The 72,089-nt window shown below is 38.0% G+C and overlaps 2 protein-coding genes across 7 annotated transcripts; one reads left to right on the top strand and one right to left on the bottom strand.

The window, feature by feature from the left end:
* The first annotated feature begins 30,861 nt into the window (after positions 1 to 30,861).
* Positions 30,862 to 63,278, top strand: MEIOC (meiosis specific with coiled-coil domain). Of its 6 annotated transcripts, none has more exons than XM_058181641.1 (8): positions 30,862 to 31,000; positions 32,257 to 32,385; positions 43,609 to 43,769; positions 45,152 to 45,256; positions 46,233 to 48,075; positions 50,759 to 50,893; positions 52,201 to 52,381; positions 58,581 to 63,278. In XM_058181641.1, exons 2-8 carry the CDS (start codon positions 32,344 to 32,346, stop codon positions 58,808 to 58,810), a joined length of 2,697 nt encoding a protein of 898 aa, XP_058037624.1. In that variant the 5' UTR covers positions 30,862 to 31,000; positions 32,257 to 32,343; the 3' UTR covers positions 58,811 to 63,278. The 6 variants fall into 6 exon arrangements, with proteins under 6 accessions (XP_058037624.1, XP_058037625.1, XP_058037626.1 ...); XM_058181642.1 differs by lacking the exon at positions 30,862 to 31,000 and adding an exon at positions 31,088 to 31,394; XM_058181643.1 differs by lacking the exon at positions 30,862 to 31,000 and adding an exon at positions 31,088 to 31,417.
* Positions 63,279 to 63,409: 131 nt separating this feature from the next.
* On the bottom strand, positions 63,410 to 67,552 carry CCDC43 (coiled-coil domain containing 43). Its single transcript, XM_058181648.1, has 5 exons — positions 67,364 to 67,552; positions 65,871 to 65,958; positions 65,341 to 65,476; positions 64,626 to 64,684; positions 63,410 to 64,161 (listed from the first exon to the last, which is right to left on the bottom strand). The coding sequence occupies exons 1-5, from the start codon at positions 67,526 to 67,528 to the stop codon at positions 63,974 to 63,976; spliced, it is 636 nt and encodes a 211-aa protein (XP_058037631.1). The 5' UTR covers positions 67,529 to 67,552; the 3' UTR covers positions 63,410 to 63,973.
* Between the last annotated feature and the right edge of the window lie 4,537 nt (positions 67,553 to 72,089).

Here is a 72,089-nt window from a genome sequence, read left to right as displayed (position 1 = left end):
GATGACTTGGGACAGGCCCATAAAAGTCATGGTTTCCATGAAATCTCGGGCTACCACCAACCCTGACCCCAGGGATGGCAAGTTGAAATCCCCCAGATCTATAAGCCTGAGGAATTCCAGCCCTGCGGTGAGGTCCAGGAGTCCAGGTAGGGAAGCTGCCACGCAGCACGGAGCAATCCCACCTGATCCCTTGAGCCCAACCTAAGGAAAAGGGTCTCACAGCTGGGCACTTGTGGAGCAGTGTCCCTGGTGGCTACTAGAGATTCTCTGATAACAACAGCCACACCCCCTCCCCGGCCCTTATCATTGGTTTTCTTGTCTTTCGATCCAAATTATCAAGTTCTAGCTGAGTACAATCAATTATTCCCGCTGAGTATCATATTACAGGCACCACCGAGATATTAATTGCCTTTGTGGTATTTCTTCCACTCAGCTTTGATCTCAAGATTTTCTGGACTGGCTTTATGTATTTTGTTACTATTATTATTATTGTTTTTATTTATCCTGCCTTTATTCATTGAGGTAGGGGTAACTCAGGTAGGCAAACATACCTAATAACTAATATCCTAATATCCTAGGACTCCAAGATCCCTCACACAGGTACTACTATTGAGCAAGGTACCACATATACGGTACCTAGGCAAAAAACCCCCAAAATGCACAGGTACCATATATGTGGTACCTTGCTCAATAATAATACCTGTGAGAGGGATCTTGGAGTCCTAGTTGATAACCATTTGGATATGAGCCAGCAGCGTGCAGCAGCTGCTAAAAAAGCCAACACAGTTCTGGGCTGCATAAACAGAGGGATAGAATCAAGATCACGTGAAGTGTTAGTGGCACTTTATAATGCCTTGGTAAGGCCACACTTGGAATATTGCATCCAGTTTTGGTCGCCACGATGTAAAAAAGATGTTGAGACTCTAGAAAGAGTGCAGAGAAGAGCAACAAAGATGATTAGGGGACTGGAGGCTAAAACATATGAAGAACGGTTGCAGGAACTCGGTATGTCTAGTTTAATAAAAAGAAGGACTAGGGGAGACATGATAGCAGTGTTCCAATATCTCAGGGTTGCCACAAAGAAGAGGGAGTCAAATTATTCTTCAAAGCACCTGGGGGTAGAACAAGAAGCAATGGGTGGAAACTGATCAAGGAAAGAAGCAACTTAGAACTAAGGAGAAATTTCCTGACAGTTAGAACAATTAATAAGTGGAATGACTTGCCTGCAGAAGTTGTGAATGCTCCAACACTGGAAATTTTTAAGAAAATGTTGGATAACCATCTGACTGAGATGGTGTAGGGTTTCCTGCCTGGGCAGGGGGTTGGATTAGAAGGCCTCCAAGGTCCCTTCCAACTCTATTGTTATATTATATTATATCCACATACACTATATTCCTTCCTGCTCCCATTTTTCAAGCAACAGCAGCTCAGTGACATGTGTGCTGAGAGTATCTGGCCCAGCCAATCACCCAGCCAACTTTCATGCCTAAGGCAGGATAACAACTCATAGTCTCCTGTTTTCTAGGCCAGTACCATAACTACTACACCAAACTGGCTTTTATATTGCCATGGCCAGAAACATATCAAAATGATTATTGCAGAATGTACATGTCTATAATTATTGTGAGAGGTCTGTTGCAGACCTGCAAGTTAAACTTTTGCAAATAGGAGGGCTTTTTAAAATAGTTTTCATTCTTCAAAAAAAATCTCAAAATAGGTTAATTCACTATGTACATTGCTTACTGAATGGATGGAGATGTGTGTGTGTGGTCATGATTGTGGTCATGATCATGTACGTACATAATGAGAGGAGTGAGGTTAAAGATCAGACTGTAGGTATCCTGAGGTTTAAGAGTTTGCCCAGGTGAAAGATTTTTCAGAAATTTGAAGGTACTGATGGTGATCAGTGTTTTCCAAGTTTAGCAATTTTAAGATGTTTGGATTCTGGGATGTGTGGATTCTGGGAAAATTCCCAGAATTTTCCAGCCAGCCAGTGATAGAGACAATGTTGAACACCTTTCAATTTACCTGAGAATACAACTTTTTTATATAGGTGCCTTTTACTAAAAGGAACAGAGAAACTTTAAAACTTCATAGCAGACCCATTCTTGCAAGAATCCCTGAGTAAAAGTTAGTTATGATAGGTTGTCACCAGTCAGATTAAGTTGGCTGAGAACTTTTTATCTTTTCTACCAACAATTTCTCTATTTACTTTGCTACAGAATAATAGAAAAGAAGGGTCTTTGGTCCAGAAGCTATGCCAGGCTTGAAACACAAGATATAACTATGCATTTTTTGTGTGGAAAAAAAATTAGTGAGTTATAAAGTCCACTTTGTAGATAGGAAACAAAATACCAAATAAATTCAGTACAGTCACCAATAAAATAATTTTTCACTACCTTTTGATTACAAGTCTTGGATTTCAGTACATGATCAGTTCTTTATAAGATAATTATTGTAGAAATATTATCTGGGCCTTCTGCTTGGTCATGGTTAGGAGGCCCTTCTTACTCTTTCAATTTCTTCATAAGCACTATTTAAGTGCCCTTAGCGAGACTGTTACATTCTAAAGCTCCACAATTAATGCAATTAATTTTTAAGTATACAAAAATTATCACTGTTGTTGTTGTTAGTTGCGAAGTTGTGTCCGACCCATCGCAACCCCATGGACAATGTTCCTCCAGGCCTTCCTATCCTCTACCATCCTCTGGAGTCCATTTAAGCTCACGCCTACTGCTTCCATCCAGCCACCTCATTCTCTGTCGTGCCTTTCTTCTTTTGCCCTCAATCTTTCCCAGCATTAGGCTCTTCTCCAGCAAGTCTCTGCTTTTTAGTACGCTGTCTAGATTTGCCATAGCTTTCCTCTCCAGGAGCAAGAGTCTTTTAATTTCTTGGCTGCAGTCCCCATCTGCGGTGATCTTGGAGCCCAGGAAAATAAAATCTGTGACTACCTCCATTTCTTCCCCATCTATCTGCCAGGAATTGAGAGGGCTGGATGCCATGATCTTAGTTTTCTTAATGTTGAGTTTCAAGCCAATTTTTGCACTCTCTTCCTTCACCCGCATCAAGAGGCTTTTTAGTTCCTCTTTGCTTTCTGCCATTAGAGTGGTATCATCTGCATATCTGAGGTTGTTGAAGTTTCTCCAGGCAATCTTAATTCCAACTTTTGATTCATCCAGCCCCGCTTTTCTTATGATGTGTTCTACATATAAGTTAAATATAAGTTAAATAGGCAGGGCGATAGTATACAGCCTTGCCGGACTCCTTTCCCAATTTTGAACCAATCAGTGGTTACTGTTAGCATTATTTAAATAAATATTATTTAAATAATATTTATTTAAATAAATAAATATTATTTAAATAAGTTAAAAATAAATAATTATTTTAATAAGTGATAATTATTATTATCACTGTTAGCATTATTTAAAACAACCAAACAGCAGTACTATGTAAGCTTTAAAAATGATACAGATTTATCCACCCAGTTATATTCAGAATTATAATAACAGAAGGGAAGGGACCTTAGATTCTTCTAGTCCAACCCCCTCCTCAAGCAGGAGACCCTATATACCATTCCATACAAGTAGCTATTCAATATCTTCTTAAAAACATCCAGTGTTGGAGATTCACAATTTCTGAAGGCAAGCGATTCCACTGCTTAATTGTTCTCACTGTTAGGAAATTTCTCCTTAGTTCTAGGTTGCTTTTTTCCTTGATTAGTTTCCATTAATTGTCTTCTGGTGCTTTGGAAAATATTTTGACCCCCTTGTCTTTGTAGGAGCACCTCAAATATTGGAATACTGCTGTCATGTCACCCCTAGTCCTTCTTTAGACTAGACATACCCAGCAACCGTTCTTTATATATTCTAGCCTTCAGCCCTCTAATCATCTTTGTTGCTCTTTTCTGCACTCTTTCCAGAGCCTCAACATCTTTTTATAATATGATGACCAAAACTGGAAGCAGTATTCTAGGTCTTCCTAAAATTAATCACTCCAAATTAAATGAAAATACCTTACAGAGGGAAAGAAAAGAGCTTGAGAAAAAATACAAAGGTGAAAGACTATTTTAAGGAGCTACTTCTGGTCATTTCTATTCTCTACTCTCTCAAAAGTAGATTGAGGATCCATACCCTCTTTACTTTCAATAACTTAAGAAGGCTAATGAGAAGGAAGAATGCGTCATTCAATTGCTGCCCTGTTTTAACTATTGCAGGTCCCAGAGCTACAAAAAAAATTCCCTCCTCCATTCCCTTTACACAAAAGAGTCAATTTCAATTGTTTTGCCTGGGTTACTGAAAGGAAGCCATGAAGCTGGCAAATCAGCATTCTCTTTCAGGGTTTGCAGCAAGTCATGAGCAATGAATTCTAGGAAGGCACAAATCCTCCATGGCCACAAATAGAGAAAGAAATATAAAGGTTAAAAGTAAATTGTCTCAGCTCTCCAACAATCAAATAAAAGAAAAGAAAAGAAAAGAAAAGGACGAAAAAAGTTGTCATAAAAAGACAGAGTAGGAATACAAATTAAAATAAGCAAGAAAATGGTAAGAGAATTGACAAGCAGCCAATTCAAGCAGTCAGATGAATGGAGCAATAGGGTTTTGTTTTGTTTTTAAATGGCAATGTAGAAATTGTTTGCTACTACCTTCCTCTAGATTTTTTCCTCTTTTTAAATTTCCTACCTTAACCAATAATCTTAGTGTTCTTTAGATGAATCCCAATCCGGTTTAGTTTTGGGGCACAAAGCTGGCTAAATGCTGCCACCTGCTGAGTCCCTAGTTTTTGGCACAATTTAACAATCCTTTCCCATTTGTAACACACCATGCTGCCCCCAGAAAACCTGTTTCTGATTTTCGTTTTCATTTCAATTTCTGGCTCTCCCCATTCCACCACATTTGAGCTGTGTACTTCTCAATTGCAGTCATCTCTTGACTGAACCATTGCAGCTAGCAGTTGATTATGCCACTTCTATGCATAAATACCAGAAGTGGGAGGGATTGGGTAGTTCACTGAAACTCCAGGAACAATTTTGATGAAGGATCATAATGATTTTCTGAGAGGGGTTATATGCCCATGCATCCCAAAAGTCAATAACAAATATTTCATAAATATAAGTGTCTGAGACTGTCTCTGTGTCATGCCTAATGATGTTCAAATTAACCAAGCCTTAAATACAAATATTTGGTGCTATCAGTAATAACATTTTTTCCCCTCTTTTTCTTCTCTCCATCCCCATTTTCCCTTGCAATAATTTTGAACAATTCTCTAGTACTATCTGTCATTCCACAGTCAGTCACACTACAAGATGACAGAATAAATTGGAAAGAAAACACATATGTCCATAGTGATATATGCAGACCTGCACAATTACTCAATCCTAAAGTAGGTCATGAATATACAGTGTTCAGGTTTACAATCAGGACAAATGTATAGGGCAATTAAAACTATAGTGCTGAAAAGGGCTCTCTGGAAGAACTAAAGGTGCAAAATGCTTCAGTGGAGGAATTCAGAAGGCAATCCTATTATTCTTATTTCAATGCTTTTTAGGAAGAGTAACTCTATTTGAATTAAGAAATTAACAGTGGATAAATCAACTTTCTTGGAGGTTTCAAGCAACTTTTGAGCAGGAGGATCTCAACTTTTTTTTTAAAAAAATATAAACTGAAATACTAACTGAAAGATATAGAAAGATAACTGAAAGATATAGAAAGATAAAGAAAAATACAACAGATTTAAACTTAATGTTAACCGCTTTAATCTAGATTGCAGAAAATATGACTTCTGTAACAGAATCATCAGTGCTTGGAATACTTTACCTGACTCTGTGGTCTCTTCCATAATCCTAAAAGCTTTAACCAAAAACTTTCTACTATTGACCTCACCCCATTCCTAAGAGGAGCATAAGGGGCGTACATAAGCGCACAAACGTGCCTACCGTTCCTGTCCTATTGTTTTTCTTTTCTTCTTCTATAGTATATGTTTATATACTATATAATCTTTTTATATGATGTTGTGACAAAATAAATAAATAAATAAAAAGAAATAAAAGAAATGTATAAGTGTTTCTACATTTCTAAAATATATAGCATCAAGCTCACAAATTGTATTATATTATATAGAATTTTTCACTATTGTGCATTCAGGATTAAGCCTTGGCCGAAATAGAATTCAATAGTTTGGTGTACACATTGTGCTAAACTGAAACCAAGCAAATTATGTTATGGTTTTTGTTTTGTTTTTTTAAACAAGTTTTATTGATTTTTTCTTTCACATACTTATTTTAAGAACAGAGTATTGACCGGGTCAAATCTTATACAACTTATAACATAGTTATATATTAATTTTTGTAATCTTTTCCAATCTTCTTTTTTTATTTTTTCCAAATACAATTTATATATTTCAATTTCTGCCAAAATATTCTTTTCCCCCTTTTTAATCTTACTTTTTTTTTTTAATTTACATTTATATCCCGCCCTTCTCCGAAGACTCAGGGCGGCTTACAGTGTGTAAGGCAATAGTTTCATTCTATTTGTATATTTACAAAGTCAATTTATTGCCCCCCCAACAATCTGGGTCCTCATTTTACCTACCTTATAAAGGATGGAAGGCTGAGTCAACCTTGGACCTGGTGGGACTAGAACCTGCAGTAATTGCAGGCAGCTGTGTTTTAATAACAGGCTTCTTACAGCCTGAGCCACACCGCGGCCCTTAATATCTTCTGTACTTAATATATAAACAATATCACCATCCACCCTTCAAATCCTAGTTTCTTAGCATTATTTCAATTAATTGTCTTGTTTCTCCATTTATTAAGTATGTTTCTCAAAATCCCCATCACATTTTTTGGCTATAAACAATGTACTTCATCTTATTCCATTCTTATATTGAAAATCTTTAACTTTATTAACTTTTCATATCTCTTAATGTGAATCTCTTCTTAATCTCTTATTAATACATTACAAGCAATATCACTATCTAACCTTAATTCCTGATTTCTTATTCTAACATCAGTTAATTATTTTATTTCATCATTTACAACATATTTTTTCAAAAACCCATCACACTTTTTAACATTTCAATTTTATCTCTTAATTTTAGTTATTTTCATAATTAAACCAAATTACCACTTCATGTTTCATCTGCTAGTCCATTTTACATTAAACGATATGTATCATGTTTACTTCTTACATAAAATTACTAATATTAACCTTTTCTCTTGGTCGCTCGAAAATTCCAGTTCTTAATGTTTTTCTCTTCTTGGTACTTGATAAGCAGTCACTATCCACCCTTAATTCCTAATTTCTTATTCAAGCATCAATTAGTTATTTTATTTCATCATTTACGACATATTTTTTCAAAATCCCCAGCACAGTTTTTAACATTTCAATTTTATCTCTTAATTTCAGTTATTTTCATAATTAAACCCAATTACCACTTCATATGTCATCTACTGGTCCATTTTACAATAAACAATATACATCATCATGTTTTCTTCCTACATGCAATTACTACTATTAACACAGTTCCCTTAGATCAACTAATATATACCTTATTTTCTTTCCTCCTCTCCACTATCCTTCCCCTTTTAACCATTTTCTCTTGGTCTCTCCAAAATCCCACTTCTTAATATTTTTCTCCTTTTGTCCCATTCTCTTATTGTCTTCTTTTCTTTTTCTTTTTATATTTATTGTATCTTTCTCCTGAATCTTTTCTCTAATTTTTGAATTTGTTACTCACATAATTCTCCTCCAGTTTTTATCCAATCTTTTTCCATTACCTTCTTTTTCCAGCAGTTTTAAAAAAAACAAATACTCCTTAAAGTTTCTCACAGTAGCTAAGGTCACTGCAGTTCCTTCAATTTTCAAAGCGGTTATTGTAGTGCTTTCTTTCCACCAGCAGATGTCTCTCTCAATTCCACATTTCCCAAAACAACAAATTATCACACTTACAAAACTATTTTAAATCCACATAGAAAATACTTTCAGACTTTGATGCAGATTTGCTTAGAGTTAACACTTCTGTTGAACTTTGTCATTCCTTTAGGTTGCATTATTTGTAGGATTGTCTATCAGTGTCATTCTGGTGAAAATAAGACCATAACATAGTACATACTGGCCACTGGAAATGCCTGGGTTTGCAAATAGTTTATTTTATTATTTATTTATTTTATTAAATTTATTGGTCACCCATCTTAAAACAAGGTAAATCTGGGGCTAAGCAGCACTATATCTTAATCGTGGTTGTTGAATAAATGATAATAGATTGGTTATGTTTTGCAGTATAATAAGATAAACATACATACTACATATATATAAAGAGTCCAGCCACTGCCCTTCCCAATGTTTTCTGACTTTTCCAAAGATTTTATAAACAAACTATTATTATGATAACTGGAGACACTTTGTATATGCTCACTCATACTCATTAATGGAAATCTACGTGGTTTAAAAATAAGTTGTGCAATGACTTATTTACATTATTACATAATCTGGAGTTAAGTACTGATTGGAGTACAGGTTGAAGGGAGTTGACCATGTTCTGCTAGATGAGACCAAAGGTTTTGTCATGTCTTGTATTTGATCTCTAACAGATGATAGCATTCACAGCACTGCATCATAATTCAATTAAATAGTTATATATTAGCCACAAATGATTAGTATCATAGATCAAATTAAACAGTAACCATTGTTTATAAAGCGTTATAGCAAAGCTCATGCACCCTATTAAGTGAACTACATTACACATGTCTGTGCTGTCCATCTATCGGCATAACTTGAATGCCTCTGAAAATCTCAAAAGGATAACAAGAATGCATCAGCCTTCACTTGTTTTTTATTCTCTGTATCTGCTCCTCAAAATCATTTTGCCCCTTAACATGAAGACTCCATTAAGGAAGAGATAGACTCCAATTCTCAAAAAAACAGTGCTAATATTGTCATTGGTTAGGGCTAAAAAATATTTGTGGCTTGTTTGCAAGATTAATAAAATTAAGTTAGATTTGAAGGGCTAGACTGATATTTATAATATCCTTCATTAGCTTATTATGTCCTATTAAAAAAATCAAAATAATTTATATTTGCTTCATTTTTCTCACATATTTGTGAGGTCTAGCAGCAATTAAGCAAGAGATTTTTAAGGAAAATATTTATCAATGCAAACCTTTCCAGCTTGAAAGCAGGGTGCACACGTTTTAGAACAAACAAATAAAGCAAGCCAGTAATTTTGGCAGAAAGTTTTTAAGAGAGAGAGAGAGAAAAAAGAAAACAGACATCATAACCTAGCAGTGCTTGCTAAACATTAATCAAGCAAGTTCTGTTTACTTTTTTGATAAGAAGGGCATCCCCTTTCCCCTTTGCCTTCCTGACTTAAGAATTTCTCAGAAACTGAGATGTCAAGAGAAGCCTTTTAAAGGCGCACAAGAAGGATTTTCTTTCATCTGCTTGTCTCAAGGGCCCTGCCCTTACTTCCCAGTCCACAGCATGAAGTGAGAGTCTTTCTTTGTTCTACCAATAGCGGTTCATAATTTCTTCTTTCTTAGTTCCTCCTTTTTCCTTTCTTGGGGATTGGAGGTGGGGGCATTATTCTAAATTTTCTCCATGCTCACACTTTGGGAATATCAAACTCACAGTGTAAGTTCACAACTGATGTAAATGATCACTTTGCAAATGCAAAGGTCAACAGCGATGGACAAAAGGCAGAGGTACAGATAAACCGGCAGCCTGAACTTAGCTGCAAGAAAGTACACATAATACAGTTTGCTGGCCCATTGCTTCCACATATAATTTCTGTCCTAAAAGACCTTTTGCTGGATACTCCTATTTTGTAATTGTGAATACTGTTGAGAATTAAAGAGGTTTTTGATGCCATCAATCATGCTATCTTTCAATCCCTGCATATAAGGATTAATCGTAGTTGGTACTATATTGTGATGGTTCTCCCTTTTCAGTGGTCAGATGGAGTTGCTGTTGGCAGAGAGATAGAGATCAAGCCAGAGACTCTTGGCATGGGGAGTGCGTCAGGGCTTGACCCACTCACCTTTCCTATTTAATAATTTAATAATTTATATAATAATTTAATAATTTAATAATTAAAAATAATAATAGAACTGCAGAAAAAATAATTGCTACCAACCTGCCTTCCATTGAGGACCTGTATACTGCACGAATCAAGAAGAGGGCCGTGAAAATATTTACACATCCCTCACATCCAGGACATAAACTGTTTCAACTCCTACCCTCAAAACGACGCTATAGAGCACTGCACAACAGAACAGTTAGACACAAGAACAGTTTTTTCCCGAAGGCCATCACTCTGCTAAACAAATAATTCCCACAACACTGTCAAACTATTTACTAAATCTGCACTACTATTAATCTTCTCATCGTTCCCATCACCAATCTCTTTCCACTTATGACTGTATGACTGTAACTTTGTTGCTGGCAATCCTTATGATTTATATTGATATATTGACCATCATTTGTGTTGTAAATGTTGTACCTTGATGAACGTATCTTTTCTTTTATGTACACTGAGAGCATATGCACCAAGACAAATTCTTTGTGTGTCCAAACACACTTGGCCAATAAAAATTCTATTCTATTCTATTCTATTTGAGGTCAGATACCTGCATTATGCTGATTATCTCCTGTGGTACATCTCAAACCTGAGTGACTAGAAGGTGTTGTCTTGGTATCTGAAAACTGTGCAAAGAGGTGGGGGGAGGAACAGGCTCAAACTCAACCTTGACAAGATAAAGTGGTTATAAGTATTTGAACCACCTGGATTTGAATATATTCCATCTTTAGACCTAAATGACTTTGCATTTCTCTCTCTGAGACTATTCTGCAATTTGCAGGATCTTCCTGCACTTAACAGTTCCTGCAGTTGTGGGTAGCAGTTGTGACCAGGAATGCCTTTGCCCAAATTCATATAGTATGCTTATACCTGAACCATATGATAATTAGTCATTCTATTTTATCCTCATATATGGACTATTATAATATACTTTTTATGTGTTTATCCTTGAAATCCACTTGGAGCCTGTATTTGGTCCAGCATCCAGAAACATGGGTAGTGAAGGTCATACCATAATATGCTCTTATAATGCTATTGCTTCATGAGCTACAATGGTTACCAATCACCTTCTGGGTGCAATCATATATGAAGCCCTTCATAACATATGGCTGGGTTACTTGGGAGACAATCTCTCCTTCATAATTTCTGCCTGTCCTATACAATCAGGAAGTATCAACATTCTGGGTCACCTAATGGACCCAGAAGCAAGACTTTTCTGCTACAACACCTGGACATGCTGCAGTGATGTCTTCCCAAAGATTCCTATAGTGTCCATCCTGATGCTGTTTAAATGTGTCCTTAAAACCTGACTTTTACTCCAGACCTTGGGTTAGAGTAGTTGGCATGCTTCTTCTAAGATGTTTACTTTGGTGGTTTGGGTGGGTTTTTTAAAAAAATATTTGTTTTGTATGATCACTGTAATATCCAATCTGGGTCTCTTTAATATTCTGTTTAATTTATTTCATGATGTACACTGCCCAGAGTTGAAAAACAGATAAAAACAGATAAACCCCTCTCCCCATCCTGTGGTCTTGAATACATATACTACCCAGACCAGCCTAAGACATTTAAATGTTTGTGGCAGAAGTAGCTTTATTCTGCCTTGTGGGAAGACTGTACTTGAAAATACAACATTAGTTTATGTTATGCTTTCAAGATCTGTCTTCCCACTAGGCAGAATGAAACTACTTCTGAATATAAAGTCTGAACAAGAATGCTTAGCCTCAAACAGAACAGATCTATGCTAGGATTCATTCCTACTATTAAGGGAAAATTAAGCAGTTTCAGCTCCCATAATTCCTAGCTAAGAAGAACATATTTGAAGGGTAATATGTTGTGGAAGTATAGGTGTCACGAAAGACATCTGGCCAGTAACTACTCAAGCTCCATTCAATTGCCCCAAATCCACCTTGATGCAAGGGATTACAGGGCTGCTCAAAGAAACAAACAAACAAAAAATGTTGTGGAAGTATGATAAACCTTCACCAAGAGCCTTATTAATTAAAATATCACACAAATGTGAAGGAACGAAGTCCATGCAGGTAGAAAAGATGTAATTTAAAACATAATTATTTAATGATTGAACAATCAGATAAATTAGTTTGAATTTTATATTCATTCTGATCTACATGCTTCTCTAATTCTGGATTGCCAGGAGCTAATGCTTAAGTGGCCTAGCACAATGCAGCTTGATTAACATATGCTGTACAGCTTTGCTTCTGCAGTTGCGTTGCTTCTCTATAACAAATGTGGAGTAGAGAGATTCTGCTCATTCTTCATAGTCCTACCACAAAAATTGTGATTTTTCAAATGAAGTGTTTTTCAACCTCTGCAATATTAAATATGTGGATTTTAACACCCAGAATTTTCAGCCAGCTTCATAAATTTACTGAAGTTGAGAAATACTGCACCAGAAGTATGAACTGTAATTTCTTATTTTACACTTAGCCAAGTATTGCATCTTCTGACCTGATTTCCCAGTTTTGTTACAATATTGTTAACATGCAGTGTGGTAACAGTGTTATTTTCAACGGTACATGAACAGTACAATTTATTGACACATGTGATGCTGGGTTTAGTACACTAATAGCCACTGGAAGGAGCAGAAAATGATGTGAAGAACATTTGTTATGGGGAAAAAAGGACAGAAAGCAATATATTGCAGACTTTTTTTGAGACCTGGACCAGAAAAGTGGTTAGACAAATGGTGAGATAACTTTTTGTTAGAGTGGACTGCAATTTGTGACAGAAATGGATGGCAAAAGCATTCATTCAAGTTCCCAGCTTCTTATCCTTTCTAAAAACTGAAATACAGTCAGTGGTGGGATTCAGCCAGTTCACACCACTTTGGGAGAACCGGTTGTTAACTTTCTGAGCAGTTTGGTGAACTGGTTGTTGGAAGAAATCATTAGGGCGGAGAACCAGTTGTTAAATTATTTGAATCCCACCACTGAATACAGTATATATAGAATGTCAGCCACTTACTTGTTTTGTAAGAAAGGCCTACATATTTCTGTCTTTCTGTGCCTCTCACACATTAGTACTGGCATGAGAAGAAAATTTTGCACCAGAATTACAATCATATTTTCCACTGCACGCCACCTGTTGCCTAGAATATTTATTGCACATATCTTTATTTCAGATAGGAATTACATTAATTAGAACTCACTACTGGAATACATTTTAAAACCAATAGTTAATCTTAATAGAATAACAAGATAACTAAATTGAAAGGAAACTTTGAGGTCTTTTAGTCCAGCCCCCTGCTCAAGCAGGAGACCCTATACCATTTCAGGCAAACGGCTGTCCAGTCTCTCCTTAAAAAGCTCCAGTAATGGAACACCCACAACTTTTGAAGGCAAGCTTTTCCACTGGTTAATTGTTCTAACTGTTAGGAAATTTTCCTTTATTTCTGGGTTGGATCTCTCCTTGATTATTGTAGTTTCCATCAGGGGTGAAATCTAAAAATTTTCCCTACCGGTTCTGTGGGCGTGGCTTAATTGGTGGGCGTGGCTTGGTGGTCAGATGACTGGGTGGGCGTGGCCAATAAAAAGAAATAATAATAAATAATAAATAAGGTATACAAAACAATAAGAGGTACCAAAAACCAACTTTCACACTTTACACACACACACAATACAACACAACTGACTCACACACAATGTAAAAACAGCTGCATTTCACCCAAAATGGCCCCTGAAACAAGCAGGAACCCCACATTTTCACACTTTACACACACACAACACAACTGACTCTCTCTCTCTCACACACACAATGCCACATACAGCTTTGTGAGATTTTGTATGTTTGTGTAATTAGAGTGAAACACTACAGAAACACACAAAATCTCACAAAGCTGCACAAATATTTTATTTTATTATTTTTATTTATTTTTTTAGAATAGGGGTTTCCAATCTTAGTAACTTAGTTTGTGGACTTCAACTCCCTGAGTTCCTCATTCAGCAAAGCAGGAAGTCAAAGCAAGCTTTTTTTTTTCTTCAGTAGCTGAAGAAAGCATGGCGTTGCCAGCCCGAAAGAGCAATAATTATAGGTAAGGGAGGAGGGGGAATTGGTTGGGCATGGGTGGGGGCTCTTGTAAGTGGGGGCTGTTAAAAAGTGAGTTTAAAAGCCTGTGAGGATCAGGAAAGTCGTCTGGGATCGCCAGAGGAGGCTTTTAAAACCTCATTGTTTTTTCTTGTTTTTTTCCCCCCCTTTGGCTGAAGAGGGTTTTTTTAAAAAAAACTTTTAAAGGGTTTTGATGATCTCTGCTCAGCCCCGCGATCATCAGAGGTTTTTTTTTTTACTTTTAAAGGCATGTTTCGGCTGAAGAAAAACTTTTAAAAGTAAAAAAAAAAACCCTCTGCTGATGGTGCGGCTCAGCAGAGAGGGGGCAGGGCCAGGGATTTTTGCTACTGGTCCTCCGAACCAGCAGCTGCCATCGCTATCTAATCGGGCGAGCCGGTGCAAACCGGGAGCATTTCACCCCTGGTTTCCATCCATTGCTTCTTATACAGCCTTCAAGGGCTTTGGAGAAGTGCTTCTTTGTAACAGCCCTTTAGATATTGGAAAACTTGCTATCGTGTCACTCCAGTCCTTAGACATAGTCAATCCTGCAAGCATTCTTCATATATTTTAGCCTCCAGCCCCCTAATCATTTTTGTCGCTCCCGAGACATCTTTGTCTTGGGAAAGAGAGACATGGAAGACAAAATTAACATACACTGAGCAATTATAACTAACTTTGTATATGTACATCTAGAGGGGTAAATAAAGGCTTTAAAGGAAGGAAGCAAAATTTCCAGTAGGGTTCAACCGAAGAATTGTATTTCTAGGTTTGAAATAAAGTAATGGATATTAGACATATCAGCTTCTCTGTGGTAGGACTCCATGGCTGATTCCCAAATTTTATTATGCAGTCAGGAATCCAGATCCTGGAAAACACTTAGACCAAGACCTCAACAATTCAGTCAAAGTCATTCTGGGACTACACTGAAGCATTGTGAGTTAGCATCCTGGAAAAACATATGTTTGAACTTTTGTCCAATATTTACTCCTACTTTTTCAGAGATGTCACCCATGTCTATGTGCATTCTGAGTTAGAGTGAATGGAGTAGTGTGCCTTCTCACGGGACACAGGATGTATGTTGATAAAGAAAATATGGCGTTTTTACAAGCTATTTGCTCCAATACTACAAACAAGGCACATTCTTGCATATGCTCTTACCACTTAAAACATAAATAATTAGGAGGATTGAACAAACTGTGGACAGGATGCTCAGAGCAGAGCAGTCCATAAATGTATTTATGATATTTAAAAGTTGAGTTCTTTGGGCCTTTACCGTGATGCCATGATCAGGGGTCTCCAACCTTGGTAACTTTAAGCCTGGAGAAGTTTAACTCCCAGAATTCCCCAGCCAGCAGAATTGAAGTCTCTCCAGGCTTAAAGTTGCCAAGGTTGGAGACCCCTGTCTTAGACGAGGCTACTATTAGGGAGTATTCCAAAATACAGTCACTCCAAGCCACTTTGACAGCACATTCTAGCATGTGATTCATTACCTGTCCAAAACCTGCTGAAAATTGGATTGTACAATACTGTGCTTTAAATAGAACTTTTCCTAAGTGGTCATCATACAATAAGCTAAACAATATAAACAGCATCTTGTTATTAATTTTTCTGGACCTCCTTTTGGAGCTAAGTATCTTTTTCCTATTTCTTCTGGCCTATTCAAATCTTTGTAGATTCCCAAGATTACATCAACACTAAGAGGGGAAAAAAGACCAGACCATACTCCCCAAAAAATATTCCAGAGGAAGAGATTAAACAATATTTAGATAGGATGAATCTAACTAAACTAGTGGAGACAAAAAGAGAGATATTAAATGAAACAATAACTATGATGGAATTAGTGGAGGCGAGAAAGAAGCAAAAGAACAGCAGTATTTCATAATGCTAAACAAGTGTTTTCCTGCGATATCACTACATTTGTTTTTTTAAAGATGTGTCTAGCAATCTCCTGGAAGAGCACTCAGTCTATATTTTAAAAAGATCTGGTCAACATGCAAATATGCAAAAAGGAGTGATGAAGTATGATGGAGTTCTTCTAAAAACTACTTCCACCCAAAAACCCTCCACTGTGCATATGATCTGCTGGGCATAAAATAAATTGGGAGAGACTAATCAATAAATAATAACACTACCAACAATACAGCTACCCTTCAAAAAGACCTTGACTGTGTCAGAATGGTCAAAAACTTGGCAACTCCAAATCTCAACCAGCAAATGCTTTGTCTTACACATTGGAAAAAAGAATCTGAACACTAAATACAAGCTCGATGGACATTACCTTGTAGATGATCCCCATCCCATTAAAGACTTTGGAGTTTTCATATCAAATGATCTAAGTGCCAAAGACCACTACAACTACATCGCAAAAAAGGCTTTAAGAGTTGTAAACTTAATCTTGCGTAGCTTCTTCTCCAAAAACACTACACTACTAACCAGAGAATATAAAACATTTGCTAGACCAATTCTTGAATACAGCTCGCCTGTCTGGGACCCATACCTCATTTCAGACATTAATACAATTGAGCATGTCCAGAAATATTTTACAAGAAGAGTTCTCCACTCCTCTGATTACAACATAATACCTTATGCCACCAGACTTGAAATCCTGGGTTTAGAAAATTTAGAACTCCGCCGCCTTCAACATGACCTGAGCTTAACTCATAGAATCAACTGTTACAATGTCCATCCTGTTGAAGACTACTTCAGCTTCAATCACAACAATACACGAGCACACAATAGATTTAAGCTTAATGTGAACCGCTCTAATCTTGATTGCAGAAAATATGACTTCTTCAGTTAATGAACTTCTTCATTAATAGAGTTGTTAATGCCTGGAATGCACTACCAGACTCTGTGGTCTCTTCCCAAAATCCCCAAAGCTTTAACCAAAAACTATCTACTATTGACCTCACCCCATTCCTAAGACATCTGTAAGGGGCATGCATAAGAGCACCAGCGTGCCTATGGTTCCTGTCCTAATGTTCCCTTTGATTGTATCCAATTTCGTATAGTTATTACATGCTAATGCTTATATATATGCTTATATATATCGTATAGTTATTTCATGCTTATGCTTATATATATTGTTGTGACAAATAAATAAAAAAATAAATACTGCAAAATATTGGCAGTGTTGGCAATGAGGTTATTTCTGGGCTTAGCAATGCTAGACATCTTTTGTTCAATCAATCTTTGGAAAGATTGTTAAAAAAACAGTATACCTACAACTTCAAAGAGAAAGCAGATTATCTGGACCCGTTACAGTCAGATTTTAGGCCAGGATATAGCACCAAGATAGTATTGATTACACTTGTAGATTACCTCTGTCAGGCCTGGGATGGGAATAGTGTATAGTGTAATGGCTAACCTTTTTGCCATCGCGTGCCAAAAGCGACGGCAATTATGGGTGTCCGCATGCTCACACCAATAATTCAATGCACCCCACCTTCGCGCATATGTGCATGCGACCCCCCTGTGCTTCCCCTGCTTTTGGCATGTGATGGCACATTTTTTGCCCTCCCCAGGCTCCAGAGGCTTTCTAGGAGTCTGGGGAGGGCGAAGACAGCCTCCCCCACCCCGGAGGCCCTCTGGAGCAGGGGTCCCCAACCTTTTGGACCTTAGGGACTACCAAGTTCATAGTTTTAAATCCCGTAGACTACTAATACGAATCCAGTGCACTGCTTGCTGAAGCGCCTGGACTCCCAATGATGGGATGGGGTCCTTCAGGCACTCTCTCTCTTTTCTCTTTCTCTCTCTCTCCCACTCTCTTTCTCTCTTTCTCTCTCCCCCCTCTCCCATTCACTCTCTTATTCTCTGATTCCCTCTGTCTCTTTCTTTCTTTCTTTCTCTCTCATTCTTTCTCTTTCATTCTGTCTCTTTCTCTCATTCTCTGTCTCTCATTCTCTCGGATTCTCTCTCTGTCTCTGTCTCTTTCTCTCTTTCTCTTTCATTCTGTCTTCTTCTTTCTTTCTATCACTGTTTCTCTATCTCACTCTCTCTCTCTTCCCCCTCTCCCCCTCTTTCTCATTCTCTCTCTCTCACACATTCTCTCTTTCATTCTGTCTCCTTCTCTCTCTCTCTCTCTCTCTCTTTCTCTCTCTTCCCCCTCTCATTCTCTTTCACTCTCTTATCTCATGGGCCAGCCAGTGTCTTGGGGCTGAAAGGAAGTCAAGCAACTCCCTGAGAGACTGAACTGCCTGGAGCACCAACAAGGGTCAGTGAGATCCAGCAAGAGACAAAGCTTCGCTCTCGCTCTGGAATATGGAGCGAATCTCCATCCCACCCCCTTCCCTTTCCATGTGAGAAGTGATTGGGAAGGGAGGGCGATGGGTGGGGTGGGGACAGCCACTGGTGGATTCAGCTGACAGGAAACTACAGCAGAGGGAAGAAACAGCTCGGGGTTCCCACCACCCATTGCTTTGGCCCGCCTGCACCGCCACTCCTCCTTGCACCATTACCTCATTCCGGTTGGCGAGGGCTGTGCTGCGAAGTTGCAAGTTGCACAAATCTCCCTCTATGGCTGAGATTTCATGCCCCACTATGATCTGCCTGGCCAGTCCCATATTCCAGCGCTCTAGTCACAGGACTGGCCATTGCTCATCCCAGAGCAGCTCCTCTGCCCGGGTGAGCCGCAGACCACCAAAATTTTCTCACGGACCACCAGTGATCCGCGGACCACCGGTTGGTGACCACTGCTCTGGAGGCCAGAAATGGCCCATTTCCCAACTTCTGGTCGGCACAGAAGGCCCAAAAGTCAGCTGGCCGCCATTTGCATGCGTACTGGAGCTGAGCTAGGGCAACGCTTGCGTGCCCACAGATATGGCTCCGCGTGCCACCTGTGGCATGCGTGCCATAGGTTTGCCATCACAGGTGTATACATTCTGGCCTTAACTGATTTCTTAACATTTTTTGATTCTATTGATCATAGTAGCCTTCTAAGAATTGGAAATGGGGCTACTATTCTCCTGTAGTTCTCCTACTTCCTCTCTTGCAGTTGGTATTGGTATGGGGTGGGTGTTGTCCAGTTCTAAGACACTGCTTTGTGGAGCACCTCTGGACTTGATTCTCCTTATTTCAATTTAACATCCATTAGCATTGGGTACAATCAGCATATTGACAAAAATCTGTTTATATCTCTGTGCAGACTACTTAAACAATCCCGTTGAGTTGTTTTCCAACCCATACAATGCCTCCAGTACCTGGAAGTTATATCAATTGGGATAGGTAAAAAATCAGTTTTGGCTCAAAGTGGCTGTGAGTTTAGGGTTTCCCAATGACATGTCCCTGGTGTTTAATTTGGATATTAGAGATTCTCAGCTTGTGCTCAAAAAGAAGGTGGCAGCCATGTCCAAAGGGACACAAGATACATTTGTGCAGTTGTGCCATTTCCTGGATGGGGGGCACTGCTCATACTTCAGTCACTTCCTAGTTGGACTATTGCAATGCATTCTACATGGGGCTGTTCTTGAAGAGCATTCAGAAGCTGCAGCAGATCTAGAGTACAATAGCATGGATATTAGTGGGTTCACCCTTGTGTACCCATGTACTGTAACTCCACTGCTAAATGAAGTCCAAGTAGGTTTCAAAGTGCAGTTCAAGATGCTAGTTATCCTTAAACGGCATGGAGTTAGGTTACTTATGAAATCACTTATCCTGGATATTTTCTATTCATCCTACCAGATCCAGAAAGGTGAGCATTTTCTGTGTATCTTCAATGAAGGAATGTCTTTCGAGAAAGCACACAGGTTTTTTCTGAAGCAATGGGGCCAGGATGTTGATACAGCTAACATGGGGTAGTTCAATATGAGTTTTATTGGGGCCTCAACATTGTTTATTTATTTATTTTCTATATTAGGTTTATATTTTGTTCATCACACAGAGTTCTGGTAGATGGGTAGTTATCTAAGAATGAATGAATGAATGAATGAATGAATGAATGAATGAATGGTATAATGTAGACATTACATTATGAAGTGGGCAAAATGACATTTTCCAAAACAGTAAACCTGGCAGCTGCAAGAAATCAGTTGTAACACATTCATTTGGGACAGAATCAGCAAGATACAACTAGCAGAACCATCTCCTTTTCTGGTTTAAATTGATGAAATCGACAGCATTTTTTTCCCCAGGAAGGTTTGATACTCTTTTAAAAGCACATTTTTTTAAAAAAAGTCCAGTGCTATATAAGAAACCCACATGGTAGTTTTTCAAAACAGCAAAGAGGCAGTAGGCAGGCAGAAAAACGGACTTATGACCATTTCTCATAACTGTTGAAGCATCCCCATGGTCATGTGATTTACATTCAAATGCTAGATAACTGGTTCATATTTATGAAGGTTGCAGTGTCATGGGCTCATGTGATCATCTTTTGCGAGTTTCTGAAAAACTAAGTCAATGGGGAAGTCAGACTCAATTAAGAATCATGTTACTAAATTAACAACGGCATTGATTCGTTTAACAACTGTGGCAAGAAAAGATGTAAAATGGGACAAAATTCACTTTAAATTCCAGGCTCAATTGTGATAGTAAGTTTAGGACTACTTATACCACGACTTCTATTAATCAAAAGCTCTATGATTTAATGTTGTATGTGAATGAATTATTTCAGAATCTTTTATGTTCCCAGCATAAGTCTTAAGATTTCCAATTAAATTATGCTATAGGCAATTGGAGCTCTTCGGCTTATTTTCTTTTTTATCTTCTTTATCTTATAGCTTTTAATTATATAATAATAGATTAGGTTTATTTTTTAAAACTATATATTTGTCTTACATAATAATAGTAATGTAATATAGTGCTACTGGTTCGCCAAACTGGTAGTAAAAACATGTAAAAAAAAAGTTCCAATGATCAGCTGAGCAATGTGCAATTGTGGGATTTTTTTTTTTTACTTTTTAACATTTTTTTACTACTGGTTCTCCAGAACCGATAGCAACCGATAGTGCATTTGCCCCCGTTTTACGACTTTTGTTAAGTTGTTAAGTAAAGCACTGCAGTTGTGAAATGAGTGACATGGTTAAGAATGCTGCAATGATCATAAATGTGAGGACTGGTCATAAGTTTGAGGACCAGTCATAAATCACTTTTTTCTGGCACTTCAAATAGCCCTTATGTGTAGTGTAAGGCGATGAAGTAAGGTTGTGTCCAACTGGATGTTCTGAAACACCCCAAAACAACAGCCAAACTTGGGAAGAGAAAAAATATCTGAATTTCAGCTATTTTAAAATAATCCAGGAAGCTTTTCCTCCCTGACCAATTTCCACCTGTCAAGTGGACTCTGTCTGAAGGGATGGGTCATGGGGGTGGGGGTGGGGTCAGAGAGGCCTACCTATCCTGACACCAGATCAACCTGTATAAGTTCCAGTTTCTCCCCTTTCCTTATTTTAACAGATTAACAAACAGACCTTGTAGATCATCTAGTCCAACTCCCGCCCTGCCCAAGCAGGAGAATCTTACACCATTTCTGTACCCAACTGTACACCATGTAAATAGTGAATTTTAAAATTAATTTAATTTTTTTTAAAAAAAAATTTTAATTGCTTTTTTTTTTTAAAAGAACAACTTACCCAAGGCAGGCAGGTCACGTGGGAGGCAGGCAGATTCAGGGAGGCTCGCAGGCAGATCAGATTGATGGTGTTGGCCTGGGCCATGCAAAGCAAAGCAGCAGGTAAGCTGGAGGCAATTTTTAAGAAATAATATTATTTCCCTTCCAAGGGGACTGTTATGCAATGTTATGGCGGGCAAAGTCAGGTTAGCAATGGTGTAGCAGGCGGGTGAGATGAGGAATGACTGAGTGGGAAGAGGTGGGACCAGTTGGTGGTGTGATTTACTGTTTCTCCGAACTGCACAATATCGTAACAACTGTTTTGCCTGAACCAGTCCAAACCGACTGAATCCCACCCCTGTTTTAATTGGAAAACCATGAGAACAAGTATGTAAACTATCAAATAATAAAGTAAATAAGAAGATAGAGAGCAACTCGATAACAGAATAACAGAAATTAGCAATAATAGGAACAGGCATGCCAGCAACACAAATTTCATTCAAGTGTCTTATATTTTATAGGGCCTGACTCAAAGTTGGGGAAGAGCCTTGTCTTTAAGGCACTTGTGGAAGAACTGAAGAATGTGGATTATTTTAGCCTTGGAGGGAATGATGCTGCATAGGACAAATGTATCAGAGAAGACATGACCTCTGGGTCTAAGTGACATTGTTTGTGGAAGAGACCTGGAACATACCCAATCTGCCAAATCTGAGGGGATGAGTAGACAATTGGAGACAGATGGTTCTGAGAATACCCAGCCCTGCATCATGAAGAGTTTTATTTATAACAACCCTTGAACTTCACCTAGAAACTTAATGTTATATAGTTATTAAAGAACTCCAATATCAACCTAGATATGGAGTCAAGCAGTTCAGGTAGAGAAGGTCTACATAGCAAGGAGATTGCTCTAGTAACAGTAATTCCATTTGTTCCCTGGAATCAAATCACAATTGGTTATATGTAGGGCAATACCCCAGAAAGCTTTCAGTCTTTTGTATAACTGTGGCCCTGGGGGTTTACAGTTGGTGCCATAATCAAATCTCAGGTGGGTACATTTCTGAGAAGAGAGCCCCCCTCCCAAATGCCCTGTGGGTCTTGGTAATGCATATTTGTTTGGCTCTTTCATCCATTCCCAGGATATTCAGAGATTGATGATTAAGTATGGTGTTCAGGGAAGTGAAGAATGAAATCAGGATTAAACACTGAGGTCACCTTCCCAAAAACAGTTTCCTGTTTTCTACCATATCTCCCCTTACTATCATCATGGCAATATTAGCACCTTTCTTTATTCCTCTAGACATGATATTTTCATATCCCTTATCTTTCATATCATCAAAAATAGGGCCCCAATTCACACTACAATATTGTATGTGGTTATCTTTCCAGCAAATTTCCAGCAAAGGTCTTCCAGATTCCTTTACTTTAATACTCAGTGTCCCTAGACTCTTAGCAGTTAATTCACCACACATCTGTCACAGTAGTGGGTTTCAATTTCGTTCACTACCAGTTCGCTCATGGGCACACGTGCGAACTGGTAGCGCACGTGCGCATGCACAGAGACGTCCAGGCGGATGGGTGGGGCCTCTCACCACCGCTGCTACCAGTTCATCCAATCTGGGACAAACTGGTAGCAACCCACCACTGATCTGTCATGCAAACATGACTGACACACCATCTTCCAGTCCCAACCCAATCAGCTATACCACCCTTAATTTCTCAGTCGCATTGCCTTCTTCCCCAACCACCTGTTCTGACCCAGCCTTAGCAGAAGCAAGAAACAGACTCCTTGTCACAAAAAACCCCTCTTTATTTACCTCTTGTGAATCACCCATCAAAAAGTCCAGGCAATAGTCCTTCAAGTAATTAATTGCAGTAACAAACCTTTCAGTTTCTTGCGATAATTGCAAGGCTGTGAGCTCCCAGCCGAAAGGCTGCAAATTAAGTTCTGGCAAGCAAATTTTGTGGCACAAAACACAAAGAGCAAAATTTTCAGAACTACGAACTGTCTCTTAAGACAACCACTCCCCTTTCCTTCTATTTATTCCCCAGCCAGGGAGGGGCCAGTCAGTGTCCACGTGTACTTTGCTTCCTGAGTTGATTCCTTGTCCTCCGTTGCTCACCTCTTCTAACTGCTCTGCGCATATGTGCATTTATTTATTTATTTATTTAATCAAATTTTTATACCGCCCTATCTCCCAAAGGACTCAGGGCGGTTTACAGCCAGATAAAAATACAGAAATCATACACAATAAAAACTAATTAAAAAACTTATTTAAATAGGCCAAAATTTAAAATTACAATTAAAATGATAAAACCCCATTACCTAAAATTAATAATTAACCCCAGTTAAAATTAAATAAAACTTTTAAAACTTTTAGTCCAGTCCCGCTTGGATAAATAAATGCGTTTTCAGCTCACAGCAAAACGTCCGAAGATCAGGCGCTTGGCGTAAACCAGGGGGAAGTTCGTTCCAAAGTGTAGGAGCTCCCACAGAGAAGGCCCTGCCCCTGGGGGCCGCCAGCCGACATTGTTTGGCGGACGGCACCCTGAGAAGACCCTCTCTGTGTGAGCGTACGGGTCGGTGGGAGGCATGAGGTAACAGCAGGCGGTCCCGTAAGTACCCGGGCCCTAAGCCATGGAGCGCTTTAAAGGTGGTAACCAAAATCTTAAAGTGCACCCTAAAGACCACAGGAAGCCAGTGCAGACTGCGTAGTAGTGGTGTTACATGGGAGCAACGAGTGGCTCCCGTTACTACCCGCGCAGCTGCATTCTGGACTAGCTGCAGCCTCCGGGTGCACTTCAAGGGCAGCCCCATGTAGAGAGCATTGCAATAGTCCAAACGAGATGTAACCAGAGCGTGAGTGACCGTGCATAAGGCATCCCGGTCAAGGAAGGGGTGCAACTGGCGGACCAAGCGTACTTGGTAAAAGGCCCTCCTGGAGACGGCTGCCAGATGATCATCGAACGACAGCCGCCCATCCAGGAGGACACCCAAGTTGCGCACCCTTTCTGGAACACACCCCAGATGTTCTTCCTTTTCACTCATATCAGCCTCCAAAGGCAGCTGTCTCTCCGGTGGCTGGACAGCCCTGGCTCTATCTCTGCAGAGCATCTATCAGAGCCTTCCCCAGATTCCAGAACGGGCTCAAGTTCCTCCCCAACCTCCTCATCATCCGAGTTTGCCACTCTGCTGGTGGCTGGCGGGCCACAACACCACCTTACCAACTATTCCAGCCTGTTCTCACTTGACACCATCATATCAGTGCTCACGTTTTCCAGCATGTTTCATTAATACATAATATCACAAGCAATTAACCTTTTAAAAAATATTGTATTTTTTAAAATTTAAGTAGAAATGTTAAAATATCTAAAGGTAAGAACAGGTTCTTTTCTTCTCTAATAGAACCTCCCCAGGTAACCCTAACTGATGCTTTTTGAAATGCATCTCAGGTCCTCCACAAGTTTAATGTTTATTGAAAATGTGTTAGACTTGTGTTTAAAGGAAATAGGACTACCAATCAGTCTTTTGAAAGATTTTAGCCCTGTATTGCACCGGTCCATTTAAACTGAGAAAAGAAATCAGGTTCTGCCAGTTGTTCATTGCTACTTCTGACATCAATAAGTGCATTAGAAGCAAGCAAAGATGGAACTTGCTCATTAATTGATCATTCCTTCCGCCATATTCTGCACCCTTCCTCTGCACCTTTTAGCTCTATTGAACCAGGCTAATGGTGTTTGTAACTATGGAGTACCATTTGAGACCAAAGTATTAAGGACAGATAGAAGAGAAAAGAAAAAGTGGTAGTGGTGGGGGAAGCCTGTTTTTTACTCTTCCCTTGTAATTGAGATACTTTTTAATTACAATAGTACAGGTGAAACTCAAAAAATTAGAATATCGTGCAAAAGTTCATTTATTTCAGTAATGCAACTTAAAAGGTGAAACTAATATATGAGATAGACTCATTACATGTAAAGTGAGATAGTTCACGCCTTGATTTGTAATAATTTTGATGATTATGGCTGACAGCTCATGAAAACCCCAAATTCACAATCTCAGAAAATTAGAATATTATATGAAATCAATAAAACAAGGATTATACATAGAACAATATCGGACCTCTGAAAAGTATAAGCATGCATATGTACTCAGCACTTGGTTTGGGCCCCTTTTGCATCAATTACTGCCTCAATGCGGCGTGGCATGGATGCTATCAGCCTGTGGCACTGCTGAGGTGTTATGGAAGACCAGGATGCTTCATGCTTCAAACGGCTTTCAGCTCTTCTGCATTGTTCAGTTTCATGTCTCTCATCTTTCTCTTGGCAATGCCCCGTAGATTCTCTATGAGGTTCAGGTCAGGCGAGTTTGCTGCCCAATCAAGCACAGTAATCCCATGGGCATTGAACCAGGTTTTGGTATTTTTGGTAATGTGGGCAGGTGCCAAGTCCTGCTACAAAATGAAGTCAGCATCCCCATAAAGCTCGTCTGCGGAAGGAAGCATGAAGTGCTCCAAAATCTCCTAGTAGACAGCTGCGTTGATCCTGGACTTAATGAAGCACAGTGGGCCAACACCAGCAGATGACATGGCTCCCCAAATCAACACAGACTGTGAAAACTTCACACTGGACTTCAAGCATCTTGCAGTGTGTGCCTCTCCATTCTTCCTCCAGACTCTGGATCCTTGGTTTCCAAATGAGTTGCAAAAGGTGCAAAAGTTGCTCTCATCAAAAAAGAGGACTTTGTACCACTGAGCAACAGACCAGTTCTTTTTTTCTTTAGCCCAGGTAACACGCTTCTGATATTGTTTTAGGAGCGGCTTGACAAGAGGAATACGACATTTGAAGCCCATGTCCAGGATCCATCTATGTGTGGTGGCTCTTGATGCACTGACTCCAGCCTCAGTCCATTCCTTGTGAAAGTCCCCAACACATCTGAATGGCCTTTTCCTGACAATCTTCTCTAGGCTGCAGTCATCCCTGCTGCTTGTGCACCTTTTTCTTCCACAGTTTTCCCTTCCACATGACTTTCTATTAATGTGCTTTGATACAGCACTTTGGAAACATCAGACTTTCTTTGCAATTACCTTTTGAGGCTTTCTCTCCTTATGGAGGGTGTCAATGATGGTTTTCTGCACAACTGTCATGTCAGCAGTCTTTCCCATGATTGTGATTCCTACTGAACCAGACTGGGAGACCATTTAAAGGCTCAGGAAGCCTTTGCAGGTGTTATGGCTTAATTAGCTGATTAGCTGTTTTGAGCCTAGAATATAGAACCTTTTCACAATATTCTAATTTTCTGAGATTGTGAATTTGGGATTTTCATGAGCTGTAAGCCATAATCATCAAAATTAGGACAAAGCAAGGCATGAACTATCTCGCTTTGCATGTAATGAGTCTATCTCATATATTAGTTTCACCTTTTAAATTGCATTACTGAAATAAATGAACTTTTGCACGATATTCTAAAGAAACAGAAAAGCAGCAAAAATAGAAGAGAGGATTGCTGGAAGAACCTGCAGAAACCAGAATAGTACTAGCCTTTTCTTCAAAAAATATGTGAGGATTTAGGCGATATATTATCTGAACCACTTAATACTAACTTGATAGCTTTTGAAAAAAGAATGGATGAAAAACATGTAAAGATGAAAGAGGGGATGAAAGAAGAAGTTAAGAAGATGGAAAGCTCTGTTAAAAACTGACCGGAGTTATAAAACAAATTAATAGCAAAGTGAAAATTTGCTATTAGTAAGTAAGAAGTTAGGAGAAAGAGAATTAGACCATCTACCATTACTGGAATTAAGAGAGAAGAAATTTTGTTCGAGATTCAGAGCATTCTGTTTGTTTCCCATCTCAGTATCAATAGATCTTAATTTTTTCAAGATCAACTAGATCATTCAAGTACTGCCACCTACTATAACCCTCCCCCCTTTCTGTTCAATTATATATCCAATTCTCCAAGATTGCTTGGACCGGTCCCTGCTGTTTACCTGACATGGTTTTTCAGGAGTGGTTTGCCACTGCTTCTGTCCTAAAACTCAAAGACTCACCCCAGGTCTCCTAGCTGGGTTTGTGCTCAAGGTGGGACTAGACCTCACAGTCACCTGGTGTCCAGCCTGCTGCTCTAACCTCTACACCAAACAGGCTCTCCCGACCTATTGACAGTAAAATGCCAAGACAGAAATTACAGTGGCATAATGAACTCTATACAAAGCTTTTGACCTACCATCCCATCCCACCCCACTTCACTCATATTGTGACACCCATTTCCTTTTGTAATGATGAATCATTGCTATTATACATGTTTTCAATATATGGTAATTTACTTACAAACTCAGGCTTATTTACAGCTGATCCTAAATAATCCCAGCTTGATCCAGTAAAATATATTTCTCTACATCCCAGGTTTTAAATGTTGCTTCTGATGCAAGCTCCTACTATGCAGAGTAAGTTGGTATTCTGGACAAAATTCCTGGGAAAACAAAAATTAGAAAATCATTCCAGGTAGCAGATTTGGGGGGTTGGGGGGGAAGTAAGATTGGGAAAAGATACACTCTATTCTTTTGTGATCCACTTCTCTGGAAAGTTCAACTCTATTCTTAGAAATTATTGCTGATCAAGATTCCTATTTTTAAAATATTATTTTAATTTATGTTTTATTTCATTTTTGAATTTAGATTTTAACAATTTCTTTTGTTGTAAAGTCATTTTGTTGTTACAAGAGTATATAGTTCAGGTTAATGTAATTGTTCATTCTTATGCAAAATATTCTGCAATATTCTGGGAATGAGAAAGAAAGGATTTGGAGCAATTAGCTGTGTACATAACATTGAGTCTCATTTAAAATCCAGCTTTAGAACTGCACAAGTATTTTTATAGAATGGCATAAATAGATAGAATTAGCCTAATGAAAGGCTAGAACTACTCCTTGAGAAAAAATGGACAAAAGAAAAGCCTAAGGATATGTTTTTGCTTCTAGCACCATCTATGGTCCATCTGGATTCACAATGAATTTCCGAGTTTTAAAAGTGAGTTCCTCAAATCAGGAGAAAGCACCTAGCTAACATGGGGATGGTCTCAAATGCTAAGCAGAATTAGAAATATAGCAATTTTGACGTTCATACTTTTCAAACTTTTTAAAACGTGTTTTGTCTGAAATCCTGGAATATATGAATATTTAAACATTACTTCAGAATAAAGTGAAAAATCCTGTATTTTAACTTTTCATCAAAGACTTTCCTTTATTGCTCCTTTCTATATTGCAGATATGACTTCTAAGTCTCAATTTTTGTCATAGTAAAATGTTCACGCTATATCGATCTTTGCCTTTATTCCGCACATGTATTGGGAATTTCAATATATTACTATACATTATATTATTAAGTCTGCAATACTATTAATCTTCTCATCGTTCCTATCACCCATTTCCTCTCACTTATGACTGTATGACTGTAACCTTGTTGCTGGTACCCTTAAGATTTATATTGACTGTTTCCCTATGACTATCATTAAGTGTTGTACATTATGATTCTTGACGAATGTATGTTTTCTTTTATGTACACCAGGAGCGTTTGCACCAAGACAGATTCCTTGTGTGTCCAATCACACTTGGCCAGTAAAAAATTCTATCCTATCCTATCCTAAATATACTTCAGGGAGGAAAAAAATCTTACAATCTATGGTTGCTCAAACATCCCACTGCCCATCAGCTTAAGCTCTGGTTAAATTAGTGTACACAGTTAAGAGATCTAAATGCAGATTTATATGATCAGCGGATGGTACTAAGTGTTATACAAACTTGCCACTTCCCCAGATATTTCCAGCACATATTTTAATAGCATTCAGTGATGGTTTGACAAAGCTGCAAGGTCTGGGTTGATACAACATATTAAACCATACACCATGATTACAAATCACAGTTGCCTAAGTTCAAATAAAAAAATACATAAAAACAAATGTTCTACTTAATGTACGGACCTTCACTTTTATTTTCCAGTTACGCTTCTTTTCACAACATACCAAACAGTGCAGATGCATTTGGTTTCCATTTAGTCTATTTTAGGAACCCAGTCACTGAGTGTACAAATCATGGCTAAGTATGTGTGAACATAGCCAAATGTTAATAAATTTTGGTTAAGCAAACCATAATGGAATGTTTGAACTCAAAGGTGCTTTTTCAAGAGGCAACTCGACTTTCTAGTTTTTCTTTGAAAACGTTTCACTCCTCATTCAAGAAGCTTCTTCAGCTCTGACTGGATGGTGTGGAATGGAAGGATTTATATTTCTTGCAGACAGCTGGTCATTTGCATTCTTTTAGCGAGTCCTTAAGGTCACCTGGAGGTTTAGGGTCACTTGAGTGGTACAAATGGGTGTGGAACTCTTTTGCAACTGTTGAAAAGACTGAGTTGTAGATTGGAGATAGATTATGTCATATTCCTACAGAGGGCTGTTCAATTTTGACATAAACGGCTTCTTTAACCCCTCTTTCAAGCCAGCGATCCCCTCTGTCCAAAATATGGATTTTGCTGTCTTTTAAATGCAAGTGGACTGCTGAATCTAGTCCTGATCGGTTTATTCTCCTATGTTTGTTCTCCATACCATGACCTGGATGACTGAGAATCTTCGTAGACATTTGATCTTTGTACTTAAATTGTGACATTTTGGGACTCAGTGGGACCCCACTATACCCTTAATTATGTTTTGCTTTCCATGGTTCATAATTAGTATCAGCTGAGACCAGGAAACTACAATATCTCCCACTATAAATCCCCTTCCTCCTCAGGGAAATGGAAAAACTAAACATTCCTGGAGTGAGAGGAATTCCTTCCCCCCCACTTAGTTTTAAACGCAACATATTAATATCTGATTTTTATTCCTTTCTAGCCTTCGCGTTTTATTTTGCTTTAGCTTTAGCTTAAGTTTGTGTGACAAGAAAAGAAGTTAAAACTTATTTCAACTTTATATCCAATTTATATAGTTATTACATCTTATACTCATAAATATGCTTATATGTTATATAGTTGCTTCATGCTTATGCGTATGTATGCTGTTATGACACATAAAAATAAAAAAAAAACTGCCTTGGCTTATCTCCGGGTGATTAATATCGTTTACCGGCTTCTCATTGGATAGGAGGAAGCTCATCCAACTGCGTGCCAGAAGTTCCCGCCCACTAAGATTAGTGGGCGGGGAGAAAGAACAGAAATACCACTACCGATTACTACGGCGCAGTTATCCAGGGGCCAAATTTGGGCAAAGACGGTGCTGTGTTCGGCTATCTGATTGGTTCTCTGGAGGAGCACTGACGATAACAGCGTCCACTTACAGGCATGAGCTCAGCAGAAGAAAGGATAAAAACTTAGAGGGGCCCTCCAATGACATCCCCGAGTTTCCTATCCCTGTGGGTCTCCGCCGAGGAAGATGCGGGGGAAGGAAGGATATGGAGAGGGCGGGGAATGCCGCTTCTTATTGGTCGTCTTTTTTTCTGCGGCATCCAATTGTGGGGAGGCCTGAGCGAGGTGTGGGGGGAGGGGGAGGGGATGATCCCTTGGGAAGTCGCTTCCTTCTCTCGCCCGCCCCCTCCCTTCCCCCAGCCTGTCAGGTGTGGTAACGGTTGTTCTCCTTCCCCCGGCTGCTGTGAGAGACGCCCTCAGCTTCCCTTGGGCATGGCGGGGGTTCCACGACGCCTCTCTTTGTCCCCAGGTTTCCCTGAAGGAAAGGAGTGAGAGGCGTTCTTAAAGCTGTGTAGGGAAAGGGATGGAGATGAGGGGGTGGGGGAACGGGGGTGAGGAAGAATGCTAAACAATAAGAATAGCACGCTGAGGTATGAAGCAGAAGCGGAGGGGTCAGGCAAAGGACAGGCGGGAGAAGAGAAGGGGTACGGGGCATCTGGAATTGAAAGGGGCAGTATTATGAGGGGAAAGGGGCAAGAGGAAAAATACGGAACGGGTACAAACTGTGTAGAGAATTTGGAAGAGTGGAGGCCAGCAGATATTTAAGAGATTGGAAATGTAGCTAAGGAAAATAAACGGGATGTGCAAACAATAAAACGCAAGGGGAACCAGAGGAACTTGAGGAATTGAAAGTCAAGAGGTTGTAAAACTATTAACCAAACACCACTATGAAGCAAGGGTGCATTCATTAATTACACATCAATAATAATCGTGCATTTAGCAAAAGGAACCAAGTGGTTTTCTAGTCATGTTTTTCCAAATGGCCCAACTATTCTCAGTGGAGGAATCTAAATTTTTCTTTTGGTTTGGCTCATTTATATTTAAAGTTATGTCTGGGAATTTGAATAAATATCTAGACTTTAGCTATTCATTTTGCTAACTAATCAAACCTTTGAGTTTTAAAACTCAGAAATCCAAGTTGGAGATGCAGATACTATTGTGCAATTCTTTCCAAATCTTTTTGAACATAATTCTGTAATGCAAAAAAAAAAATAATGTAGAGCAATATTTTTATTGGGGTGATTCCCGGAAAGCCAGCATATAGAAATGTACTTACCCAATTTTTTTAATGTAAAGCAAACAATTAAGATGTGAATTAATTGTCTTTCTACTTTCATTATTTTATACCAGCCTAAAGTAGCTTTCAGAGGTACCAGCCGCTATTTGAATAGTACAGAATCCAGTGGAAGACTGACGGATGTGTTCAATAACGTTATCATGACAGGTTGCAGTTCCTTCTATGATTGCTACAAATTGCAGGTTCAGTCAGTTTTTTAAAAGATAATTTTACTTTAAAAACATTTTAGTGAGTAACCACATTGAAGCATGTATGACAGTATATGGTCCTATTATATTGACTTTAAAATAAACTTCATATTTAAAATGCATTATGAAATAGTTCATGAGTGAATTCAATATTGGGATGATAACAGAATAATCTCCAACAGTATGGGCAGCTCATCAATCATATGACTCTGGCACCCTGTTTTTGCAGGTTTTTTTATAGCAGAACAATGCCATTTTTTTCAACAAAGCGTAAATATAAATAGTTTTCCATTTATTTTCAGAGGGAAATTTTAAAAAGCAAGATTTTGTTAGGCTTAACATACATATGTTTTTAAAAATCCTATCCCAAAACCTTAAGCAGAGGTAACAGACTTCTACTGTTTCTAAAAATTCATTTCAACATCCTACGATTCTTCGTCAATGAAAACAGATGTGTAGCCCATGCCCCAAAATAAATTAATGATATTTTAGTATGGTTTATACATTGTTTACTCAGCTATCCTTGCCATGCTTCTGTATCAGAAAAAAGGATTGTCTATATAGTCTCTTGTGAGATTCAGAAGATATAGGGAAGAATGGGTCAAATGACATATCCTTTCTTTACTTTGTTTTTTTAATTCTATGTTTTGCTCTTCTGTGTGTTTTTTCTGCTTCTACGAAAACTAAATGAGAATTCAGTGTAATATATTTGATAAATTATGAATAAAAATGAGTTAAAAAAAGCCTCTAAATTTTCACTACTTGAACAATATATTTGTTTCTTCATTTGAATGGAAAATACCTTTGCATTATTTGTCCCAGGAACTTGGAGTAAAGTGTTGGGACTTACAAAGTGATTGCTCATCTATGTCTTGTTTTTTTTTTTTTGCAAAAAGTTTTTTATTTTTTATAAACATAATAGTAAAAAAAATCATTGTGAACAGATTATCAGTCAGGTACATTCTTAAGCGTATTTCAAATTTCATCCCCCATTGTATTCTATACAATATATTTTCTTCTCCTTCTTAAAATTAATAGTTATTTGCACATATCTAATAAAAAATTGTATTCTATCCTGTTAATGTTTAAGTGAAGTCTAGTCCCCAAATTTTAATTCCCCAAAACATCATTAATAATTCTTCTGTTAACTTCTTAAATTTCACAAATTTAAACATATTTCTATATTGCTTTTAATCAGAGGTCAGACCATCTAAAAACCCTTTCTTAAAGCTACCTTGAAATCATATAGACATTTCCATCTTACTTAGGAGTAGTCCTGAAATCAAAAGACTATTCCCTCCTATCAACTTCCTCTGCCTTAAACATATGCTTAAAAAATTTCCATATCATCAGTTCTCAATAAAAATAAACAACAACTTAGAATTAAAAGGGGTAAGTACTTCTTGTTTCTCCCAATAATTCCCTTATTGTATTCGACTATTCCCTATCACTAATCATTTTAAATCCCTTACATATTCTTAAAAAAAAAGGAAAGAAAAAAATATGGATTATATGGATATAAATTCTTTTAACACTCATTTCCCTCTTTCCCCATTTTAATCTGTAGTCTTTCCCTCATTCCCCAAAACATCATTAATAGTTATTCTATAATTGTCACTTGTACTCTTGCATAAATATATAATTCTCTGTTAAATTCCTTATTATAGATCTGAGAGCAGCCATTCAGGATCCTTTCTTAAAGCTGTCGTATGATCACACCAACCTATCCACCTTCATGGGAATAGTCCTGAAATCACAAAGACTGTTCGATTCTTGCATTCTTCCTCTGCCTCTAGAAATCACTGTTTAATGCAGTTGCAGATCATAAGTAACAATATTCTTAAAAATTTTAAATCATAGAAACTAACTTTCTTGTCCAAAGTCTTGTTATTCCATAGTTATCACTTGTATTCTTGTTTAGATAACAAAGTTCTCTGCTTAGTTCTTCAATCTAAAGGCAGCCATCCAGAATCCTTTCTTAAAGCTGTCGTGCCATCACAACAACATATCAATCTTCTTGGGAATAGTCCTAAAACAAGAGCTATTTGACTCTTACATTTCTTCCCCTGCCTCTAGATGTCACTCTTTAATACAGTTACAGACCACAAGTAACTAAGTAGCCATTTTAGGTGACAATTAAGTTTCTTCTTATTCTTAAGTATTTTAAATCATAAAAATCAATTTTCTAGTCCAGAATCTTTTTTTAAATGCATCCTAAAATCACATTGAAATTATCTTAAGATCTCAAAAACAATTTCTTACTTTCATTTTTCTTCTCTCTTTAAGTATCTTTTGAATTAGTCGCAATTAACACAGTGTCCATTTTATTTCTGTAAAGATAAACCATGCCTTCCCTTTGTCTCCGCTTGTTTTCCTTTTTCCAAATCTTATCCCATTTTAATAATTTCTTTAAATTTCTTCTAATCCCAAGTTTCAGAGGATAGAGGGATTTGAGGTATTCCATTAAAGTCAAAATAGGATTCCCTTTAACTCAGTGGTTCTCAACCTTTATAGTGCTGCGACCCCTTTAATACAATTCCCCACGATGTGGTGACCCCTTTAATACAATTCCCCACGATGTGGCGACCCCTTTAATACAATTCCCTATGATATGGCGACCCCAACCATAAAATTATTTTCGTTTTGACTTTATCGCGCCTGAAGCTGTATTGGCTAGCGATCTGAACTGCTTGCAATTGCCTTGGGGATGGATGCATTAAAGTGGAGACTTCTCCACTATCAAGTTTATCGCGCCTGAAGCCAGATTAGGCTAGCGATTGGGAGTGATTGCAGGTGGCTTGAGAGGGAGACATCAGAGTAAAGATTTCTCTCTTTTTTAATTCATCGCGCCTGAAGCCGAATTCGGCTAGCGATTTGAAGAGCCTGCAGCTGGCTTATGGAGTCAACCATTGGAGCGCGATTCTTCGACTCGCAAGTATACTTCCCATATTTCCGATGGTCTTAGGCGACCCCTGGCAAATCGTCATTCGACTCCCAACGGGGTCCCGACCCACAGGTTGAGAACCACTGCTTTAACTCCTTTTTCTTATTTCTTTTGTATCTTGAATAGTCTATCAAAACTTCCAGGGGTCTCAAAGCATACTTAATTAAAGGGTGTTTATTTTCCTTTCTTGTTTAATTAGGGCTCTTAACTTCATTGCAAGCCCTCTCTTTTCAAAGTTTAGGTATTCTTTAAATTGATTCTTTCTGTTAATTAGGGCTCTAGACTTCCATTCCAAGCCCTCTCCTTCAGAATTTAGGGTATCCTTTAATTTATTTCCTTCCATTTTCAATTTCCATTAAATTTAGCCGCTGGTTCCAAATTTCTTCAATGCTTGTGCATATTTTAAAAGCATTATTTCTCCGTGAGCTGATGACAACTCACCCGACTTCAACATTCTGTTCTGTAAGAATGCTTCTTTCTCCTGCCTGATTCTTGTGGCCGTCTCCGACTTTGTAGCAGCTGATGGCGGTTGCCATTCCTCCCCGATGGGTCAGGGGAAAAAGACCAGGGCTGCAGGGAGTTTGCTGCCTCCTGGTCGCTCTGGCAGCTCCCCCATTCTTCGCTGCCACTACAAGGCAGCTATGGTCCGCAACAGATCCCCATTTTGAGGGGATTTCGGCGCTCACCCTGGAGCTATCTGGATGAGCGACTGTTTCGTCGCGACGCTGGCCACGCCTCCTCACTCATCTATGTGTTGCTGAGGCCCTGACTAAATTGCTTTCAAACCAGTATGGCATTTATACCGAAATTAATAAACATTTTTAATAGTACTTTATTCTGTCATTTTCATAATTCAGAAATATGGTACTTTCCAATACAATGCTATAACAGCAAAAATGTATTAAGAACATATTATTGTTTGTGGTAGTTTAGCATGATGAAGAAATCACAGGATCCAGTGGACCCATGACAGATGTTACTCCAAATTCAGATGTTTTTGTGTAATCTTGTTCCAGTTTTTGGTTGTATTTTATGTTTTAGGTCTTTGGCCATATAATAATGAATTTACTCTATTACAGGTAGTCCTTGATTTAGGATCACAATTGAGCCCAAATTTCTATTGCTAAGCAAGACAGTTTTTAAGTGAATCCTGCAGTTAAGTTAGTAACACAATTGTTTAGTAAATCTGGCTTTCCCATGGACTTTGCTTGGCAGAAGGTTGTAAACGGTAATCACATCAGGAGTGGGTTTCACTTACCTTTGCTACCGGTTTACTCGCGCTCGCACACTTGTGTGTGTGCCATTTCTGTGCATGCACAGATCGTATTTGATGATGTTCAGGCAGATGGGCAAAGCCTCCTGCCGCTACTTCTACTGATTCACTCGAACTGGGACGAACTGGTAGCAACCCACGATTGGATCACATGATCCTAGGACACTGCAACTATTACGAATACATGCAAATTGCCAGGCATCCGAATTTTGATCATGGGACAGTGAGGATGCTGCAACAAATATAAATGTGAAAAATGGTCATAAGTCATTTCTTTTCAGTACTGTTGTAACTTTGAACAGTCACTAAATTAATTATGTAAGTTGAGGACAGGTCTAGACAACTTAATATGGCCAACTTGCTGTGGGACAGCTCACCATAGCTAACTCGCCATGGGACAAGAGTTACAGTAATATCAAAGAAATTGTAGAATAGAATCATTAAAGAAAGGATGCCAAAGGAGGGACAAAATGAAATCTGAATGACAAAAATAAATTTAAAAAATATTTTAAATAATTAAATTGAATTGTTGAATTGTCCCTGGTGAGTTGCCATGGTCAATTGGCCCATTCTGATTGAGGACTACTAAAATGATTTATCTGTGAATGAGTATTGGTTGATCAAGAGCAAGGCAACAGTACCAACTTGCTACTGTGAACCAAGATATTTCTGAACTTCAAATCTGAAATTCAGAAAGTGTCATGCTAATTAAGGGTACTGAAAATTCTAATTCAGGTACATTTGGAGGGCTATTTATCCTACATGTCTATTGATTTCATGCCCAGATTTGAATTTTCCAAAAGCAACTGGCTAGAGATTCATTCAGATCATTTACCAAGGGCAAACAAAATATTACTTCTAGCCCTCACTACTGATTATTATGATTATGTACACTGAGAGCATATGCATCAAAGACAAATTCCTTATGTGTCCAATCACACTTGGCCAATAAAGAATTCCTATTCTATTCTATTCTATTCTATTCTATTCTATTCTATTCTATTCTATTCTATTCTATTCTATATAGTGATTATTAATGACCAGCTCTTCACTTTTAACAATTTTGTTCCTGATTTGTTCTCAACCTGGTTGATTTTCTTGTGGCGCATGTATCATTGTTTAATTGAATCCATCCATCTTGCTCTTGGTCACCCTCTTCTCTTTTATTTTATTTTTCTCAGTATTCTCCAGAAAGCTTGATCATTTAATATAATAATTTGACCCTTATTTATGCCTCAAATGAAAACTTTGGATAAACTTGTTTGACATTTAAATTCAATAGCATCGGTACCCTTACTATCTTGTTTTTCAAATCCCAGTTTTCACTTCCATAGAAAACAATTGCCAGCAACATTTTTATTTTTATTTTGTTTATTTAGAAAATGTATATAGCTGCATATTCGCACATGGTTATTCAAGGTGGTTTACAGGAATATAAAAACATATGTAAAAAATAAAGCTAATAGAAGAAAATAAAATAATATAATAATATAAGAGCCCCCACCCCGGCGACAGCATATCACGCAAGCCATTTAATGGGCTCCATCCTACTCTCGGTTCCCCAGGCCCGCTGGCAGAACCAGGTGTTCAGTGCTTTCCGGAAGAGTGTTAGAGCGGGGGCCATTCTAATCTCTAGGGGAATGATGTTACAGAGAGGGAGCCACTAGAGAAAAGGCCGTTCTGGGTCCCACCAAGTGTATCTAGGGGATGGGTCCTGCAACATTCCTTGCCTCCCCACTCTAGTGAGTCGGGTAGATGTGACCGGCAAGACACAGTCTCTCAGATAACCTGGTCCCAAGTCATGAAGGGTTTAATCTTGAATTGTACCTGGAAGCAAATTGGCAACCAATGCAGCTCCCACCCTTCGGTGAGGTGATACATGTGCACACTTAGGTCTGCACAAAACCATGCAGGTTGCTGCATTTTGCACCAACTGGAGCTTCCAGATGCTCTTCAAGGGCAGCCCCATGTAGAGTATGTTGCAGTATCAAGACGGGAAGTGACTAGGGCATGAATGACTGTGAGTAGGGATTTTTGTAAGTATAGACGGAACATGGCATCCAAATAGCTTTTCCAAGATCTTTATTATTACTCTACCAAGTGCTTGTCTGGGGAATATTTCTTCGTTGCTAATTCTTATATATTATATATATATATATTTGTTTTCTGAGGTTTTCACGGGTGTTTGTATATAGGTCTTTGGTTGTTCGGGTTTTCTCCCGTGTAAAATTGGAAGTGTCTTGGCGACGTTTCGACGAAGTCTCATTCGTCATCTTCAGGCTTCAGCTTCGTGCTTCTGGGAGCAATGTGTGATCGCAGCTGTTTCTTCCTTTTAACTGCTAGTGGGGGTTTGAACTGATTGGGTGGGAGCTTGGCTGTGCTCTGATTGGATGGGGTTTTTTCTGTGCTCTGATTGGCTGGGGGTGTGTCCTGTGTTGGTGGGGGCTTGGTTGTGCTCAGTCTAGTCTGTGCTGCAGGGGGATTTGAGCTGGTGAGCTGCATAGCTGTTGTTTGGCTTTGTGGTCGTGCTACATCTTCATAGTGGGTGTCAGTCTGCTGCATGAATGGATTGGAGGGGTTTGAAATGGCTAATGTTGCAGCTGCGGTCTGGCTTCTGGTCCTTGGTCGTGCTTCATGATCAGTGTGGGTTTGGGTCTGCTTTCTGGGTGGATGTGCGGTGGTGACATCCTGTGTGGACCTTGTGAGTGTGGGTCTGGTGTCATTCCTCGTGTTAGGGACTCGTTTGTCAATAAGGCGGGTTTCCAAATGGCTGGTAGGCGGAGGTGTCATCTCGTTTGTTCATGCTGTGTGGGCGTTTTCTATCTCAATGGCTTCTCTGATTATTCTGTTGTTAAAGTGTTCAGTTTTGGCGATAGTTCTGGTCTTTTAAAGTCAATATCATGTCCTGTGACTTTAAAGTGTTGGACCAGGGAAGAAGTTGGTTCCTCTTTTTTGAATGAATTCTTGTGTTCTTCAATGCGTGCACTTATTCTTCTGTTGGTTTGTCCAATGTATGTGGTGGGGCAGGCGGTGCATGGGATTTCATATACTCCTTGATTTTCTAACTCAATTTTGTCTTTGGGGTTTCTTAGGATGGTGGATACTTTTCTGTTTGTGCAGAATGCTGTCTTGATGTTGTGTTTGTGGAGGATCTTGCTGATTCTGTCTGTGGTGCCTTTTATATATGGGAGGAGGGCTGTGTCGTTTTCTTGTTCTCTGTCTTGGATTTTAGTGGGGGGTTCTTTTTGGATTAGTTTGGTAATCTTATTTCTCTGGAATCCCCCCCCCCCAAGCACATCCTAGATCTGACCAACCACTGCCTATCCAACACATACTTCATCTATAATGGACAAAAATACAAACAAGCAGAAGGAGCACCCATGGGATCACCCCTCTCACCTGTCATTGCCAATCTCTACATGGAACACTTTGAAACCCAAGCTCTAGAAAAATCGGATCACAAACCCAAACTCTGGCTCAGATATGTAGACGACACCTTCATAATCTGGCCACACGGGAAAGAAAAACTTGACAACTTCCTCACACACCTCAATAGCCTACACCCCAAAATACAGTTCACCATGGAAACAGAAGTTAATAACCAACTTCCTTCCTGGATGTCTTAGTCTACAGAAACCCAATGGCTCCCTAGGACACACCATCTACCAGAAGAAAACACACACAAACCGCTATCTGCACGCACTCACACCACCACGCAGCACAGATCAACTCCGTAGCCAAGACACTCATCTCCAGAACAAAATGCTTAGCTGATGAACAACACCTAAAACCTGAACTAGACACTCTCACTAACGTACTAACATCCAATGGATTCCAGAGAAATAAGATTACCAAACTAATCCAAAAAGAAACCCCCACTAAAATCCAAGAGAGAGAACAAGAAAACAGCACAGCCCTCCTCCCATATATAAAAGGCACCACAGACAGAATCAGCAAGATCCTCCACAAACACAACATCAAGACAGCATTCTGCACAAACAGAAAAATATCCACCATCCTAAGAAACCCCAAAGACAAAATTGAGTTAGAAAATCAAGGAGTATATGAAATCCCATGCACCGCCTGCCCCACCACATACATTGGACAAACCAACAGAAGAATAAGTGCACGCATTGAAGAACACAAGAACTCATTCAAAAGAGGAACCAACTTCTTCCTGGTCCAACACTTTAAAGTCACAGGACATGATATTGACTTTAAAAGACCAGAACTATCGCCAAAACTGAACACTTTAACAACAGAATAATCAGAGAAGCCATTGAGATAGAAAAACGCCCACACAGCATGAACAAACGAGATGACACCTCCCGCCTACCAGCCATTTGGAAACCTGCTCTTATTGACAAACGAGTCCCTAACACGAGGAATGACACCAGACCCACACTCACAAGGTCCACACAGGATGTCACCACCGCACATCCACCCAGAAAGCAGACCCAAACCCACACTGATCATGAAGCACGACCAAGGACCAGAAGCCAGACCGCAGCTGCAACATTAGCCATTTCAAACCCCTCCAATCCATTCATGCAGCAGACCCACTATGAAGATGTAGCACGACCACAAAGCCAAACAACAGCTATGCAGCTCACCAGCTCAAATCCCCCTGCAGCACAGACCAGACTGAGCACAACCAAGCCCCCACCAACACAGGACACACCCCCAGCCAATCAGAGCACAGAAAAAACCCCATCCAATCAGAGCACAGCCAAGCTCCCACCCAATCAGTTCAAACCCCCACTAGCAGTTAAAAGGAAGAAACAGCTGCGATCACACATTGCTCCCAGAAGCACGAAGCTGAAGCCTGAAGATGACGAATGAGACTTCGTCGAAACGTCGCCAAGACACTTCCAATTTTACACGGGAGAAAACCCGAACAACCAAAGACCTATATATATATATATATATATTTATTAAACATTGTTTCAAAAAAAAGACTCTTTAAACAATAATTTCTTTCAAACAGTTTCGCAATGGTTAAACATTCCTTACTTATCAATTTTTTCTCCCTTATTTCAATGTATCATTTATACATACAAGTCTAATATTAATTTATTTACATATATACATATAAATAACAGTGTACACAATTTCATTCCTACAAACTGCATTTTCTCTGTTTCCTCTTATTTGTTGTTATATTCCTATTCCTATATCTTCCTTATTTGATCTTTCTTTCATTGCTAATTCTTTTGATGGTTGATTCTAAAAGGCAGAATTTGTTTGTTATTTACTTGCCGTCTATTATTGTAGGGGGCTATACAAGGCAGATTATTTTTAAAATATATAATCTTAGTCTTGGTAATTATGGTAATTTTTTTTACCATATTCTTTGACTTTCATGACTAGATGTTGCAGGTCATTTGCATTTTTTAGCTGTCAGAATAGTGGCATCATAGCAAATTATTGATGTTTCTTCTTCCAGCTTTAAAACCATGCTCACCTTCAAACTCAGCATTCCTCAGTATATACTCAACCTAGAGGCTAAATATATAAGAGGAGTATATACAGATGTTCTCTATCATCTTAACATACTGGTAATTTGTTTTACTGGTCAGGTTAATAAACTTCCAGACAAAGCATAGGGCTGAAAATGTTGTTGTGTTTTATTTTCTATGGGATGCCTTTGTAGAATCTGCTGAGCCTACAGACATAAAAATATATACACTACTGTGCTTGGGAATGGTAGTTTCAGTATGCTACCCTGTCATGTTTTTTTTTAATTAAAACAAGAGATGTTACAGGTATATACAGAAGTTTGGTGTTTTCCAAAAGAAGCAATAGCACATTGAAGCAAATAAATATAAACTTGGGAAGCCAGGAAGCAGAGATGTTTGTTGATATAAGATATTTTCCTCTTGAAATTGTTGTATACATACTAATATATGTTAACATTTCATTTGCATGACTATTTAATCATTTGTTAATTAAAAACTTTAAAATATTTTGCCGTACTTGATAGCCTTCAGTTTAAATGACATGAGACTTCAGGGAAAGTACCTGGGAGAAACGATTGGAAAAAAGGGCAGTAGGTCCTAACTGTTAACTTATATAATGGGTGATTGGGATGGAAACAGGTAGTCTCATGTAATGATTGCCACTGAAGGCAGCAATTGAAGGAAGGCTTGTACCTTGGTCCTTTATTGATCTTGGAAAATACAATAAATCACATATACATGCTTAGATTTTCAAAAATAGTCCTAAAAGTGTTACCTCTGAGATAATCACAAAAATAATAGGTAGCTACATCACACTATTGCATTACTTCAGAAAATGTTCCTTTTTAACTAACAGCAGTGCTGTACATATTATTCCATTGTTTGGTATATTTATTACTCCTATGTTAAGACTCTTTGGACATCCAGTTTACTACAGGATGGATTTACATTGTGATGATATAGAAATCATTTTTAGTTGTGAGGGAATAAAATATAAAGAATGATTTATATTTTCAGTGCTTTATTGACAAGTGAAATCCAAATAAACTGCATTTTTAATTTTTTATATGCTCTGGAAGTTGAACTTCACTTTCTATTTCCTGCTTACATTAGTTAATATAATACAAGAACAATTCTGATAATTTTTTCTTCCAATGCTTGGATTAATTTGAAAATAAGATAATATGTTATGTTGTTTGTTAAAAACATGAAATTATAAAATGTAAAATGTTGAGTATTTATTGAAATGTGAATTGTTATGTTGTTAAGTGAATTGTTCGTTGTTGTGGCTTGGTAAGATCATGAAACAATTTTGCCTTGAAATCAAATTAAATTGAATTGAGAAACAATGTCTAGCTTCATGCATTTGCATAAATCTAACTTCCTAGTATTAAGCAAACAAGCCTGATGGTTCTTTTTCTCTTTATAACCTGCTTAACCTCAATACTGGAAATTAACTATAAAATTTATTTTGTAAGTTAAGAAAAGTACTGCTTTGTATATTGCTTTATATATTATCTTTTTTCTTCTTTAAAATACAGAATGAAGAGAATGTAGACTTACGGCAGACTTACAGTACTTCACTTTCTACAACCACTGAATGTTTAAACCACAATGACTCTTCTCTTTTCTACGTCCCATGGTCCACTTATGCAGATGATAATAAACAACCTCCAAATTCTCAAATTAATGTAAAGAACAGGTATATGATTTAAGAATTAAATGAACTTTGAAATTTGTTTTGCTTTCTGGCATAAGACTTATGTTGGGATTGTTTCTAACGTGCAGCAATCTTTCTGCACAGAGCATTTTTATTTTTGCCCCTAATTTATAGCATATATTTAACTTTTTAGAATGAATAAAATTTCAAATACTCTCCTGGTACTAACTCTGGATTTATTTATTTTTTTTAAAAGAAGGATGAGGAAAAATTAAACCTGACAATAGAGAAACTAAAAAGTCATGTTATCCAAATCATGTTATGTCATCCTATTCCATTCTGTAAACCTATTTGCTTTTGATTATCTTTTTTTAAAAAACAGAAATACAGTGATAGTAGATGTAAAAATCAGAGCCTTCAAATGTCTCTCGTCTTCTAATAGCAAGATAATAATTTAAGAATTACAACTGTATATTTCACCATATCGCCTTATGTTGTACTGTATTCTACTCTGGCTGATCATTTTATTCATCTAAATGATAAAGTCTGATAAGTCAATTGAAGAGAGAAAGAATCTCTTGCATTTTCTATCTTTACAAAAGAAGTTGTGTGAATATTTAGGGAATGCTGGCAACAACATTTTAAAAGAATGATTTTGAGGGGTCTGAGTTTTATAAAATTATATAAAATTTTATAATTGTAAAATCATCTGAGCCTGAATTTTGGAATTTTCCTTGGGAAAATTCTGGCATTATTAACTGTATTTATAAAAAAGGTGTGGTTTTGGCCTTTCCAACCCATAGAATATTAGAGGTTTTTTTTTAATTTAACTCGTGACACTTGTTTTTGCTTTTGAAAATTACATCAGTTTTATATTTTTAATGTGGATGTATTTGCTCTGAATAAGTAATAATTTAAGTACAGCAATAAAAATGGTGATACAGTATTCTGTAATTTCACAAGTTGCACTGCTGAACAGCTGTCATCTTAGCAGAGTACTATAAAATAAATAAATTTCATCAATGTAAAGTTTACATATTATCAGATGACTGCAAGGCTGACAAATTGTTAAATCATTGGAGATTTCCTCCAGCAATAGCAGTTTGGATATATTTGGATTATGGAAGTTCTTAATTGTATGGTATTAAAATGTGAATTGATATAAAATTATGTGTGATTCAGATCATGATTTGGTTGGGAAATACATTTTTATCAGCTGTTATCTGGTAGGAAGCTAGCAGAGTTTCCTACCAGACAGAGAAATATAGAGAAAAATTAGTTATGCTATGTAAGAAGGAACTTGGTGAAATAGGTTGTAGTTCTGAATTCATTATATCATAAGTACAGACTATACAATTAAAAAGATCAAAGATAATAGAATTTGGATGATAAGCAACAATTCACTATACTTTATTTGTCCTCAGGATTCAAACAGAAAGAAATGACTATGGCAGTGAAACAGATCTATATGGACTTGTGTCTAACATCTTGGAAGAACAAGATAAATCACAGCCCTATTTTACTGAAGGGTTAGTACTGTATTTAGAATAGAACAACATTTTCTCATGCTCGCAGCAGCATTCATCATATATAGCCTAATAGTAGGCTATATATTACTTTTAACCTAATAGTAACAAGTTGCAATTTCTATCCCTATTTAGCATACGTATTCTAAAATTCAGGGGACACGGTGGCTCAGGGGCTAGGACGTTGAGCTTGTTGATGGAAAGGTTGGCAGCTCGGTGGTTCGAATCCCTACTGCTGCCGTGTAATGGGGTGAGCTCCCGTTACTTGTCCCAGCTTCTGCCAACCTAGCAGTTTCGAAAGCCTGTAAAAATGCAAGTAGAAAAAATAGGGACCACCTTTGGTGGGAAGGTAACAGCATTCCGTGCGCCTTTGGCATTGAGTCATGCCGGCCACATGACCACGGAGATGTCTTCAGACAGCGCTGGCTCTTCAGCTTTGAAATGGAGATGAGCACCGCCCCCTAGAGTCGGCAACGACTAGCACCTATGTGCGAGGGGAAACCTTTACCTTTTTATTCTAAAATTAAAATTTCTAAGTTTTTTTTCAGCTATTTCAGCTGTTTAATAAGGTTGGAAACCAGGGGTCTCCAGCCTTGGCAACTTTCAGATTTATGGACTTTGCTGGCTGAGCTTTGCTGGCTGAGGAATTCTGGGAGTTGAAGTCCACAAGTCTGAAAGTTGCCAAGGTTGGAGACCCCTGTCTTAAACAGTATATTGGTTCTATTTCAAAATACTATCTTCTTGAATTGATTCAATAAATAAGATATATGCCAGTTACTTGCAACCTCTTCATATTATCAGCATACTACCTTTTAAATATTTATTTTTACTTTAATATATATGTTGTTCTAAAACTATAATTGTAATAGCTTTTAATAGCTCTCTGAGTACATTAATTATAGGATACATCAAAACTAAAAGCATAAAGTATAAAACCTAGTAAGGAATTGCCAAAACTATTTATGTTTCATTCTTCTAGAGCATGTGCCTCCAATTTAAAATCTGTATGGCCTGTGAGCACTACTCGATTTACAGATCATCCTGATTTGTTGTCTGAAACAAAAAGAGCAATAGATGGAGTCATTCCTCAACAGGCTTTTTATGGCGGAGAATCTTTACCAGTTTCTGAAAAACAGTATCTGCACAGTGGTAATGTAACTTTGCAGCAGAAGGTGGATGACCTTTACCATGAGCTTACTAATATAGATCTTGATGAGCAATGGCTGTTTCCTTCCAGGAATGATAATCTCAGCTGTTACAATGTTCAGTCCAATGAGACTGCAAAGGCACCACAATTTCAAGACTATTCATATGCGAAAACATGTTTTACCCCACAAACCAATCTTTTAGAAGCAATAAAAGAATCAGGAGCAGATACCTACACTTACGGAAGAGAAAAAACAGGTCCTAAGGGACATGAGTCACAACATCAAAAGAAAGCTGAAATGTTTCTTTCACAATTTAATAGATATGGTGAAAGTGCTGATTATTATAGATACCTGGATTATTCTCATCTTAATAAAGTAAAGCAAAATAAAAACATAAATTATGGTGTTCAAGAGAGTAAAAAATTACCAAGTGGAACACCTGAGTTACCAATGTTAGATACAGATAATTATAGTAAAATTTTTCAAAACAAACAAGTTGTCCCAAAGAAAATGGAAGATGTATCTTCAGAAGAGCAGAATTTTACATATCAAAAGACTACAGGACTCATGTCAGAAAAACAGTTTGTGAATGAAAATTCATTTACCCCTGATTTTGGTTTAAAGTCAGATTTTACCCTGAAGTCTCATATAGCTGTTCCAGGAAGTGGTGATTTTGCAAATGTTACAGAAAATTCAGATTATTTCAAATCACTGAATATTTTAGCAACAAACCCAGTAACTACTTCACCAAACACAAATCTGAGGCCAACATGGATAAATATACAAGCTAAAAACAGTTCCTCTGTCCCTATTCGGAATCAAAGCACCTTGATAAAATTGAGTAATTTATCTACAGGTTCAAAAGGATCCAATCATTCTTATGATTTTTCTCAGCTATCATCAGCCAATGTAACTTTAAATAATAATTTGTTGCTTCAGAAATATCGCCAAGAAGCACCTACAGTATTTTCCAGTTTTGATTTCAAAGATGGTGGTGCTGCAGACAGAGTTTCTTCTTCCAGTCATACAGAAGGATTAAGTAAAGTAGAAGAAAGCCTTTTTGAGTCCATTATTGACAAAAAAATTAAGCCACCAAATGGTTTTTGTGATAACTATTCACAGCAATATGGGATCATTGAAAATGTGAACAAGCACAATTTTCAAGTTAAACCACAGATTGCATATTATGAAGTTGAGGAAGGCCAAAAACATTTAGATGGATTGTCTCAAAATTCTTACCAAGATATATTGGAGTCTCAAGGCCATTTAAATAGTCATAGACAAGGAAGTGGAGATAGTAATATTGTCAGTAACCGTGTAAATCGCAACCAGGTTTCTTGTTTCTCAAATAATTTTATGATGGGTGATTTGAGACATAGCCCAAATGCCCAACAACTAAATTCAAATAGATTTCCTTTGAAATCCAACCATGCTTTTGGACCGTCAGTTATTCCTTTGATGGATTCCTATGATTTGTTTTCCTATGAGGATTTAAGCCATTTGTACCCATATTTTAATGATATGATGTATGGAGACAGTTCTTTCACCGGCTTCATGCCAACATTTGGATTTCAAAGACCAGTGAAAACTCGAAGTGGATCAGCGAGTGAGCTTCATATTAGATTGGAAGAATGTTATGAACAGTGGAGAGCTCTAGAAAAAGAAAGGAAAAAGGTAAGAAACTTATGCAGAGTAGAATAGTTATTACAAATAATATATGTCTTATTTTTAAATTTCTTCTTAAATTACTTCTAATAGAAGTTCAAATATCCACATTCTACTATACTAAATAAAACAGAAACTAAGGTATAAAACAATGAAAAATTAATTATTAATAGGTACAGTAATAGAAAACAAGGAACAGCAGTCATAAATAAGTTTTCTAGTATTAGTTCAAATGAATTCAGTGGGCTTATTTTTGGGTAGTCAAATCCAAGACCTCCCAACAGTGGTACTCCAAAATTTACCATATTTTTTGGCGTATAAGACGCACCGGAGTATAAGACACACCTTAGTTTTTGAGGAGGAAAATAAGAATAAAGTTGATTGGCAGGTAGATTGGCCTCCCGGAATACCCCCAATCAGCTGTTCCCAGAGGTGAATTTTAGCAACATTCCTTGGTTGTGAGCTCTGTGCCTTTCTTTTTTTTTTTTGCTTTTTTTTTTCTGCCTCTGAAACACTGTTTCAGAAAAAACTTTTTTCTGCCTCTGAAAGCCTCCAAAACAGAGCTTCAGAAAAAAAGTCTCTGAAGCTCTGTTTGGGGGCTTCTTTTCTGAAGCTTTGTTTCTGATGCTTTTTTCAGTCTCTGAAACCTCCGTTTGAGAAGCTGGGTTACATTTGGATTATAAGACCCATCCAGATTTTCACCCTCTTTTTTGGGGGGAAAATGTGCGTCTTATACTCTGAAAAATACGGTACCTCTTTTCCTTGTGAAATGAAAGTAGCTTCTTATTTTTGTATGAAAGAATAAAGTATTACTCTTGAGAACACAAGTACTTCCTTCATCAAAAATTGAATACAGGTAGTTCTTGACTTACGATCTTAATTGAGCCCAAAATTTCTGTTGTTAAATGAGACATTTGTTAAGTGAATTTTGCCCTATTTTAAAACTTTCTTGCCACACTTATTAAATGAATCACTGCAGTTGTTAAGTTAGTAATACAATAGTTAAGTGAATCTGGCTTCTCCATTGACCTTGCTTGTCAGAAGGTTTCAAAAGGTGATCACATGACCGTGGGACACTACAATTGTCATAACAGTGAGTCAGTTGCCAAGCATCTGAATTTTAATCATATCACCATGGGAGTGCTACAATGGTCATAAGTGTCAAAAACTGTTATAAGTCACTTTTTTCAGTGCCATTGTAACTATGAATGGTCACTAAATGAACTGTTGTAAGTTGAGGAATACTTGTAGTCAGGCCATCACAAAAGGAATCCCATAGAGAGAAACAAAAATTCAATATAGATAGTTCTCGACTTATGACAATTGAGCCTAAAATTTCTGTTGCTAAGTGAATCAGTTGTTAAATGAAATTTGCCCCATTTTATGACTTTTCTTGCTACAGTTGTTAAATGAATCACTGCAGTTATTAAGTTAATTAGATTGTTAAGTGAATCTGGCTTCCCCATTGATTTTGCTTGTTAGAAAGTTGCAAAAGATGATCACATGGCCTTGGGATACTGTAACTGTCATAAATACATGCAAGTTGCCAAGCATCCAAATCATGGGATCATGGGGCTGCTACAATGGTTATAAGTGTGAAAAATGGTCTTAAGCAGATGTGAAATGCTCCCAGTTCAGACTGGCTCACCCGATTTGGTAGTGATGGCGGCTAGTGGTTCGGAGAACCAGTAGCAAAAATCTCTAACCCCGCCCCCTGCCTCTGCTGAACCGCACCATCATCAGAGGTTTTTGGGGTTTTTTTTACTTCTAAAAGCAGTTTTTCTTCAGCTGGAAACATGCCTTTAAAAGTAAAAAAATGCTTATTTCTGTTGCAGTTTATGTCATCACAGATGCTCACATTGGCCTTGGTACCTGATACCAGGATACATCTTTATGTTACGTTATGTGGACTCCAATCCTCCTCTTTCAAGAAACTGAATAATTTGCCAGTTGAATTTTAAGATACTCAATATTTTCAAAGCCTCTGATCTTTGTTATCCCCCAAAGAGAGGAGTCCATTCTGGATGTAAAATACACGAATGAGTTTACTATTGCAGCTTCAGATCATAAACCCTCCAATCAAATAAGGATTTCAGCTAGGGACTTCATATCTTTCTTTGATCTCTCAGAGATTTAAGATACTTTTCCATAGTAATGGCACAAACATTTCTCTGATTTTCTTATCAAAATAATCATTTAGAGTTCTAAACCTTATTTTTTTATTTGCCCTGGACCCAAAGGTGTTTTCTGTATTTTATTTATGTACCTGTTTAAACAATTTGTATAGCTGTCCATCTCAAACAATGGGTATCATACAAAGTTTTTAAAAAATCACAAAAGTGCAAACTCCTAATGTCCCAATTAAACAATAATTGCCCCCAACAATCTGGGTTATCATTTTACTGACCTCAGAAGGATGAAAGGCTGAGTCAACCTATGTGATTATATAATTGCAAGTTACATAATTTTGTACTTTGGTTTCTTCCATGCCAGAAAGAAACTTTACACCAGTGCCCAATATTTTGTTATCTTCGATATCAAAATTTCCATGTTTTCTAGTATTGACTATTCTAGTGACTGGTTGGAATCCAGCATCTATGCTTGGAGCTGGTATCACTATTTGCAGTGTAGTGTAGAAAATATTTCTTATCATAACTAGTTTTAATGTGACATTACTTATTCTGCTTTTCAGACTGAATCTGCCCTTGCCAAGAATTACCCTGGGAAGAAGGTATCTAGTACTAATAACACTCCTATACCAAGACTGACATCAAATCCATCCAGAGTTGACCGTTTAATTGTGGATCAGTTACGAGAGCAAGCCAGAGTGAGTTATTTAAATTTCAAATGTTTATTTTTATTATTTTATTAGCTTTGTTACTTTTCACAAATGGGCACAACTTTCTGCCAAACAGAAAGATTGACCATTACATGCAATGAAATGTCATTCCTAATAGACATGGCTGCACAAAATAATTTTATAGAATTTTATAGAAGTCATTTGATGTTCAACACAGTTTGTTCCATCTTCAGTCCTGTCAGTTTAAGAAAGGAGGACTGGATGCAGTTTCTATCAATTTTCCTTGCTACAAGTTGGCATTCCTGCTCCCTCTTACTGGTTTTTCTCCTGCTTGTGCTCTTGGGTTAATGATGAAAATAGAAGCAAGCATGTGTTGGGAAGGGAAGCATCACCCTGTAAAAAAGGTGTAATGGCTTCAAAAACTGAGAAAAAGTACCTGCTTGCACATTTTAATTTAAAAAAATATCTTCATATCCTGAATCTGAAGTTTATTAAGATCAGAACAATTCAAGGAAATAAATAAGTGAAACAATTTACATTATATTTCTTATAGTCTAAAATATGACTTGTCTTGGCGGAGGACATAGAATAAAAAAATACTTTTAGAACATTCATGAGAGAATCTAAAAACTTGACAGCCATAAGTAGAAACAATAGTAATAAATACATTAAGCAAAACCCACAGCAATACTATAAAACTAGACAATAGAAAAAGCAAAAAATTGGGCAAAGGCTTCTGAATCAGCTTGATTTTCACTGTTCTATTTTTAAAAATCAAAGAAAGGGTAGCTAACAACTTCGTGGAAGCTATTCCACAATTTCTGTGCTGCCATAGAGAAGTGACACCTTGCTTCAGTCTGTTCCTCCTCCAGCCTTACAGAAGTGAAGAATTTGTATCAATTATTCCTAATAGATTTAACTGGTTGGCCAATACTGGCTGCAATAATGATCCTGCAGGTATAAGTAATTTTTATCATGATTTAATTTATCATGATTTAATTGTACTGGTAAATTGTAGTTGTACCATAAAAAAAGCCCCCTGAAATATTGTTCTATCAATATAATTTTCAAAAACACAAAATGTTTTGAAATTCTTAAATTCAGAATCTTGTGAAATGGCATGGGGTACTTCAGCAAATACAAATAGGACAACTGCTTTGGATCCACAAAAATATAGTTCTTTGAAAGATTTAAAAAGCAATTTCATACTATAGTTTTATAGTGAAGCCTTCAATGTAATTTTTCTTTTCAATACTTTTGAGAAAGGGCTAAATTTCTCTTGACAGAAGTCAATTAGGATGGACTTTTAAACTGCTATCTATTAATATTCATAGGTTGTGACTCTGCTGGGAAAGATGGAACGTCTTCGAAGTTCTCCCCTTCATGCTAATATCTGTACTGCTCTTGATAAGCATTTGGAAGCAATACATGTTGTACAATCTCGCAGAAAGGATGAAATTGTCAATGCTTCACATCGGCAAAGACAAGGAGGCCCCCGGTGTCAAGATGACAGAGGTAATACAGAATAACAGTTGGAAGGGACCTTTAAGGCTTCAACTCCCTGTTCAAACAGGAGGCCCTACACCATTTTGGAGAAGTGGCTGTCCAATCCCTTCTTAAAAACTTCCAGGGATGGAACCCTATAACTTCTGAAGGCAAGCCGTTCCATTGGATAATTGTTCTAACTGTCAGGAAATTTCTCATTATTTTCTGAGTTGAATCTCTTTGACAAGTTTTAGTCTGTTACTTGTTGTCTTGCCCTCAAGTTCTTTGAAGAATAGGATGTCCCCTTCTTTGTGACAGCCCCTCAAATATTGGAAGACTGCTATGATGTCAACCTATCCTTCTGTTCATTAAAATAGACATAATTCCCTCAAGTGTACATGATATGTTTTAGCTTTCAGATCCCTGATCATCTTTGTTGCTCTTCTCTATACCATTTTTATAGCCTCAATATCTTTTTTTGTATCATGGTGACCAAAACTGGCCATAGTATTCCAACTGTGATCTTACTAAGGCAGTATATAGCAGTATTAATACTTCATGTGATCTTGATACTATTCCTATGTTGATTGAGTTTTTTGGCAGCAGTAGCACATTGCTAGCTCATACTTAAATGGTTGTCCACTAGGACTCCTGGATACCTCTCAAAATGACTGTTGTTGAGTCTGGTACCACCTATTCGTACCTGTGTATTTGGTTTTTCTTGCTTAAGTCTAAAACCTTAGTTTTTCATCACCTAATTGAATTTTGCTGGATAGGACCCAGTGTTCAAGATCTTCCTGGATCTTGAGCTTATCTTCTAAGGTGTTGTCTGCAAATTTTATGAGTTCTATTCCCTCATCTAAATTATCTATGAAGATATTGAAGAGTACTAGGCCTAGGAACAGAATCTTGGGGTACCACTGCATATTTCCCTCTATGTAGATCTAGTTCCATTAAGTGCTACATGTTGAATAGAGTTTGTCAGCCAGTTACATATCCATCTGGTAGTGATGCTGTCCATCCCACATTTTTCTATCTTACCAAAATGTAGGTTGTGATCTACTTTGGCAAATACGTTACTGAAGTCCAAGTGTGCTTTGTCCACAGCATTTCACTGGTCCACTAATTTAGTTACTTTGTCTAAGAATGCAATAAAATTTGGACATGATTTGTTTTTGACAAAGCCATATGGCTACTAGTAATAGTTTTGCTAGCTTCTAGGTATTCACAGATCTCTTGTTTGATGATCTTTTCCAGGATCTTCCCAGTTACTGATGTCAGGCTCATAGGCCTGTAATTTCCTGAATTTGTTTTTTCTCTCCTTTTCTAGAGATGGGAACCATATCAGTTCTTTTCCAGTCCTCTGATAGTTTGCTGGTGCTCCAGGCGTTTTAAAAGATAAGGTTCAGTGGTTTTATGATTATGTCTGCCAGCAACTTCAGAATTCTGGGATGTAATCCATCTGGTCCTGGTGATTTAATCTCATCTATGGTGGGCAAGAGTTGTCTTACCATTTTCTTGTCTATTTTGAGTTACATTCCTAGTCTGTATCTGTAGAGAGATTTTCAGTCATCCAGTTTCAGAGCTGAAGAAGCTTCTTGGATGAGAAACTAAACGTCTTCAAAGAAAAACAAAGAAGTCCAGTTGCCTTTTGAAAAAGCAACTTTGGTCTGTCTTTTATGGTTCTGCTTTTGATAGAATAGACTATTTTTTCTTTTGTGTGCAGACATATGGAAAGAATGAATTAAGCAGTTCCATTTTCTCTCTGCTGTGATCATATTCTCCTTATCCCACTGGGGAACTGATCTTTTCTTTGACTTTTTTCTTGCTTTTTGCATGTTGAAAGAATTTTTTATTTTATTTTTGACATTTGTTGCGAGTTTTAGCTCATTCTGAGCCTTAGCTTTTCTGACTTTACCTTTGCAGGTTCAAGCTATATCCTGGTATTCTGTTTTAGTTATGGGTCCCTCTTTCAATTTTTTTAAACAGGTGAAACTCAAAAAATTAGAATATCGTGCAAAAGTTTATTTCAGTAATGCAGCTTAAAAGGTGAAACTAATATATGAGATAGACTCATTACATGCAAAGTGAGATAGTTCACACCTTGATTTGTCATAATTTTGATGATTATGGCTGACAGCTCATGAAAACCCCAAATTCACAATCTCAGAAAATTAGAATATTATATGAAATCAATAAAACAAGGATTGTACATAGAACAATATCGGACTTCTGAAAAGTATAAGCATGCATATGTACTCAGTACTTGGTTTGGGCCCCTTTTGCATCAATTACTGTCTCAATGCGGCGTGGCATGGATGCTATCAGCCTGTGACACTGCTGAGGTGTTATGGAAGACCAGGATGCTTCAATAGCGGCCTTCAGCTCTTCTGCATTGTTCGGTCTCATGTCTCTCATCTTTCTCTTGGCAATGCCCCATAAATTCTCCATAGGGTTCAGGTCAGGCGAGTTTACTGGCCAATCAAGCACAGTAATCCCATGGGCACTGAACCAGGTTTTGGTACTTTTGGCAGTGTGGGCAGATGCCAAGTCCTGCTGGAAAATGAAGTCAGCATCCCCATAAAGCTCGTCTGCGGAAGAAAGCATGAAGTGCTCCAAAATTTCCTGGTAGACAGCTGCGTTGATCCTGGACTTAATGAAGCACAGTGGACCAACACCAGCCGATGACATGGCTCCCCAAATCAACCAGACTGTGGAAACTTCACACTGGACTTCAAGCATCTTGCAGTGTGTGCCTTTTCATTCTTCCTCTAGACTCTGAGTCCTTGGTTTCTGAAAATTTGCTCTCATCAGAAAAGAGGACTTTGGACCACTGAGCAACAGACCAGTTCTTTTTTTTCTTTAGCCCAGGTAACACGCTTCTGACGTTGCTTGTTGTTCAGAAGCGGCTTGACAAGAGGAATACAACATTTGAAGCCCATGTCCAGGATCCGTCTGTGTGTAGTAGCTCTTGATGCATGGACTCCAGCCTCAGTCTACTCCTTGTGAAAGTCCCCAACACTTTTGAATGGCCTTTTCCTGACAATCCTCTCCATGCTGCGGTCATCCATGCTGCTTGTGCACCTTTTTCTTCCACACTTTTCCCTTCCACATGACTTTCTATTAACGTGCTTTGATATAGCACTTTGGGAACATCTAACTTATTTTGCAATTACCTTTTGAGGCTTTCCCTCCTTATGGAGGGTGTCAGTGATGGTTTTCTCCACAACTGTCATGTCAGCAGTCTTTCCCATGATTGTGATTCCTACTGAACCAGACTGGAAGACCATTTAAAGGCTCAGGAACCCTTTATAGGTGTTATGGCTTAATTAGCTCATTAGAGTGGGACACTTTGAGCCTAGAATATTGAACCCGAGATTGTAAATTTGGGGTTTTCATGAGCTGTAAGCCATAATCATCAAAATTATGACAAATCAAGGCGTGAACGATCTCACTTTGCATGTAGTGAGTCCATCTCATATATTACCATATTTTTTGGCATATAAGACGCACTTTTTTACCCCCAAAAAGAAGGTAAAACTCTGGGTCTTATATGCTGAATGTAGCCCCGCCCATCCGCAAGCCCCCACCCTTTGAACATTTTCCAGCAGTTCCAGGCAGCGGGGATCTGGACTGGGGCACAGCCTTTACTGAAGATGAACAAACCTCTTCGGGACACTTTTTGGGGTGAGATCTGCCCAGTGGCTTTGGTGAAAAAGGCGGGCCCCATGGTTCGCAGCCGGTCACCCCTCTGGCCCTCCAGCAGGCAATTCAGGCCAGGCAATGGTTGTGATGACTTTGCTCCCCACCAACGTGAGGAGCCACTGCTACAGCCACCGCCTAAACCCTCTCTATGCCCAGGAGCCGAGCTGAGCCAGAGCCATGAAACGTCCCTCCCATCACTGTGCATTGGCCTGATTCCCCAAGGCAAATTTCAGAGCTGCATTTCAGGCGGCGGCCAGTTCCCCTGCAATGGGCAGCGGGGAACTGGGAACCCTTTTGAATTCGAGGAGGGGATCGCAGTGCTGCCACCTGAAAGTGCTCCTTGGGAAAGAGGTGAGTCTGCTGAGAAGGAGGACAAGGGTGCGCGGGAAGGAGCGCTGCTGCCTGAAAGTGCTCCTTTCCGTTGCACATTGCAGAGGCGTGCACCCTCATCATCCTTCTCAGCAGACTCACCTCTTTCCTAAGGAGCAGTTTCAGGCGGCAGTGCTGCGATCCCCTCCTCGAATCCAAAAGGGTTCCCGGTTCCCCACTGCCCATTGCAGGAGAACTGGCTGCTGCCTGAAACACGGCTCTGAAATTTGCCTTGGGGAATCGGGCCAATGGGCAGCGGTGGCTGGAAAGGAGGGACGTTCCATGGCTTCAGCTCGGCTCGGCTCGGCTCCTGGCCATAGAAAGGGCTTAGACGGTGGCAGCAAAGCGTTTATCAAACCAGCTTTATCCCTAGCCACAACGTGACTTCGAGGCTACCGCCCAAGCAGAAGCAGCTGAGCTGGAAGCAAAACAAGTTCAGTGGCATCTCTAATCCCTACTGAGGGGTGCTCATGGCCCCCTCTGCAACTCCTCCGGTGTCTTCGCTGGATTATTTGGACATTTACAAGTGAACGCAGCTAAAGTTGCTGTTGTCTCACATCACCTGTCCCCAGAAAAAAAGGCACATTGACCTCAAGAGACCCATCAGCAAGAGCTATGTGGCTGCTATAAAGGCAAAAGATTATCTTGCGACAACACCTATAGCTTCAAATACATTGTTTGATCAGTGCAGTTTGTATGCTGAGTTTGCATTTAGCTATGCACTTTGTTTCATAATATGGATTTGACTTTAGGATTCTGACTTGACAATGGATAATGGACTAAAGATGTTTGCAATGCTAAGATATATTTGTAATTTATCACTGTACTGCCTAATTAATAAACTTAAATTCAAAAAAAAAAAAAAAAAGAAAATCATCCCCCGCCCCACTCATTCCAGTTAAACGCATGTGTAGCTTTATAGGGTTTGTTTTAAACAGATAACTGTGCTGCTCGTTACCAAAATCAAGTGGAAGTCTAGACATGGCTGATCCTGATGGTGATAGGCAGAGGCAAAATTCTTTTTTTCTTGTTCCCCCCCCCCCAAAAATAAGGTGCATTTTATATGCCAAAAAATACGGAAGTTTCACTTTTTAAGTTGCATTACTGAAATAAATGAACTTTTGCACGATATTCTAATTTTTTGAGTTTCACCTGTACTTGTCCTTTTTATCTTTCAGTTTAACAGAGAGTTCTTTATGCAACTAAGCTGGTTTTTTCTTGAATCTCTTATTTTTCTTTTTCAGTGGTCTTATGCTAGACTGGATTTTTATAATCTCATTTTTCTGAGATTGTTTTCTGCTTTAAGATTTTTATCCATGGAATCCTTCCCAAATTCGAAGTTTGTTGAAATAAGCTCTGTTAAAGTCTAAGGCATTGCTTTGATTTGTTCTATTTCTTTTGTCTGTATTATATTGAATTTTAAAATGATAGAGTCACTCTCCTCCAAAGTTCCCGCAGCCTGAACCTCTTCTATCATTTCAGTTCTTTTAATAAGAAGTCCAGTATAGCTGACGTCTTGTTCCTTTCTCTAGATTTTGGGAGACAATTGCCTACTAGGTTTGTCTGGAATCTATTTGATCTCTCAGTAGAGACAGTGTTTGCCTTCCAATTGATATTAGGATATCAGTGCAGACTTCTGTGGGAGCCCCTCTTCTGGGAACTTCTCTATAGCCTGCATAATTATTAAACTCAGAAATGAGTGTGTGCAGTACTGGATTGAAAGCAGGCAAGAGTACTTCATGTCTGGCATGGGCATGCTCTCTGTACCTTTTGATGCCAACTGATATAAAGAGACTGTATCAGATTCAAAGCACTCTTGCCCACTTCAGTTTAGTTACTGCACATTTTTGTTAGAAATATTCTCCATTAAAAGATTGGAAAACTATATAAATAATTTTTTCTATTGTTTATTACAATAATTTAAGCCCTAGCAATATCACCGTTTCTTAAATGGGAATTTCTTTTATGTTCCTTTTAGATAGGAATAGGTAATATTTACCAGATCTGTATGATTCAGATATATTTTTCTCCCACAATAGAATAAAAATAATGCAATATTGCTGAAATCAGTAGCAGATACTGTGTGTGTTTGTGTCTTAGTAACAATTTTGAGCAGTTGATAAGAATTTATGTTCTGTATTTTCTTATTTTGTAGATGTTTTTGCTCTTGCATTGGCTATTAAAGAGATGTGCATAGCAACACGTAAAGCTCGTACTACACTGTGGTGTGCTCTTCAGATGACATTGCCTAAAACAACCTATACATCTGTACCAGCTGAAATGGAAAAGGTTTTACAAGAGCTAGTAGCATCTCAAGATAAATTATATGATCAGATGAATAGTGGCAATCCTATGATTCAAAGGGGAGATACAAAAAAGCACTGAAGAGCAAAGGCAAAACACAAATATATATATATATTATATATATATATATATAAATAAAATCAGTACACTAAAAATGGTAAATATATGTTGTTTAAACATTCTGTCCAAATTCAAAGTAAATACAAGAAAGTAAAGTTGGCTTATGTGAATCCAGCAGCTAGGTGATAAGTATTAGTTAACATAAGCCATGATGTCTATGTTAACTGCTGTTGGAATCAGTATATTAATGAGGCTGAACTACTGTATTAGGTTCAATAAATCAGTACATTTTAAACTTCTAAATCCATTCTACAGTGTAAGTATACACAATGAGAGTTTGGTTGTATAATAAAAATTCTTTTAGATTACATTATTACTTTCAAATAATGAACTGAATTGCTGTCACATATTATCGTGTGCACAGTCTAGTAAGACAAGCTTTGATTGTGAAAAGAAAAAAGATTTCATTTAGACAATGAGTACCTGGAAACTGAAAGAAAGCAAAGCTAAACACACCCAGTATGAAAATTTTAAAAATGAAAATATTTAAAGGAAGACATATTTATAAATTTGAAATGTTATTCTACGCGTAAGTACAAAATTAACCTTATTTTTTTCAAATTAGTGATGCTATCATAAAGTTATTATTCAACCATGCATGTTAGGGAACATAAAAAGAAACTCTCAAATCATTTGTACTATTATTTTAAATAATATCAATAAAACAGTGCCTGTTTCAAAGTATTTAAATGTAAAAAAAAATTACATTTATGTAATCTGTGTCCTTACAGTTATGCTGCAACTAAAATAATGAGTATTTTTAATACCCTTGGTTTACTTTAAGAAGGGTATCAAGAAGTTCTAAAATGCACTTTCTTTACGGTTACACTTTAGCCAGTTTGGTTTGAAATTGTTTAATGTATATTTTGTTTCCTTGGTTTGCTTCTGCGTACTTTAGCACTGTTGAACGATTGCTTTTGTCTTAATATCTTTTTATTGAATGTGAGTAACTTATTAAATTAGCATGTTATTATGTGGCTCAGGAGATCTTGGGTTTTAACAATATAGCATGAACATAAACTGTATAATGTCTGGATAAAATTTATTAATCTGCCCTTTGCTAGGTACACAGATATTTTAAATATTTGTGTTCTTCCAGCATTTAGAAATCCTGGTGTGCTAAAAAGTATAATCAAACCACATAAATTGCCTTTAGATGATGAGAGGAATTGATTGAGATTGCAAGGGAAAATGTAGGGAACAATTTTGATCATTGATATGACATTCCATGCTGCCAAAATAAACTGCAGATGGCAGCAGATTCATACCACTATGCTATAGTAGCCACTCAAAAGATGGGTTGAGTTTTGACATTGAAATGTTTCATGTTATGAAAACAAATATTGTACTGACTTCAGTCTCTCAATTAATAAACCGTATTTTGTTGCAGTAAATTGTGTTTTTCCTACGTCTATGCCTTAACTTTCAGAGACAAGATATTGCCAAATAGGGCTATATAAATTAAAAACTTCAGGCTCCCTCGCTTCACTTTTCCAGCATTTTTACAAGCTTTTAGCTTGTAAAAGCTAAAGCTATTATAGGATAGGCTCAGTGGTGGGTTTTAATTTTTTTTACTACTGGTTCTGTGGGTGTGGCTTGGTGGGCGTGGCATGGCTTGGTGGGTATGGCTGGGGAAGGATACTGTAAAATCTCCATTCCCTCCCCACTCCAGGAGAAGGTTACTGAAAAATCCCCATTTCCTCCCGATCAGCTGGGACTTGGGAGGTGAGAATAGATCATGCCAGTCAGAGGTGATATTTACCGGTTCTCCGAACTATTCAAAATTTCCACTACTGGTTCTCCAGAACTGGTCAGAACCTGCTGAAACCTACCTCTAGATAGGCTTCTGTGAGGCAAGCCTGAGGGAGAGAAGGGGATAGGATATGGGAGGCTTCTGTGTGGCAAGCCTGAGGGAGATTAGGTATTTTCTAATAGGATCTGAGAACTAGAGAGGCACACCTATTCAAGTTTAGGTGGGAGAAGTGTTTTGGACCCAGCATAGTGTGCTCGTTGTATCTATCATTGGCTTCTTTGCCAAACTATGAATGTCCTGGAACTGCAAGCTCAGGAACCTTGAGCACATAAATACCAGATCCAATGCACTTTTCCCGATTGCACATTTGTATGGAGAACTATAGAACTACTTGTTCAATTGACATGACAAAAATTGATCTGGCCAATATTTGGAAATATACAAAATGTAAATTTCCAGTTCTTATTGGATAGGTCAATACAGCATTTAAAGGGGATTATTTCCTATTTAATGAATTGAGTAATCTACTTTTCCTTGAAAATAGGTGTTTTGTTTATTTATATTCCACCTTTACTTTTTAAACAATTCAAGGTGGTGAACATACCCGATACTCAATTCCTCCTCCTATTTTTCCCATAGCAAAAACTGTTGATGTAAATTGGGCTGAGAAAGAATGAGTGGCTAACATTAACAGTATTTTTAGATGCTATGATCACTTCAAAGTCACCTCTATAATGGCACTGCTACTATTCTTGTTTGATGTTACTTGGAAATAAACAAATGGTTGAATCTTTCCAATATCATATATATAGAACTAATCCTCGCTACACACACTTCAGCACAGTTCCCATCTTTATCCGCAGTCTCTTGACCACTGCAGACAGAGTAACTCTTTCTTACTTGAAAGTCTGTGCGGATCAACTGGCCCCCATCTTCACCTGCATCTTTAATCATTAGAGATGTATTATATTCCTTCTTGCTTCAAAAGTCTACTATCTGGGGCCCAAAAAACATCAGGGAGCTGAGTGACTACATACTGGTTTCTCCGACATCTGTATTTAGGAAAACCTTTGAAAGATTAGTGTTGATCCACCTGAAAATCATCACAGACCCGCTGCTGGACTTCCTTGCAGTTTGCCTACCGAGCAAATAAATTAACAGATGATGCTGTTAATATGGCATTGCACTACATCTTACAACATCTTGAATCCCCAAGGATCTATGCAAGGTCCTTTTTGTAGACTTCAGCTCAGCATTCAATATTACCACCCCAGAAATTCACTCTAAACTGACACAGCTAGTTACACCTGTCCACTTATATATGAATTATAAGCTTTCCAACAGATAGAAAGCAGGTGAAGCCAGTAAAATAATATTTAATACCTGTTCAGTAAGCACAGGCGCTCCCCAGGGCTTTGTGCTCTCTCCATATCAATGACTCCTGACCGTTCTCCTAATGGTATCTAACGGCTATATTACTTTTTTGTTTGTATGTACACAGAGCTGTTGCACTGGAGATAAATTCCTTGTGTGTCAATCACACTTGGCCAATAAAGTATCACTACTCTTCCATTTTCATTCCATTCCATTCCCATCAGGTGCTAGAATGTACCTTTTTAATCATGACCCTTTGAATCTAATTGTTGCAAAAACTCTTCCTCTACTGCTTCCTCAGAGCAGTGAAACATTTCATAAAACTCCAAGTTGATATTTGGAAAAGTTATGTGAAAGTTAATATAGCTACATTTAGTACACTAATGGCATAAATAACAAGCTGGATTAGTTATGAGAGAGGTTATGTATAAAGAACAACTAATAATGCCCTATGAGCATTGGTAAATATGGCAAGGACATATAAGTTATTTAGTACAGTAAATGTAGAGAAAAGATAATTTGACAGCAATGCCAACAGTGTATGTCACAATAGCTGTTCCTTAATAAATCTTGAACATAGAACTATTGAAATAACAGTATTAATCAAACGAGATCAAGTAGTCGGATCTTCCAACAAAATTTGGATTTTGTTATTTGTGATCAGGTACTTACTGGAATTATGTCTGCTGCTATTCAGCTAATCTCCCTTATCTAAGAAGAAAATGATAAAAAGTTGCACTTTATACCAAGATCTATTGTAATAAATAAAAAATGGGGGCACATTTAATGTAGCCTTCCTTTACTTGATGTTCTCCTATTCTTGGCCTTCGATTTTCAATAATTCATCAGTGTATCAGCAAGGAAAAGGTGATAATCAGGAAGGTACAGCAATTACTCAAAAACATTTAAGTGAGTGACTGCAACAAACAAGGGTAATATTCATTGTAACAAGTCTGGAATCAAGTAGCCAGAATCCTGGGTACTGAAATGTTGATGCTGTACTAACACTATGAAACAATAATAGGATAAATAATAGGATAAAAGAAGATGCTTTGGGAGCATCTATTAGAATAAAGAGGAAAGCAAAGCCAATAACTTTAGGCCCCATGTAATTAAGGTGACCAAGCTTCTGCATTACAGCAAAACTTAAGCTGGGACCTCGCTGCTATAAATACTATTCTCTATTTCTCTAAAAGGAAAATTTTTCTTGTCCCAAATTACTTTGCCTCTAAAAGGGAAGTTATCTGATATTTGTTAAAAATTATCATTATATCTTATAAACATTAAGGATCAGAGAGTGATAGAAATCATCTTGAATTTAGCAGTTTTTGTGATAAATATGGTAATTATAAAGAATGTATGGAGCAAGAAGTCAAGCATGTAATATTCTAATTAAATTCATAGAGCTTTACCTAAGGTAGCAACAGTACAGCTTTGCTGAAGTCACATATATATTTATTAGGCCAATCCTGAACAAATGAAGTATGTTGTCTCACATTTGATGTCAGATGTTTACAGCATCGCGCAAAATCCAATCTTATACACTCATCATGGCGTGTTATCTCTTCTTGACAAATACATGTAGCAAACTGGCTTTTTCCTCAACAATTCTACCACCTATAAGTAACCTTTGGGTAGACTGAATATTATAGAAGTTCCTTAACTTTTCAGTTTTCAAGAAAATACTAAATAAGAGCAGAAAATGACAAGAAAAAACAAAAAGTCACCAGTTCTTTGGTTATAGATCTTGGCTATGACAATTCAGCCAAATTCTTGGACAGCAAAATTGTATACACAAAATTTTAAATCAAAGTTTTTATCATGAGAGAGAAAACATTCCCCCTTCCTGCAAATCTTGCCAAGTACATGCTTCTGCTTTGGAAAAACAAAGAAAAATGTTCAAAAAGCTTCTGTCTGTTTGATCATTCTGGCTGAACGTGCATGCTGTGCCATCTTTTAGATAATGGAGGGGAAGAAAGTCCAACAGCAGTTCTTAGCTACCGCTTCCTCTCGCCTTTTTGTGTCCTCTTCTTCTCTTTCTCCTTACGTTCTTGCTTAGTCAGCTTGTCTTTCTCCCGCTGGAGTTTGTCCCGCTCTTTCTTTCGCTGGGATTCATCACGTAGATGTTCTCTCTCCAGCTTACGAGCATTCATAACATCTTCCAGGTTTGTATTTTTGAACAAAGCTAAGAAGCACAGAGTTGAGGAGAACAAATCTTTTGAGCACATAAAAGTTCTGACTTTGTCTAAACATACTTGCAACAGAGCCTTAAGCCATAGAAAGAGTATAGAAGAAAAAACCAATTCCACATGGTTCTATGGAAAATGAGATTTAGCATTCAAATCTCAATTACATTTAACAATGTAGAAGATGCAACAGAAATTATCAAGAAAATAGCTGCTGCAGCTGCTGCATGATCTGTACCTAATCAATTAACCCACCAGGAAGACACTGATGAAAGCCTGAATATCTTACCAAAAAATTTCCTATAATAACTGGAAAAAAAAAATTCCATTCTTCTTTACCCAAGATTCTCCTCTAGAGGCTCAATACTCTTTTAAGATTTTATACCATTGAGATAATATGCTTCTCTATTATTATTCCAAGAATGACAAAATTTGCCTTCAGGGCCCATCCTACAAAGGATACATTTGTTAGAAGCAATAGGCATTGCTGCTGCTCCCAAATCTTCATGTACATTTACTTCAGTGTACTGAGTTAAGGATAATAAAATATTGGGAATATGGAAAAATATACTAAATGCCTATGTAAGATGCTTCATGACCATGACAAAATAATTAAGAGACCAGAAATAATCTTCCATTCCCTTAATAAAATAATCAGAAATATTTGCCTGTAGTTTTTCTTTCATCAAGGATGGCAATATAAGTATCATCAACCTCCACTTGTTCTTGATATCTTTTAACCAGAGATTTCTTATGAGTACAGAAAATTGTACCCCAAACTACCATGGCGTGTGTTTAGTCTATGCTAAAGCCATTTAAATTATTTTGAAGTAGCTTCCTACTTATTTCATCCTTACTTCAATAATAAGATGGGTGATGGGCATACAAACCTTATTATTTTTGACATAATCATAAGGAAACATCTGTTAACTAGACGGTAGAATAATGAGACTCTTCTTTTCTGATTAAACCACAGTTAATTATTAGTTATTCCTGTCAATCTTTGCTCTGACCTACATTTAAAGTTCTTACATACATTCTACTCTAAATTTATAACACAGAGCAGGTTATAACAAAAAACTAGCTAACCAAAGAATATAATTCATCCCAGCTCCAAGTCACTGAATCAGCCAGCTAAAAAATAGACACTTTCAGAACTTGAAGTAGAGAAAGGATATTCCTCGTCATCTGTCACTTCAGCATACTGTGCCAGGAGAGCAGCTTTCTGAAGTGTATCTTCCTTCAAGACCTCTTTAGTTTTCACAACAATTTGTGCCTGCTTTTCAATTATGTTTGTGATGGCTTGGATCTCATCTGGGAAGGAAAGCAAGAATAAGTAATTATCAAATCCACCAAGAAATCTTTGTTTTTCTTGCATGTGAACATAATGCTTTCCAGAAGTCAGTATTTTCTCCAATTTGAGTGCAATGTTTAAAATGTCAAAATTACAACAATAACTTTATTTAAAGCCTCAGATGAAATAACTTAAAAATTCCAGCAAAATAAAACTATTCATAAAAATAAAAACAATGTAAAAATAAAATGAAATCGAGTAAATATAAAATAAGAGACTGCATAGTTGAGTACAGAAACCTATGTCATGAAATCAGAACTGGAAAAAACAATACAAATTTTTGCAGTGAAAATCATGCAAAAGTATCCAAATCCATGCAACACCTTGAGTACCACAAAGAGTGCTATTTAATACCTTCTTTCTTCTCACTGATTTCAACATCTTGGGCCTCTGACCATTTTTTAATTATTTCTTTACAAACTTCTTGTAAAATATCTTCATCCTGATAAAGAACAGAGAAATTATTCAGTTGAATCAAGAAAATCTTATCTAAAACAAAAATATAATTCTATATGTTCTGTAATCTGAAATCCACTAAAGATGCAAAGTTATGTAGTTTTTTTATAATTATGTGTGTAATTATTACATTACTAAGAGTTGAAAGTGTGTCCTAATTGGGAAGCTCTTAATGATAGTTGATGCAACTTTATTACAGAGCCTGATCATTTAGTGAAGGAATCAGTTCATAAAGAATTCTATATTTTAGACTATAGACTGATTTAAATGGTTTCCTAATAAAAGCTGAATCGTTTGAATTATAGCAAGAGAACAATAGAACAAATAAATATATGACTACCAGAACAAGAGAGTACTTAGAATTTTGTGAGTTACAAGAAAGTATTTTTAAACAGTTACATAAAAGCAGATGGTAAGATATGAATGCAAGTCCCACTTACTCAATGGAAATACATTGATACAGGATTGCAGCATTGCCACAACACAAGCTGGAGTGCTACTAGCTTTTTTTTTGGTGGAAAGCAAAAGAAAACATTCTTGAATTGTAGTCCTGAGACATAAGAGACTCAAAAAGTTTGAGGCAACCAAAAAGATTAACAGATTCTTAAAGTGAGATGGTTGGTTTCTAAATTTGATTGATAAATAAGTAACTTTCACCCAGTTCCAATCTCAAAAAATTGAACTATTTTCTTGCAGATATGTTTCCAATTGTCAGGAACCAAGTTGCTATTTTTATTCTCTTATCCCTTAAACATAAAAATAAATGCATAAATTCTTAGCTGTAGTCTTGGTTTTATTTTCTCTACCCTTTTTAAATCTAATACTTTTTGCTACTGTTACAATCTTACTATTTTACTGCTACTGTAGTTTATGGCACATTATAAGATATGACCTGTGGTTGCAACAATAAACTTAGTTACATTAAGACTTTTCAAAACTCTTAATACAATCTTGACGATCTTGAGGCCAACTTTATCACGGAGCATGATCATTTAGTGATCAGAAGAGTAGAACCTCCCCTTTATAATGTACGGAATGAAGATGTTTGATAAGAAACAGAATGTTGCTTAAACCCATTCAGTAAACACCAGGAATAAACAAAATTTGAACCCAGATTTGAAAACATAACTTGAAACTTTAAGTGAATAATGCAAAGATAAAAATTAAAACTATACCCGGTGCAATACACCTAAATACCTAGCTGTTCCTAGAATTCTTCATGCACACTTTGGATATATTTTATACATACGAATATCCCCAAAACCAGGAAAGATACGAAATCCATTTTGATGGTGTCATACGAGGGGAAAGAAAAGAGAGAGGGAGGGAGGGAGGAAGGGGAAAAAAATAGCTACGGAAGCCGGTCAGGACCAATTGGTCATCATTCTCACCGGTTCCCCCGCAGCCAAGGCTCCTGCTAGCCCTTCCAGCCGCTCTGCATCGCACTCCGCTTCCCTCAATACGCCTCGTATATATCCACCGTACACATCTCCATCTAATCCAAGGGCCTCGAGACGACTCTCAAGCCAAGGCTCAAAAGCGCAGGGCGCCGCCATCTTGGGTCATAACCCGTCCGAAATAGCAGTCGCGAATTAATATACATGCGCAGTGCTCCGGCGGCGGAAGTTCGAACAAACTGTACGGATTGGAGATGTACGCTTCGGAAAAAAAATTAGCTTCGTCAGCTGAGATGACTCTCGGCAGAAAATAGTATGAATGCAACCATTTAATTTAGCGGTAATTTGGTCTCAAAAAAATCTTGTCTCCAAAGGAAGTAGCGGCAGTGGTAGGATTAACAGAATAACAGAGTTGGAAGGGACCTTATAGGTCATCTAGTCCAGGGGTCTCTAACTTCGCAACTTTAAGACTTGTGGACTTCAACTCCCAGAGTTCCTCAGGCAGCTTTGCTAGTTGAGGAACTCTGGGAGTTGAAGTCCACAACTCTTAAAGTTACCAAGGTTGGAGACCCCTGATCTAGTCCAACCATCCACCACCACCCAAGCAGGAGACCCTACCTACACCATTTCTGATAGATGGCAGTCCAGTCTCGTCTTGAAAGCTTCCAGTGGTGAAGCTCCCACAATTTCTGAAGGCAAGCTGTTCCATTGGTTGATTGCTCTCACTGTCAGAAAATTTCTCCTTATTTCAGGTTGAATCTCTCCTTGCTCAGTTTCCATCCATTATTCCTTGCCCGGCCTTTGGGTGCCTTGGAAAATAGCTTGACCCTCCTTTCTAGGGCAACCCCTCAAATATTGGAATACTGCTATCATGTCACCCCTAATCCTTCTTTTCACTAGACTAGCCATGCCCAATTCCTGCAACCTTTCATCATATGTTTTAGCCTCCAGTCCCCTAATTATCTTGGTTGCTCTTCTCTGCACTCTTTTTAGAGTCCCAACATCTTTTTTGTAATGTAGTGACCAAAACTGCATGCAGTATTCCAGGTGTAGTCTTACTAAGATTTTATAAAGTGGTATTACTTCACGTGATCTTGACTCTATGCCTCTGTTTATGTAACTAGGAATTACATTAACTTTTTTGGTTGCTGCCACAATTTTCTCAAATTTAAGTGATCGTCCACAAGGACTTCAAGGTCCCACCCTGTTTTTCAGCAAGGGTTCCCCTAATCTGTACTTGTACCTTTGGTTTTTCTTCCCTAAGTGTAAAATCTTGCTTTTCTCCACATTAAATTTCATTTTGTTGGATAGGGCCCATTGTTGAATAAGGCCCATTGTTCGAGTCTGTCAAGCTTTTATATTTTCTAAAGAGTTTAAACCTGGTGCTTCTTATAACTGGTGTATCCTGTACAAGTACACTACTAGCAAGTACTAAACAAATTAGACTGCTTATATTTTTGAGATCATCAAAGGCTGAATAGGAATTGCCATCTAATGGGAATGTAGATATTGGAAAGCACAGTTGAACTACAGGCTCATTCAAGTCAGATAAATATAAAGTATATACTGCTAGTTCATTTCAGAATTTAAACTAGAAAGAGATCTATGATGCGATTATTAAAGGTCTTTCCCCAAATGTGAGTATCATGTGATATCTAGATCTAGTCCATCTAGAAGTGCTTAAGTACTGCACTATCAGATCTGAGCTGCAAAAGTCTGGATCATTAGATAGCAAAACATATTTTATTATATCTTTTTGTTGCCACTTAGTGTTCATCTGGATTTTTGCAATTCAGAATGGCTATATTTTAAGCTCCATGGGAAGCAGAACCACAAAATACCCAACACATTTAGCCTATCATATTATATAAATTTAGTTCATCTTGTTATTTTGTAGTTCAGTGTGTTTTGTGAACTCATTAAACTGGATTCTTTAGTGAAACAATGATTAATCACTTTTCCCAGATGCAGTATGGGTAATTATTTTCATAAATAATGCTATCTTTAGATGTTTAGAATTTGTATAGCATTTCAAATACTGTAGTTTAGGACTTTAATTCCCAGAATTCATCACCAGTCATTTGGTTAAAAATTTTGATTCTTGCAATCCAACAAGTGTTTTGCTTTAAAGAATGCTAGCTTCCAATATAACTTTTTAAGGCAAGGCAAGGACAAAGATGTCTGGGGAAACAATAGGACTTGAATTCTGTGTTATTAACTTCTAATACAGACCAATTAGTTTAATATCACTACCTGGGAAGGTACCAGAAAAAATAACAAAAAAATAGATCTGTGAATATCTAGAAACAAATAAAGTTATAACTAGTAGCTGGTTTTTTGTTTTTTGTTTTTGTTTAAAAACAGATCGTGTGAAACCAATCTTACTTCATTCTTTGACAAAATGACTAAATTAGTAGACCAGCAAAATGCTGTGGACATAGTATGTTTAGACTTCAGCAAGGTGTTTGGCAAAGTAGACCACCACCTACTTCTTGGTAAGCTAGAAAAATATGGGATAGACAGCATCATCACTAGATGGATTTGTAACTGGTGACAAACTTTACTCAAAGAATAGTCCTTAATAGTGCTACACTTACATGGAAAGAAGTAAGCAGTGGGGTACCACAAGGTTCCATCTTAGGCCCAGTACTCTTCAGTATTTTAGATGAGGGAATAGAAGGGAAACTCATCTCATCTGCAGATGACACTAAACTGGCCGGAATAGCCAATACCCCAGAAGACAAGCTCAGGATCCAACAAGAACTTTACCAATTTCAACAATGGACCCTGTCCAACAAAATGAAATTCAATGTGGAGAAAAGCAAGGTTTTACATCTGGGCAGGAAAAACCAAAAGTATAAGTACAATTAGGTGAAACTGGCTCAAAAACAGTAACTGTGAGAGGGACCTTGGAGTCCTAGTAGATGATTACTTAAACATGAGTCAGCAGTGTGTCGTAGCATTCAGAAAAACTAATAGAGACCTTGGTTGTATAAACAGAGGCATAGAATCAAAATCACGTGAAGTATTAGTCCCCTTTATAAAGCCTTAGTAAGACCATACCTGGAATGCTGCATCCAGTTTTGGTCACATTATAAAATAAATGTTGAGACTTTGGAAAAAGTGCAAAGAATAGCAACTAAGATGATTAAAGGCCTGCAGACTAAAACATATGAAGAATGGTTGTAGGATTTGGGTTTGGCTAGTCTAGAGAAAAGAAGGGCTGTGGGAGTGGGAGTGTATGATAGCAGTAGTACAATATTTGAGAGGCTGCCACAAAAAGGGCAGAGGTCAATTTATTTTCCAAACCAGAGGACAGGACAAGAAACAATGGATGGAAAATAATCAAGGAGAGAAGCAACCTGGAATTAAAGAGAAACTTCCTAACAGTGAGGGCAATTAACCAGTGGAACAACTTGCTTTCAATTGTTGTAGGTACTTCATCGCTGGAGGTTTTTAAGAAGAGACAAGACAGTCACTTGTTTGAAATGGTATAGGATCTCCTGCTTGATTAGGGGGCTAGAGTAGAAGACTTCCAAGCTCCCTTCCAGCTGCAGTTTGATTTGAGTGTTGGGTGTTGGTTTATACCAGTGGTATTCAAACAGTACCCCAGGATTTAATGGTAATCATCCAGGAGTTCCACATGTCAGTTTCTCTTTATATTGTAGGAAATGTATTAAATGTACCCTCCTCTTTGGTGGAGGGTGTCTTCCCGGCCGCCTTGAAAGAGGCGGTGGTGAGGCCCCTCCTTAAGAAGCCGTCCCTGGACCTGGCTGTTTTAGGTAATTATCGTCCGGTCTCCAACCTTCGCTTCGCGGCGAAGGTTGTAGAGAGTATGGTGGCGTATCAATTTCCCTTGCACCTGGATGAAACTGTCTATCTAGACCCGTTCCAGTCCGGTTTTCGGCCCGGTTACAGCACGGAGACGGCTTTGGTCGCGTTGGTGGATGATCTCTGGAGGGCCAGGGATAGGGGTTGCTCCTCTGCCCTGGTCCTATTAGACCTCTCAGCGGCCTTCGATACCATCGACCATGGTATCCTGCTGCGCCGGTTGGAGGGATTGGGAGTGGGAGGCACCGTTTATCGGTGGTTCTCCTCCTATCTCTCCGACCGTCGCAGTCGGTGTTGACGGGGGCAGAGGTCGCCCCGAGGCGCCTCACTTGTGGGTGCCGCAGGGGTCGATCCTCTCGCCCCTTCTGTTTAACATCTACATGAAGCCGCTGGGTGAGATCATCAGTGGTTTCGGTGTGAAGTACCAGCTGTATGCGGATGACACCCAGCTGTACTTTTCTACACCGGAACACCCCAACGAAGCTCTCGAAGTGCTGTCCCGGTGCCTGGAGGCCGTACGGGTCTGGATGGGGAGAAATAGGCTCAAGCTCAATCCCTCCAAGACAGAGTGGCTGTGGATGCCGGCATCCCGGTACAGTCAGCTAAATCCGCGGCTGACCATCGGTGGCGAGTCATTGGCCCCGATGGAAAGGGTCCGCAACTTAGGCGTCCTCCTGGATGAACGGCTGTCTTTAGAAGATCATTTGACGGCCGTCTCCAGGAGAGCGTTCTACCAGGTTCGCCTGGTACGCCAGTTGCGCCCCTTTCTGGACCGGGATGCCCTATGCACGGTCACTCACGCACTCGTGACGTCTCACCTGGATTACTGCAATGCTCTCTACATGGGGCTCCCCTTGAAGGGCATCCGGAGGCTGCAGTTAGTCCAGAA

This window comes from Ahaetulla prasina, chromosome 4 (assembly GCF_028640845.1).
Source record: "Ahaetulla prasina isolate Xishuangbanna chromosome 4, ASM2864084v1, whole genome shotgun sequence".
In the NCBI taxonomy this organism is placed as follows: Eukaryota; Metazoa; Chordata; class Lepidosauria; order Squamata; family Colubridae; genus Ahaetulla; species Ahaetulla prasina.
This window is presented reverse-complemented; position numbering and strand designations above follow the sequence as displayed.

Bases quoted from the DNA above. Each gene is read 5' to 3' on its own strand.
- CCDC43 (XM_058181648.1), bottom strand. From the start codon at position 67,528: ATGGCGGCGCCCTGCGCTTTTGAGCCTTGGCTTGAGAGTCGTCTCGAG. The intron at 65,477-65,870 runs GTATTAAATAGC...TTTCCTTCCCAG, and splicing joins AATCAGTGAGAAGAAAGAAG to ATGAGATCCAAGCCATCACA. The intron at 64,685-65,340 runs ATATCCTTTCTC...AACTCAGTACAC, and splicing joins GAAGTGACAGATGACGAGGA to TGAAGTAAATGTACATGAAG.
- MEIOC (XM_058181641.1), top strand. From the start codon at position 32,344: ATGACAGGTTGCAGTTCCTTCTATGATTGCTACAAATTGCAG. The intron at 43,770-45,151 runs GTATATGATTTA...ATTTGTCCTCAG, and splicing joins CAAATTAATGTAAAGAACAG to GATTCAAACAGAAAGAAATG. The intron at 48,076-50,758 runs GTAAGAAACTTA...TCTGCTTTTCAG, and splicing joins TAGAAAAAGAAAGGAAAAAG to ACTGAATCTGCCCTTGCCAA.